The sequence below is a fragment of the Cupressus sempervirens genome, chromosome 8 (assembly GCF_028749045.1).
Source record: "Cupressus sempervirens isolate cs-2001-9-10 chromosome 8, ASM2874904v1, whole genome shotgun sequence".
Classification (NCBI taxonomy): Eukaryota; Viridiplantae; Streptophyta; class Pinopsida; order Cupressales; family Cupressaceae; genus Cupressus; species Cupressus sempervirens.
Genome location: NC_143125.1, coordinates 715,855,480 through 715,927,568, shown reverse-complemented (window position 1 = coordinate 715,927,568; position 72,089 = coordinate 715,855,480).

The window sequence follows — 72,089 nt, the reverse complement described above, 5'->3', positions numbered from 1 at the left end:
TTGGTGGATTTAGCTTTTCTAAGAATGGGAAGGCCAATAATCTTTTGAATCATCCTTTTGGTGATCAATACGGGCCGCTCCAACCATAACTGACCATTGTGAACATGGCTAAGAATATACCTAATCCATTTTATTTGAAAACTTCTTGGAAGGTGTGATATGTGAGTCAACCCTTTTGTTTCCAAATGTTTGTGCTTAGGTTTCAATGAGCCATCAACATGCATTTCTTCTAAAGCACTATCCATTTCTAAGGTTCCTATCTCTTGAATTGAACATTTAAAATGAGTGCAAATATCATTAATCAGAAGTACCTTCAGTGGAATTTGTGATTGTGCACCATTGGGGTCGAGTGCCTCTGCCACTATAGGAACTAACTTGAAATTTGGTGCTTTCCATTCTACACCCTTGACCAACATCTTTGATCTTCTTTTTGCTTCGTTGGTGCTGGTGCTTCTAGATGCCATTGCTACTGGGTAAGTGATGGAAATGTTTGAACAAATTCCCTAACTACAAATTCACTCAAAATCACTTGAAATTTCTTGAGTGCACCTGGAGATCTCTTTGCTATGAGGATACGATGAAAAATGAAGTTCGATTTCCCCCATTTTGATGAAAAGTGCACCATTAATGCTAGGTACCATATTGTCATAGTTCATGATAGACTATCATCCACTGACCTAACTCAACAAGAGTATCAACTCAATAGACAAACCAAATTCCTTTTACTCCCAACCTTTCTTGGTAAGGTCTTTAACCACTTTCCTCGGTGGAGTCTAATGCAATCGGTGAAAGATAACCTTTCTATGATCCTGGTGTATCTAGAATACTAAATGGATCACTTGCAATCCTCATATTTCTTGGAACTGCTTATGATTTCTTTGCTGAGTATAGCTCTAATGCATTCTTAGGAATTTAGTTTGAGGGAATGGAGTCACCCACTTCTTGAGTGACTTCACTTCCATGATTTGAGCTTGTATCTTCAGTGGATTTAGGAATCTATTGCTACTTCATTTGTTTCCTTATTTTGTCAACCCTTACTTTCTTTTCATCTTCAATTTTTCCTATATTCATGCAATTTTTAGCTATATGACTGAGTTCAGTGCATGTGTAACACCTTATAGTAGTGTCCTTCTTCCTTAGGTGATGCCTTGCACAATTTATACCAGTGTGTCTATATTCTCCACAATAATGACATCTACACCAGGTATTGTAGTCCCATCCAAATATTGCCTTTACAAGTTGTTTAGCTAGATTGAATGATTTGGATTTTCATTGAGATGCCTTGTGACCAAGCTCTTTTCATTTGTGACAATTACCTTCGAATTTTAGTTTCTCCTCGCATTCATTGGCTTTGTGAGCATGCTAATTATAGTTATAGCACTTTCCATTGAATTTTCCTTTTCCATTGCTCCAACATTTGTTTGATGTATGACCAATTTTCCCACAATGATTGCATGAGGTTTTTAGATTCCTTTTTGCACCTTGCTTGGAAGATTCACCTTTTTCTTCATTGTATCCAAGTTCTTCTTTACCTTTTTGCTTATGAAGATTTTGCTCATTTTGCTGGATCAGTTGATTCATGTCTTCTTGTGATTTTAACATTCTTTCATTGATTTGTTTTTCAGTATTTAGGTCTTTCTTTAAATTTTAAACAATTTTATTTTCACATCTCAGTTCTCTCAATATTCTTTCATTAATTTCGCTTTCATAATTTAGATCACTTCTTATTCTTTCATTCTATGCTTTGAGAATCCTAATTTCTTCATTTGCTCTAGTGATTTGATCAATGAGGTCTTCATGCTGATTGGATTGATTTTGTCTTTCTTTATTTCTTGCCTCCAAGTCTTCATTTGCCTTATTCCATTGTTCCAAAATTTCACATAGCCTGATTGATTGGATTTCTTGTTCTCTTTTGAGTTTTCTTACTTCTTCTTGTAGAGAGTCATTCTTTGCTAGGAGTTCCTTGATTGCCTCATTAGCCTCATCTGACCTACTTGATGGTAAAAGGTCTTCAATCTTTTCTTCAACATACTAATGGTCATCCATTTTTCTTACAAGTTCCTTTCTTCTTTTCAGGGATTGGGAAAGATTCTCCTTTGCTTCTTTGAATTGAGCTATGGCCATCTCTAGATCTAGCTTTTCATTTTTAATTGCCTTGTCAAGTCTGAATATCTCCATTTGTCTTTTAAATCTTTGCTCAAGTTGCCAAACTTTTATCTTGAGAACTACAAAGCTCTGATACCAATTGTTGGAAATATTCAAGACATGATAGGCTATTGAGAGGGGAGGGGTGAATCAGTAACCTTAAAACTTTTCTTTAATTTACCACACATACATCTATGCTACTGCATACATTAGTTTTGAAACATAAAACATTCATTACACAAAACAACACAATATTTTTATGACCTAGAAGCCTTCCAAATAGAAAGTAAAACTAGGGTGGGGATGATACCCACAAAACTTCAATACTATAGCATAAAGTTGGCCTATTAAGGTTTACATTGACCACTTCTGGAGATCTTCCCTGTTAGGAGCACAAAGGACTGCCTAGTCCACCTTGTTAGAGGATTTACAAACATATAATGAATTATGTACTCAATTAGGAGATTTATACAAAGACTATTAAGTCTACCTTGTTAGAGGATTTAGAAAACTGATTCACCTATTAAGATGAAGTAGTGGATCTACTTACAACTGATTGCTGATAAGATCCTTTATGCACTGATCAAGTCGGTAACCATTAGTGACTCTATAGATGTAGTGTCACTCGGTAGATACTGCACACTAAGTTTACGTTACTTTACTCGATAAACACTACTTCTTCCAACACTTGGTTTACATTGAATCTCTATGACACAAAATTACTACTCGATAGACACTATGAAGCATGGTAGACACTAAAAAACTCAGTAGACACTGCTGGTCTTCACATTGCTTATATTTACTTAGCAGCTTTAGGAATGCTCGATGTAAACTACATAACTGCTAAGCTTACAAGGTAACCAGCAGATTCTCGATAAGCATTTAGAATTGAGTAAGTGTTTTCACTAATGAAAAAAATAATCATAATGCCAATAGGAATATAATTATCATTGTTATCTAGTCCAAATGTTGTCAACCGTCCAACTAGTGCATCCAAAGTTATTTTGTTATTTGGATTGCATCTCATTTTTTGAATAGCAGATACTCTAATTGCATAGATAGGAAGAAGAGTGAACTAAGTATCTTGCCTACCACTATTACATCATCAATTGTTCCTCTAGAGGCTTTGATAGCACTTACACTAGCTTTGATTTTATCAACATAGTTTGCGATGTTTTCATCTTCTCTCATTTTCATCTAATCAAACTAACCTCTCAAGATTTCTTCCATGGATCTTTTAACATTATCATAACCTCCATAGATATCCTTTAGTTTGGTCCACATTTCATAAGTAGTAGCACATCCTTTGACTTCATCAAATTCAACATAGTTAAGAGCTGATGCTATGTCAATCATCATGTTAATATGATTTTTCTTTTCAAAAATTTCTTCTATAGGCATTGTACTAGTAGGAGCCTTATAAGAAGTGTTTAAGTATTTCAAACTTGAATCACTAATGGTTGCTAGATGCAACCTCATAAGTTCCTGCCATGCACCAAGAACCTTTGATACCAATTACTAGAAATATAAGAGGAGTAACTAAGAGGGGAGGGGTGAATTGGTTACCACTAAAATAAATCCTAGATCCCTTAGATGTCAATACAAATCAAAACATTGATTAAATTGTATTCTACTATAACATAGAAAACACACATGCACTCAATTTACACTAGCAAATATTGTAACTTGATAAATACTAAAGTAAATTGGCAAATGCTTATCGTGAAAATCTTAAGATATTATCTATGATTAATCTTACTTTAACTTAGTTTCATACACATGAAAGAGATAGGATGAACACAATTAACATCAAGATTTAATGTGGAACCCAATTTGGGAAAAACCACCAATTGCAACTAGTTATTGGTTTTAACTCTTCTAAAGTTATCCCTATTAGGATCCAACCCTGTTAAACATTACAAAACACACTGTTAGGTGTGACCTTGTTAGAGGTCATTAGATACATCAAATATAAATTGTTGGAAATATAGAAGGATTAACTAAGAGGGGGTGTGAATCAGTTATCAGTAAAATAAATCCCAAATCCCTTAGATGTCAACAAAAAAAATTAAACTGAGAAAATTGATTATTATTGTTACTCAATAAATACATAGAAAATACTCTAACTCAATAAATGCAAAGTGTGAATTACTTTTAGCATATCTTAAGATATTAATAGTAATTAATTTGCAAGAATAAGAGAAATAACATGAACACATGAGACACCAATTTAACATGGAAACCCAATCTAGGAAAAACAACCAATGTAACTAGTTACTATTTTTCACTCTTCTAAAGTGAGCCCTATTAGAAGCCAACCATATTAAAGGTTACAAAACACACTATTAGGTGTGACCTTGTTAGAGGATTTGATCACCCTATTAGGAGTGGCCTTGCAAGAGGTTTTAAAAAAATTCAATGGAATTTCCACCTTGTTATAGGATTTACAACTAGCTATTAAACCAACTCTGTTAAGAGATTTTAGATCACTACCACAATGGTTAGAGAGTAACAATGAAATGACCTGATTGTGATGCAATTGAATTGTTGAATCTAGATCTCTATTCTACTTAGAATTTGATCCTTCTTGATCAAATATTACTCTTCTTCTCCACAAGGATATCTGCTTATCCTTCAAGTTCCCTCTCACTCTTTTCTTTCTCAATTCAATCAACACACTTGGACACACACTTGAAAACCACAACTTGACCTTATATTTATATCATCTAGATTGTCAAGTCAGCTCAATAAAATTGTAATGACTACTAATCATTACCATAGTTGGCTAGAACCAATACTTAAAATAATTAAGCTTCTCATGCCAAAACAAAAAAATCCTTTATTAGGTGACCTTTCTCGTTAAACACTAGTTATAAGATGATTTCCTATGTTAACCAACATAAGCTCAGTTAACATTGCAAACTTGCAAAAATCCTTTCGTAACTGAGTGAACTTGGTTAGCACTAACTTTGTCCAATTTTCCTTTGCTAACCATGAGAACTCGGTTAACACTATTTTCGACCATAATTTCCTTCAATGCCCGAGTGAGCTCGAGAGACGTTGTCTTCACAGAGTAAACTTCAAGAACACTTGGTAGACAAGGAAAACTGTCTTGCTAACCAAGTGAGCTTGGTAAGTACTAGCTGAAAACTAATATAACATTTGTGTCACATCAAATAAAACACACAATTAGAAAATTATATCCAACAATCTCCCTCTTTTGCATTGATGGAAATACAACATGTTATAGCATAATGAAATTTGAGAACAAGACTTTCTCTGATAGAAATTTTCTCTCACTGTGAAGGAATTAAATAACTTCTATGATAGTATACTTCTCCCTTAGAAAGATATGATAGTAATCTTCTCCCTCTTTGACAACACATGCAAAAGACAACACATAACAAATTATTATCAATGTACCTTGAGTATTGATTCATATGCAATATTCTCTTGACTATGTTGCATCAACTCATTGATCTTTAACTTGGTTCCTGTTGATGCATCACTAAAAATTCCTTTAGTGAGCATTAAATAGGGGAATGACCCATAAACTACCTCTTAGATATCAGAATGCATCCTTAGGTAATGGCTTGGTGAATATGTCTGCAATCTATTGTTTTGTATGAACGTATTCCAATATGATTTCTTTGTCTTGCACCAATTCTCTGACAAAATAATATTTTATAGCAATATGCTTAGTTTTTGAATGCATCACTAGGTTCTTTGATATGTTAATTGCACTGGTGTTATCAAAAACATGACAACTGGTTCTTTGATCTCAACCTTCATGCCTTCCAACAATTATTTAAACCAAACAATGTTAGAATAATTTACTGGTATTGCTACATATTATGCTTCTGCAATGGATTGGGATGTGTAGTTTTGCTTCTTTCTTGTCTAAGATACCAACCTTTTACCAAGAAAGAATGCTCCACCACTTCTTCTTTTCTATCATCAAGATTTGCTACCCAATCAGCATCAGTGAATACCTTTAGGTCTAAGTTTCCTCCAAGTTTGTACCATAAACCATAGTGTTCAATGCCTTTTAAATATCTCAAGATTCTTTTGATTGTCATCATGTGATTTTCTGTAGGTTTGGCTAAGAATCTTACCACTATCTCAACTACTAGGGCAATATCACGCCTTGTATGAACTACATACTATAATTTATCAATCATTGATCTATATAAGGTTTGATCTACCTCTTTGGAGTAATCATCTTTTGTAAGCTTTAGTCTAGTACAAATGGGGGCTCCAACTATTTTTGAATCTTCCATTCCAAACTTCTTGAATATCTCCCTCATATATATTTAGATTGAGTAATGTAGATACCATTCTTGTTCTACTATATCTGTAATCCAACAAAGAATTTTATCTCACCAAACATGGACATTCAAACTCTTTTTTCATTTTTTCTAAAAATTCTTTGTATAGATCACCATTCCCTATAAATAGAGTATCATCCACAAATATCTCTACCAATACAATCTTGTTATCTAGTCCTTCCTTGATATACAAACTACTGTTATCATTAGTTCTCTAAAAACCAATTTTTATAAGGTAGTTATGTAACCTTTCATACCATGCTCTAGGAGCTTGTTTTAGACCATACAGTGCTTTGTGTAATTTTCAAACCATGTCCCTTTTTTCTAGATCAATAAAACCTTCTAGTTGTTCAAAGTAGACTTCTTCATCAAGAATACCATTGAGAAATGTAGATTTAACATCCATCTGATATACTTTCAATTGTTTGTGTGTTCCATATGCATGTAAGGTCTAAAAATCATTGAATCTTATAGCAAGAGAAAAATTCTCATCATAATCAATTCCTTCTTCTTGAGAATAGCCTTTGCACACTAATCTAGCTTTGTTTCTTGATACTTTTCCATCTTTATTTAGCTTATTTTTGAATACCCATTTTGTTCCAATCACATTTTTATCTTTAGGCCTAGGTACAAGGGTCCAAGTTTTGTTCTTCTCAATTTCTTCTATTTCTTCATTCATAGCCTCAATCCAACTTTCATTTTCTAATGCATCTTTAACAATTCTAGGTTCAAATTTGGCAAGTAAACATGTACCTTTTAGCTTACTTCTTGTCATAGTACCTTCTAATTTATCTCTAATAATTTGATCAGGTGCATGATGCCTTCTGATATGCTTGGCCAATATAGGTTCTTTGCCTTTTTAATGAATTGCAATGTCTTCATTCTAAATCTCAACTTCTGGCTCGAGCCATTCAGACTCGATAGGCATTAGCTGGGTAGCTTCAAAATGTGACTCGAGTCCCTATGACTTGGTTTAAACTTCTTGCAATTGGATAACTAAGGAAGACTTGGGAGGTGAAGTCTCCTTATTGTTAGATGTTCTTGGTAATGTATTAGGTTCAAAATAAACAAATCTTTTGTAATCTTCTAGTTCCCTTTTTCTTTCTTCTTTAGCCTTTTTTGCAAACTCATCAATTCTCACATGTGCACTTTCTATGATTTTTTGAGTAGAGAAATTCAAACATTTATATGCTTTTTTTTTTGAAAGAGTACCCAATAAATATACCTTCATCACCTTTCACATCAAACATGCCTTTTCTATACTCTTTCAAGATATAACATTTATAGACAAATACTTTTAAGTTACTTACATTAGGTTTGTAGCCATACCATAATTCGTAGGGAGTTTTATGTGAATCTTTCTTCAACTATACTTGGTTCAGAGTATGAACTACAGTGTTGATGGTCTCCTTCCAATATTTGATAGCAACATTCTTTTCAATCATTAGTGTCCTTCCACAATCCATGATGGATCTATTTCTTCTTTCAGCTATTCCATTTTGCTCAAGAGTACTAGGGGCTAATACCTGTCTTTTAATTCCTCTTTCAATGCAAAATTTATTGAATTCATTGGAGACGAATTCACCACCTTTCTCTGATCTTAAACATTTCAATATTTTTCTAGTTTCTTTTTCTACTCTTGCCAAAAACCATTTGAATTTCTCAAATGCTTCTAACTTTTCTCTAAGATATATAATAGTCATCATTCTAGAATAATCATTAACAAAAATAATAAAGAATTTTTCTTGACTTTAACGTTCTATTCCAATGGGTGCACATAGGTCAATATGTACAATTTCCAAGACATCTTTAGATTGATAGTTTTTTCTCTTAAAACTAGTCTTTCCCATTTTGCCAATCTGACAATTTTTGTATAATCCAACATCTGGTTTCTTCAAACTAGGGATACCTCTTTCTTTTCTGAATTTTTTTATCTTGACCATATTATCAAAGTTTACATGACAAATTCTCCTAGGTCATTACCAACTTTCTTCCATTTGAGCAATAAAACATGAGCAATCACCAAGATCAAGATAAAATAGGTTACCTCTTGTCTGTTTGCCTGATCCAATCGGATTGTCTTTATCATCCAATAGTCTTGCCTTTCCATGAATGAATTCTACCTTGAATCCAATGTTTATTAGTTGTTGTACACTTAGTAGATTATTTTTTAGTCCTTCAACCTAGTAAGCATTGTCACATACAAGTTCATTGGTTAATGAGATTCGGCTTTTCCCTTTTATACAACAAGGTTCATTATTTCCAAACCTTACACTACCTCCATCATAGTGTTCAAAGTGTTCAAATATTTTATTTTTTCTAGTCATATGATGTGAACATCCACTATCTATGATCGATGTGTCATTTTTACTGATATGAGAGATAAGTGCCATCTTATCTCCTTCATCATCAAATTCATCTTTTATAGCAACGTATACTATCTCATCTTGATTGTTATCAGAATCTTTAGCCATAAAACAAGTTTTCATACCTTCGTCCTTGTATGATTTGTGATTTTTGAAATCCTTTTTGGCTTTGTACTTGTGAATCTTCTTCTCATCCTTGCTCTCTTTTTTTTGGGCACTAGCAACAATATGACCAATTTCTTCACATGAAAAATAGATTAAGAGAACTTTGCCTTTGTATTTTCCTCTACCTCTAGAATATTTCTTTGCAAGTAAAACTTCAACAACTTCAAGATCACTATCAAAACTTTCCTCTATTTCATCTTCATTTTCTGATTGAATGTCCTTTATTTTCTTTCCTTTCTCTTTGAGTGGAGGTTTTGCTTCATATGCAAACTCAACAATTTTGGAAGTTGGAACATAATTGTCAAAGTTGTCTAGCTCAAAAGCTATCAATCTTCCTACCAAGGTATCCAAACTTAAATTGTGATTTGGATCACACCTCTTTTATTGAATATTAGATATTCTAGTTGCATAGATAGGAAGCAATGCTCTAAGAACTTTACTTACAACAATTTCTTCCTTGATTTCTCCTCTAGAGGCTCTGATTGCACTGACACTAGTTTTGATTCTTTCCGCATATTTGGCAACATTTTAATATTCTCTCATTCTCATCTAATCAAACTATTCTCTAACACTTTCTACTTTGGCTCTCCTTACATTGTCATCACCACCATAGATGTCCTTTATCTTGTTCCACTTATCAAAAGTAGTTTTGCAGTCTTTGATCTCATCAAATTCATCATAGCTAAGAGAAACCACAATATCAATCATCATGATGAACTATGGTTCTTTTTCTTAGCAAGATCTTCAACAAACAATGTACCAGTAGGAGTTTTGTATTTTTCATCAAGGTATTTCAAGCTTGAATCACTAATGGTGGCCAGATGAAGTTTTATGAGTCTGTGCCATGCTAAAAATTTGTCTTTGTTTAGCTTCGGAATCTCTCTCTTGTAAGACATTTTGATCTTTAGCTTAGGTCCTTGAAACTTTTCCTGCAAGCACCAAAAGATCTAATACTAATTGTTGGAAATATAGGAGTAACTGAGAGAGGGCATGAATCAATTACAACTAAAATAAATCCCTAATCTCTTAAATGTCAGCAATAAAATTTAGACTAAGAAAATTGATTGCTGCTATTACTTTGTAAACGCACAAAAAATGCTATAACTTGGTAATTGGAAAGTGTGAATTACTTTTGGCAAATCTTAAGATATTAATAGTAATTAATTTGCAAGCATACATGAAATAACATGTGTTAGGATAAACCATGGACAGAAATAAAAACTACATGCAAATATAACCAATAATAGAAAATAATAGAACACACAGAAATGAACACAAGGCACCAAGATTTAACGTGGTTCACCCAATCCCTAGGCTACATCCACCAAACAACAAGTTCGATCTTATTACAATCCAGTGATTACAACCTAATTACAATCCGTAATCCCTTACAGCTCAATACCGCCGCAAGAACCAATTTCGTATCACCACATATGAAAAATACCCAACCCTAAGCCCTTTTTATACAAGTATTAAACCGCTTTAGGGTTATAACATGTCGGCCATATGTCGGCCATAATATACTATTTATGAAGTATGTACAGTACTTTCCTGATCAGTCACCACAATCTAACAACATGAACACATGAGATACCGGATTTAACAAGGAAACCCAATATGGAAAAAATAACCAATGTAACTAGTTACTATTTTTCACTCTTCTGAAGTGAGCCCTATTAGAAGCCAACCATATTAAAGGTTACAAAACACACTATTAGGTGTGACCTTGTTAGAGGATTTGATCAACCTATTAGGAGTGGCCTTGCAAGAGGTCTTAAAAAAATTCAATGGAATTGCCACCTTGTTATAGGATTTACAACTAGCTATTAAACCAACTTTGTTAAGAGATTTTAGAGCACTACCACAATGGTTAGAGAGTAACAATGAAATGACCTAATTGTGATGCAATTGAATTGCTGAATCTAGATCTCTATTCTACTTAGAATTTGATCCTTCTTGATCAAATATTACTCTTCTTCTCCACAAGGATATCTTCTTATCCTTCAAGTTCCCTCTCACTCTTTTCTTTCTTAATTCAATCAACACACTTGCACACACACTTGAAAACCACAACTTGAGCTTATATTTACATCATCCAGATTGTCAAGTTGTCTCAATACAAATTAGAATGACCACTAATCATTACCATAGTTTCCTAGAACCAATACTTAAAATAATTAAGCTTCTCATGCCAAAACAACAAAATTATTTATTAGGCGACCTTACTTGGTAAACACTAGTTCTGAGACAATTTCTTGTGCTAGCCAACAGAAGCTCAGTTAACACTATGAACTTGCAAAAATCCTTTGGTAACCGAGTGAACTCAGTTAGCACTAAATCTGTCCAACTTTCCTTTGGTAACAATGAGAACTCGATTAACATGATTTTCTACATAATTTCCTTCAACGTCTAAGTGAGCTTAGTAGACATTGTCTTTGTAGAGTAAACTTCAAGAATGCTTGGTAGACAAGAAAAATTGCCTTGTTGACCAAGTGAGCTTGGTAAGTTTTAACTAACAACTGATATGACATATGTGTGACATCAAAGACAACACACAATTAGACAATTGTATGCAATAGAAATGCCACCTTGTTAGAGGATTTATAAATAGTTATTAAGTCAACTCTGTTAAGAGATTTAGATGACTGCTACAATGGTTAGAGAGTAATAATGATTTGACCTCATTTCTTATGCAACTAAATTGTTGATTAGAGATCTCAATTCTAGCTTGTATACTTGATCCTTTCTGATTGAATGTATCTTTGTAGCTCAACAAGGATATTTTTCTTATCCTTCTAATTCAGTTTCTCTAAGCATCATCAAATCTTGTAATATGTTCCACACATTTAATCCTCAACTTGAACTTATATTTATATCTTACACATTGTCAAGTCAGCTTGAATAAAACTTAGAATAATTATTATTCATCTTCTCAGTTGGCTAGAAGCAACAAACAAATTAATTAAACTCAATATGCCAAGACAAGAAAATCCTTCTTTAGCTGACCCTGCTCGGTGGACACTAGCTTAGAGTGATTTTACTATGTCAACCAATTGAACTTGGTTAACACTACATATTCACGAAGTTCCTTTGGTAATCAAGTGAGATTGGTTAACACTGGTTCCATCCAAAATTTCCTTCTTCAATTGAGTGAGCTTAGTTAACACTCAACTTCTGCAAACTTTCGTTTGATGAATGACTAAACTCGGTAGACACTATCTTTTGAACTAGACAAACTCTAGAATGCTTGGATGACACAAGAAACTATCTTTAATGCCTGAGTGAGTGCAAAAAAAACTAACTAGAAATGATATTACATTTTGTATAACATAAAAGAAAATACACAATTAATCAATTATTTCCAATAATTTCCTCTTCTTCTACAATCTTTCCTCCCCCTTCAATTCTATAGTTTTCTACTACTTCTTCCCTAGATATTTTCCCCTAGGATTCCAAATTCTTCCCAAACCATATTGCCTCCTTGCTAATTTCCCAATCTTCTTTATTTTTACTTGATTGCATAATATTATTCTCTACTGCTCTAATTAGAGTTTCTATCTCCAATGGTTTTAGGAGTTTTGTAGAAGTCTTTTCCTCTATCTCGATTTCCTCTTCCTTATCCAGATCAAACATATCCATCCCACTGATGTGTGTTTGCTAGAACTTATAACCTTTTACCTTTGATTTTTTCCTGATGGTCACATTACTCCACTAAGTTGAATCTATAGCCGATATGCAAGGAGTCTATTCTAGTTTTTTAATAATTAATTCTTCCTTATCTAGAAGGCTCTATTCTTGATTTATATGTTTATCTATCCCCACAATTTTTCTCTTTTCTATTGCTATCTCCCTATTTCTTTCCACTACACCCTGATCCATGTCTATCTCCTCTTTCGATTCTTTTCTCGCTATATCACATACTCTTTCTATGTTCTTTTCTAATTTTGACCTCATGAATGACTTACCTTTGTGTTCCATATGATTACAATCTATTAGAGTAAATTGATCTTCCAGATCATTTTGTAGGAGAAATGCCTCATGAGATAGCATGTTCAATTTATTAGTATTAAGCTCTATTTCTTCTAGGGTTGCCTTATCTTTCTTACACTCTTTACAATTATTTTATTTATCCATTATGTGTTGATAATCCATGTTTTTCTTCCTTTCTATATCCGTGTCTTATAATACCCTTATGTTTTCCCTTTGCTCTTCTTTCTTTGCCTCTTTTTCCCTCAAGAATTGACTATTTGTATTCTCTTTGTCAACTCATATTCTTTTTTGCTTGTTGTCTTCTACCTTCTTCTCCCTTTATGTTTTTCTTTTTAAAGTTTTATCCAATTATTTCATTGATTTCTCCTTCATATTTATTGAATGTTAATTTATATATTGATCTATTCATTATGATTTTTATCATTATAGGCTCACTTTTTTTTTCTATTTTCATTGAAACTAAGATCTGTATCTTACTTTATTTATAATGGTTTATTTAAAAACCTATAATATCTCCTAAATCTTGCCCTATTCTTTTTATAATGTTAATGCCATTTACTTCTAGGGGAATATTTGCACACTCCATCAATTTTATTATCTATAACTTCTGATTAATGTTTTCACTAAAATTAGGTTGCCATGTTATAAATTTTATTGGATGCCCTTTCTAGTAAGAGTTTGATATTTCTACCTATTGATTCCTAGTTGTATGGTCTTGACATTGCAAATAACAAGAGTAATTGTCAAGAGGGGTGATGATAATTACCTTTGCACCATAGATCTTTGTTAGGTTCTTTTCTAGTTTAGCTTTGTATCTTGCCAAGCCATTCCAGATTGCATATACTTCTAGATCAGAGCATTCTTGCCATTTTGCTTCACAATATTCATTGCTAATTAGGTTTATTGTATTGTTTTCAATATAGTTTGTTTCTCTAGGATGAGGATTAAAATATTTCATCTTCTTTTTTATGACAAGCTATTTCTTCTTATGCAGAGGAATACAAATAGATGGATTGAGGGCCATTGTTGTAGTCTTAGTCAATTTATCACTTGGGTTTTTGAGTAGAGGGAGAAATGGTTTCTCACTACCAAGTTTAATGCTATTAGCAACGAAAACCTTTGTTAGTCTAGAGATGATTTGTGTAAATAAGGATTTGTGATTACCCTGTATATTATCTTTTATTTCCTTGATTTCTTCTAATTTTCTGTAGTTGGTCTTTCTAAAGAAGACTTCTTGGTTTTTTAGCTACTCATCTTCTTCTTCTTTGCTATTGAATGGAGCCAAAATGAGTGTTGCGGGGCCTAATCTTTTGTTTCTTCAATTTGTGAATTGCTACTATTTTCCTCCACTTTGCACATCATTTTTTATTTTATTTTTGGAAATGGGGGCATTTTGACTATTATGATGTTGAACCAAAGCTTCAAAACTACTTTTTTGTGTTGGCAATTTTTGAGCTTCTAGTTTTGGATCTAAAGTGTTATACTAATTGTATAGTTTTACATTGATGACAATCTCTAGTCTTCCTAATTCAAGCTTTTGCATTTTTTTAGGGCACTATTGGAATTTACAGGTGGGAAGATTTACTTCAAGGTGGGGGGGTGTCAATCAAAAGTAACAAACTTTAACCTCTAAAACTTTTAACTAAAATCATTCACATGCATCTATAATATCAAATTAACATAAAAGAAAAGACATGCATGAAAATAGATAACATAAGATTTTGGTCAAATAGAAACCTCCAAAATGAGAAGGTAAAACTAGAGTGGGGATGACCCCCACAAATTATCACTGTAGAAATATGTAACTAATTAAGGTTAAAAAGTTTGACCACTTCCAATGGTATGCCCTATTAAAGGCTTTACACTCTATTAAAAATGACCTGTCTAAAGGATTTATAGACACTCACTTGGAATGTTTCCCTATTAAAGGATTTAGAACCTTGTTAAAGGTTTATGAAAATGTCTATGAAACCAACCTATCTCCATAGGATTTTCATTTTCCTAATACTATGCTTAGAAAGTATAGTAGAATGTCTTGATCTGATGAGATACAATCTTCAATTGCTGATTCCAAATCCTTGTTCTACTCAGTCTGTTCTAATTCTTCCTAATCTAATATGTCTCTACTTGAAGTGTTGATGCTCTATTCTAATCAACTAGATTCTTGTAGTATTGTTCCTTCTCTAAGTCTCTACACCCTTCTGAAATTCCATAGCATTCTCCCATAAACTCTCACACACATGAATTATGGGGTTTTGACCTCCTTATAAAAGCTTTGAAGACTTATGGTTAGGTATGAATTCATGATTGATATTTATCCATATCTTCCCACTCAAATCTTTACACTTTTCCTATTATTTGCATGCTTTCTCCATTTTTTCTAATTGGCTGCATGCTAATTGCATAGGGAATATAGAAGATTCAATCTTATCTTTTAGATCCTTCAAGATTCATCTTCAGTCGGCTCAAAAATGGTTTACATTTGAGTTTGTGAAGGTACAAACTCATGTTGATTCTATGTTACTTGACACTTACTTATTGCTAATGGTCAACAGATATAGGAATCCTATCTTGCTCAGCTCCTATAGTAACTCTGTCTCACTTGGCATGTATTCTTTGCTCGGCACCTATAGTGACTCGGCATCTATAGTGACTTAGCACTTGAAACCTGCTTGGCACGTGAACTTTACTCAACACTAGTTGAATCTTTGGCTCGACACATACTGTAGCTTGGCATCTATAATATACTTGGCATCGACTCTAAAATTAGTTAAGTGTGTTAACACTCAATTATCAAAACTGTTCTAAGACCAACAATCTCCCTGTTTGACATGAGTGTCAAAAACACTTAACTAAGCATTATGAATCTGATCTCTAATAAGTATAACACACATCTTGTTCAACATATGTACAAAACTTTAAAATTTTGTTCAAAATTTTGTAAAAGACTATAGACCTCAAAAACTTGTAACTCCCCATGAGCTACTGTGCCATTTGTGTATCCAAAATCCCTTATTTTGGATTTGTCTCATGCTCATGATTCTAATACTCTTTGTCTCTATTTTTTCATTCCTTTCCATGTCTTCTCTATTTCTATCTACTCTCTTTCTACTCCCCCTTTCACACATCTTCTTACAGTTTCCTTGCAATATTCTATCCTTTTGGCTATATCTCCTTATTTCTCCTCAAAATTTATTATCTCCATAATTTATTCACTCATTATATCTCCCCATTTTTGACACTTATGTCAAAGTGTCCTAAGAGAGAATGAAATACTTAGCCAAAAAAGGTTTTATTTACCTCCATTATGATCTTCCAAGAAGCATCCCAATTGCCCAATGCAATTTCCAGTGCTTTAAGCTGCATAGTTGTCCCTACTGCAAGGTGTATAGACCTTCTAATGTAGAAAGATTTGGATCTTTCTTCAAAACATTCTTTGCATAGGCCATTTCTTTGTGTAAAATGTCCATGTGTGGGGTGATTCTAGACTAGATTTGTATTAATTTGGCCTTGATGTTAGTCTCATTTTCTATAAGTACAACTAATTCCTTTTAGGTGTGAAGCATTTTGAAAAAATGCTTCTCACTTTGAGTTGGATCCTTTGGTAGCTGTGTGCTAGATATTTTTAGGTTCCTCTCCAAGCTCAATATCCTTTGACTAGTCTCTTGTGTGAAATATGAGAAATCACAAAATTTGGAGTATAATGAGAATATTTTCTCAAGTACTACTTTCACCTTCTCTATCTTCTTAGCCAGTTCTACTTGTGACAGTGCTATTTTGCTAGATATTTTCTTGAAATGACCTTCATTTCAAACTTCTTCTCAGACCATTCAAGTAATTTAACATTAGTATCTAGGTCTTCATTTTGTACCTAGTCCACTATGTTGGATAGTTACTCCATGATGAGCTTTGTCTCATCAAGTACTGGCAAGTTGAATTCATCAAAAAAGATGTCTTTGATTTCAATTAGTGCTTGCCTTTGCCTATACTCATTCATGAGCATCTCCTACTTTTTCTTCTTCTCTAGTGCCTCTTGCACTTCATTGGTTTATGCTATGTTCATTTTCTTGTAGTCATAATTTGATATTACTATCTCTTCATCAAGTGTAGGGTATCCATAATGAAGTACCCATTCTACCTTGGTAGAGCTCAAGCTTGGTGTTGATATTTGTAATGGTACTACATCAGTGCTTGGTTTCTTAGTAGGAGTCCCTATAGTAGGCAAATTGATCAGTGTTTGTATTGCCTTGTGTTCTCTCTTCTTCAGGGTCTTCTCCTCTTCCTTGTCTTCTTTAGTTCTACCTTGATCAACTATGGTAATCAAAGGAGGTGCACCTTGACTTTGTGCTATAGGAGTAGAGGTATCCATTTTTCTAGTTTTCTCCTTTGCTTGCTCCTTGGCAGTTGAATTTAGTAACACTATAGAATCAACCTTAGTAGATGCATCTTGTGCTTGTTACTCTTATGGTTGTCCACTATGTAGGAGGTTGTGAAGGTGGTTCTTGTGTATTCACCTTCTCCTTGGTTATCGTAGCTACTATCTTCTGTAGTTCCTCTACACTCACCAAAACTAGATTGGTACACAATTGTAATTGTAAATTTGTTTGGTGAAGGATCTTTGTAAGATCCTTTGTAGTCAATGGATTAATGTTCTAACTTGAATTATTAGGAACATCCTTCACAATTACAATTTATCTAGATGTAGGTATTGTATGTGGTGGACTAGGTGGTGGTAATTATGTGTCTTGGACACTCTATTCCTATTGTTTCTTCTCAGCTATTGCCTCATCACCTTTCTATGTTTCTTTCTACACTGCAACTTCTTCCTTTTCTTTCTCTCCTTCTTCCTCCTTTTAATTTTCCTCCTCTTCTTTGCCATTATTCCTTCCGTCAAAGGGATCTTCTTGTCCTTCCTTTACTATTTGGAGGCCATATATAATTTTCTACATGAGAGTGGATTTCTTCACAACATCTTCAATTTTATTTTGTAGAATGCTAAAGGCTCTTTATTTGGGTGATAACTTGCTCCCATGTTTCTTGCTAGCCTTGCTTATTTGACCTTTAGTGAGGTCAAGCATTACACGAGCCAAGGTTGACTCTCTTATTTATTTCTCCATTTTCAATAATGCCATTTATTTTCCACAGTTGTGTATAACTCCTTCAGCATGGTATTATCCATTTCAAGTGGAGGATTCTTGAACTTGGCCATCCTAGTGTAGATCGACTCTCCTACTATGTTATGATCCTCTCTACTTAACTTATTAAAATCAATAGTTTTCAGTCTATTTAAATCTATATTATCTCTAATATTGTCACAAAAATTTTCTAGGTTAGATTTAGTGGTGTGACTTACCACTTTGAATTGTTCATTATCAAATTCTGTCCTCTCTTCATCTAACTCTTGGGGTGCCACATATTTTCTTCTCTTTTCTCTACTAGCTCTCCTTGTTGTGTATCTTTCTACTTCTCCTGTTCCTTAGCTACCTTTGTTTTAGCCCTTGTGGTAGGCTTTGCTAGGCTTGGCTTGGTTATTTTCTTTTGCCTTCTGGTTGTGCAGCAAGCTATTTCTATGCTTCCCTCTTCTTGGGTTTAGCCTTAGGTGCTTCCTACTCAGCACCTTCTTCTTCTTTAGCATCCTCACCCATGCCTTGGGTTAATTCTAGTTGCCCTTGCCCTTGCTAATGCTCATCATCATCTACATTTATATCTTCTTCTTCCTTTGCCTCAGCTGCCCCTTCTCCAAATTAAGCTTTGCACTTCTTCACTAGCTTGTCTTTTTTCTTTAATGTAGAGGCTATCTTTAACTACATATTCACTTTGGATCACACCACATTATATGTGCCAAATGTGGTGCACTCTTATCTACATCTTCTACTAACAATGTTGTTATGGCTACAGATGCCTCATCAATGTTGATTTCATAACTAAGAGGTCTTAGCCATCTAACCCTTGGTATGGTTTCTTGAATGTAAGTATAATCAATATCCACAAGAAAAAAAACATCATTTACATTATGCTCAACTAATGAAATAGGTATCCTCAGTCTTTGTTTCATGAATTTCTTGAAATCTTCAAAATAGCTAGTCATAAGTGTTTCCAAATTTGCCCCCATTTGTTCAATATATTCATTCACCTAGGCTACAATGGTCTTGTTTTTTTTCTAGCTAAATTTTCCAAATGATGGAAATTCATTCTGTACATAGAAAAATATAAAATCCAAAATTGCACCAAATTTACATTGTTCTCCCTTAGTTCTCCTTATAGCTCCTAATTTCTCATTGATTTGCTGCAATTATAATTCTGCTAGGTCATAGGTATGATCTTTTTAAACTAGTTTGTAGCCAACATCTAATACAATGCATGGAACAATGTTGAGTCTACTAGATTGATAAAACTTGTGGGCAATAAATCTAACAGCAAAGTCAACAAGAGGGTTTGTAATAGTGTCTATGGTCATGCCTCTCTTGTTCCATTTGGCTCCTATATTTTTATCAATTGCTTCCTTGGAGTCACTTTTGAGGGTCTTGAGCTGATCTAGGGTTGGATACCATATTACCCTGTGAACAATCCTTTTAGATATATTGACTGGGCCATCTTCTAACCACAAAGTACCATCATGAATCGTACTCAACACTATTCTAATCCATTTAGTCTTGAAGACAATAGGGAACTCTAGGGCACAAGTTAAACCTTTCTTCTCAATGATTTGATATTCTTCCTTCAAGACACCATTTTCACACAACCTATCATAAGCTTCTCTCATCTCAATCTCTCCAATGGCTCCTATCTTATAGTTATAGCATCTCCTAACATCTTGAACCATTACTACCTTAGGAGGAATTATAGATAGGGTTGTGACTGGGTTTTTTTTATATGCAACTTCAGGGATAGGTCAAAAGTTAGGTTGTTTCACTTTATTAGACACTAATTGGACTTCAAACGACTCTTTCTCCTGGGGTTTCCTAGAACTGGATGCCATTTCTTCTATTTAGAGTTTAAACATGAAGAAATTTGAAAATACATAGCTCGGGACTAGTATAAATACATTGAAATTGATGAAACTAAGTTGAATCTCTATTGAAATTTACTCAAGTGCTAGATTCTCTGTGTGGAAATAGTTCTGTACTCTTCTTCATCTTTCCTCTTTGTTCACAATGAGGAAAAATGATTCAATATGTTATCATATACCCTTATTTCATAGCATTTAATGCTTAGTTCATTTACAACTATCAACTCAATTTCTTAAGCAATTCTACTTTACTTAGCTTCCATTGGTTTATAAACACCCAACATACACTAGAGTTTCCCTTACTCGACTTCAACTAAAATTTCTCTTCACTTAGCATCCATTACCAACTTGACTACAACTAACCACACTGCTTCCACTAACTTTGGTAGATAGCTCGGCATGTACTAGACCTTTACTCGGCATCAGATGGAAACTCGACAATACTTGTGGAAACTTGAAATTTTAACTTTGCATCTTTATTTATGTTGATCTCTCCTTTTTAGTATTTTCTTGACTTGGGATTGATGTATGATAAAGATTTGTATATTAGTCCCTCATACCTTTTTTTGCTTAGTTGGATGAAGTTTTATCACTTGACCTTTTGGGTGAAGTGATCCCTTCATTAGATGTGCTACTTCCATCTTTCTTCTTCCATGTTTTGTTAATTTCTCCTCTAATGTGTTCAACATCTACCTTCTCTTTTCCTTTGTTTAACTTTGAGTTGGGTGCTTTTGACTTCGTTGGGAAATTTTTACTGATATGACTAGTTTTCAAACAACTGAAGCATGTAGTTTGGTAGAGCCATCTATTTTAGTTTCCACTAAAATGTATTCTTATGCAATTTTGTGGGATGTGTCCATATTCTTGACACTAGTGATAGCTTAGCCTAGTGTTTTAGTCCCAATTATAGTGATGTTCATGATTATTTGACCTTGTTGGTTGATACATAGGCTTTCATCTGCATTCAAAAGCTCTATGTCCATACTTCTTGAAATTGTAGTAGTGACCTTCAAATTTTTATGTTCTGATGGTTCTAGTCCTAAAATCATGTGCTTGATGTCCTTGCTTGTTGCACTTGTGATAGTGACCCATATTCTTAGGTTTTTAATGCTGATTTTTGTTCTTGCTCCTACATACATTAGAAGTATGTTCTTTTTTACCACAAAAGTTACAAGTAGGTTTAGTGTTCTTACCTTTGTCAGTTGTTTCTTTTTTAGTCTTGGATAACTCTCCTTTTTTAGTGTTGGTGTATCCTAGTCCTAAAGTATCATTGTTGGCTCTTGGTGATTTCAGTAGCTGTTCAAAGTACTTGAAGGCCTCATTGGGTTGGTTGAAGCTCTCTACAATCTCCTTCTCTCTTTTTAAGTCATTTTTTAGTTTTTCATTTGGTGTCTTCGGTGTAGAGATCTCAATCTCTTCAATATTTAGTTCATGATGTGCATTCATCATCTGACTTAGGTTGTCCAGCTACATGTTGGAAATTCTTGCAAGCTCAATTGACTTTGCCTCCAACTTGTTGGCAAGGTTTCTCTTGTCTTCTTCTAGCATAGCCTTATCTTCAATGGCTCTTTTCTTCTATTTAGTCACTTCACAAAGCATCATGGCTTGTGATTCTTGTTCAAGCTTGAGAGTTTTGATCTCTTTTGCTTGAGCTTTATTCTTCTCCATTAGGTCTGCTATTGCTACATCAAACTCTTTGGAATCTCCATTTACAAACACTTTTGAGGTGTCATTATCCTTGTATTATGTATCATTCTCAGCTATGGAAAACTCTCTTCTGCTCTTTAAGGATTTTCTTATTTCTTCTTTAGCTTCTTCCAAATTGTGTAGAATGAGTTGTATATCAATCGCCTAATTCTCTTTGATCTTCCCAAGTTTTTAGACTTCCATTTCCAGATCTTTTCTCTAAGGTGTAAGTGTTCTCCTTATGAGAACAAGGCTCTAATAGCAATTGTTGGAATTTACAAGTGGGAAGATTTACTTTTGAGAGGGGGGGGGGGGCGGGCGTGGTGGGGGGCGGTTGAAACAAAAGTGATAAACTTTAACCTCTAAAACTATTAACTTAAATAATTCACATGCATCTACCATATCAAATTAACATAAAAGAAAAGACATGTAGGAAAATAGATAACACAAGATTTTGGTCACTTAGAAACCCTCCAAAATGAGAAGGTAAAATTGGGGTGGGGATGACACCTATAAATTATCACTGCAACAATATGTAACTGATTAAGGATACAAAGTTTGACCACTTCCAATGGTCTGCCCTGTGAAAGGCCCGCCCTATTAAAGACTTTACACTCTGTTAAAAGTGTCATGTCTAAAGGATTTACAAACACTCACTTGGAATGTTACCCTATTAAAGGATTTAGCACCTTGTTAAAGGTTTACAACAATGGCTATGAAACCAACCTATCTCCATAGGATTTTCATTCTCCTAATACAATGGTTAGAAAGTATAGTAGAATGTCTTGATTTGATGACTTACAATCTTCAATGTCTTATTCTAGATCCTTGTTCTACTCAATCTATCATGATTTTTCCTAATCTGATATGTCTCTACTTGAAGTTTTAATGCTCTGTTCTAATAAACTAGATTCTATAGTTTTGTTCCTTCTCTAAGTCCTTACACCCCTTTGAACTTCACTAGCATTCTCCCATAAAATCTCACACACACAAATTATGGGGTTTTGACCTCCTTATAAAAGCTTCGAGGACTTAGTGTTAGGCATGAATTCATGATCCATATTCATCCATATTTTCCCATTCAAATCTTTACATTTTTCTTATTGGTTGCATGATTTCTCCATTTTTCTAATCGACTGCATGTTGATTGCATATGGAATGTAGAAGATTCGATATTATCTTTTAGATCCTTCGAGCTTCATCTTGAATTAGCTCAAAAATAGTTTACATCTGAGTTTGTGAAGGTACAAACTCATATGTTGATTCTTTGTTACGCAGCACTCACTAATTGCTAATGCTTGGCACATATAGGAATCTTGTCTTGCTTGGCTCCTATAGTAACTCTATCTTGCTTGACATCTATTCTTTTCTCGGCACCTATAGTGACTCAGTACTTGAAACCTAATCGACACCTATTGAATCTTTGCCTTGACACATATTGTAGCTCGACATCTACATTATAATTGACATCAAATTTGAAATTGGTGAAGTGTGTTAACACTCAATTGTCAAAACCATTTTGAGACAATCTCTAGTCTTCCTGCTTCAAGCTTTTGCATTTGTTTAAGGCACATCCCATGATCTAGAATATTCAATCGCAAGGGACAGTTAGGGTTCAAATCTTCTTTTCATAGATATACTTCTTTTTTTCTTGGTTTTCCATTTTTAATTATAAAGAAATAATAGTTAGTAATAAAGAATAGTGCAAATTAATTATCACAATACTTATATAATCAATGATCTAGATGGATCCTTAAAAGTTGGTTGTAATTTTTATTAATAAATTAAATTAAGTCATATATTAATAGTCACTTTAGTTTGATAAAAATAATCAAGAAAATTTTGTGTTCAATTATTTTCTTCTAAATTTATATCTATTTTTTAATCTTATTATTTTAATTAAAAATTATTTAATAACTTTATCTTAGTTTTGATCTTTTTATACATATACGAATATGTCTCTAAATAATTTAGGTGATGTTGCATGTCATTTTACTATTCAACACAAAGAGCTCTCAATTTGAGTTGCAAAGTTGAAAGTTGCACATTAAGGATTATAAGGTGGTCTAGCTATATAGAACATTGAAAGAGATTATACATGTGAATTGAGTATAAGAGTGTTTTTCAGTTTTGTCAACATATCCACTCCAAACCATCCTCTAATAATATTGATTCATATTTTATATATCTATCAATGCAATATCAACACTACAATTATATACATGTGAGCTCCCTAAAGGTAGGATATTGAACAAGATTATTTAAATATTTTAAACAAAATATAGCCACTTTAATTCACCTTGTAGGAAATTGAAACCATTTTCTTGTTTAATTATTTAAAAATATCAATTTAATTCATGCAAATACATAAATGAAATGAAATTTTTTTATATATCAAATACCCCAAACTTTCAATTATACTTCAATATAAATAGGCCTTGTACGATCTTTGGCTTCTATATCACTATTTATTTGTGCTCAAAAAACACTCCCTCTCCACTCCCTCCCTCCCTCCTCCCCTCCATTTTAGACCTTATGCTACAAACAAGGGTCTATATACCAAACCATTCTTTCAAGTATAATGTTTGAATAAAATATAGTTAATATATTATTATCCTTACAATTTATAACCTCCAAAGTTGTGTCTTCCACATTACTAACAAATGCATTACATGAAACTATGAGGAGGAAACTATCCCTCACTTTTTAATTCACCAATCTTATACTTTTACTATGTGGTTGAGCTTGTTCATCTAAATAGCAATTTCTAGGGTATTTGATATTTACATCCAATAGTTTATTTTAAAATGGAATTTCCCATCCTATAACCCCTCATTAAAATCCTATGGAAATTTATCCCCCTATATTTGTTGGAACATATGAAAATAATGTAATAATCACATCTTCAGATAGAGAATTTCCTCCCTTGAGGTGGTTATCCACAAAACTATGCCTCTTCTTAGGGACTCTAACCTGAAAGCAGTGACCCCCTCCCTCCTTCATAGTTGAATAAGTGTTGGACAAAGGTTTGGAATGCATCCCATTTAATTGAGATTATGGATAATACTAAAGCTCTTCTAAGGAAGGGCATGAAATGGAAATTATCACCCTCCAAAATTGGTGGAATGTGAATTTTGATAGATCTCAAAGAAATGGTACTATGACAATAGGGGTGTCCTATGTGATGATCAGGAAAGTTATATAAGGGAATATGTAAGAAATTATGGAAAGATCTCAAGAAATGAGGTAGAGGCTATGAGTCTAATTTGGGGTTTAGAAACTGTTATTACTTTTGGCATTTCAAAATTGGTGATCATCATCTTTTCATTAAGGCTATTAAAGGGGTAAGAAGGATGAGTTGGCATGCCATGACAATAATTAAAGATGCCTTGATCTTACTTAATATATTTTTGGCCACTAGTAACCTAACATGTATATCATGAAGGTAATCCTTAGGACTAGTAAGAGACTGAGAGAAAATAACCTCTTTAACCCTCTTGGTTAAGAGAGACCCATTAGCTCAGATTATCCCAAGATAACTAACAAGAATGGCCACCATAGACCTAAAAGAAACATGACTAGGATAATTTATGGAGAATTGGAGGATGAGGATACAACCAATGGAGACAAGGTTTAGGATATCCTTGGTGGTGGTTAGGACAACCCCATGCCTTCCCATGTGTTTGACACTTTTATAACTAAATCCAACACCCATGAGTCTAAGGCTTGTGGTAAAATTGATGATTAGGGGACTACCACCTTGGTCGAAGCATGAATTCTAATGATAATTCTATGGGGGAGTATTGTAAAAACATGATTAGATCATTATCATGCTAATATGTTACATTCATGACTGTGTTTGTCATTTATGTCAATATAGCAAGTTTTAATGGTAACTAATAGAAGAACATTGGTAAAGATCAAGTTTATATGGATAGATCATTGAGTATTTTCACTAGGGGGTTAAAGGGATATACTACTAAGTGTTTAGTATATGAAGCTAACCTTGGGAGTAAAGTATATTAAGTTTGGAAGAAGTTATGCAAGCTTTGGTGAAGACTATTTTGAGATAGAGTTTACAGAAGCATGTTTTGTAAACCTATTATATCTCTTAGCAAAGTTGTTATTCTGATAAGCAAGGTTAAAGTCATGTAGAAGACATGTTGGTGATATCATAGCTAAGCCCAGTCATCATCAAATTACATGTACAAAAAGCTTCTCAAGTTACAAGGTGAAAGATTGATGTTATTGTTAATGTTATTGTTAAGTATAACATGTTCTTAATGAGGTCCTATAATAATTAATTGAGAAGGTCTAATAGCTAACTCAAGGAATTTTTTTATGGATTTAGTATAAAGGAAAGAATTTTTCCTTTATTATGTATGGAATGATTTTATGAAGCATGAAGAGAAAAATATAAGAGAAATAAGTTGATATGCAAGGATAAGCAAAGAAGAGTGAAGTTAGAGAAAACTTCATTGCCGAGGTTTGATATTTAGATATAAGGTTCATGAGATCCCAAAAGCTATTTTGATAGTGGGTCCTTTTTCCTTCTAAAACTCCTAACAAGGTTGGAATCTCCTAATAGTGATTCAAAGTCTCCTAATAGGGACTCTTATGTATTGAATTTGTTTACAAACTCCTGACAGAGTCCATCCTCTAACAAGGAATATATATCAGTATATCTCTGTGCATATCATTCCCATTGGGCTTTTCCCTCTAATCAGGGGTTAAGAAAATATGGTGTAATTGTGCATGTGCATATTGTTATCATTGTTGTTTACCTTGACTGAATGGTTAAAATTAATTAAGGATGACAAATATTTTAATTAAAAAAAGGATTCACCCCCTTTCCCCCCCCCCAGTTATTTTGGTGGAATATTATTTCTAAAAATTGGTATCAAAGCATCAGGTCCTTGAAGATAAAGTTTAAAAACTTTGGGAGATCCATGATGAACATATTTAGAAAGGATAGCCTAAAGTTTTTGAAACAAATCATGACAGATGGAAGAAAAAGATGAAGACACATCTACTGTGTATGGGTTCAAGATATTGGATCTTGACAAAATAAAAAAGGACAATTATTGCTAAAAGTGCATTAGAAACTTGTACTGAGGATAAGAGAGAACTTTTCATGTGCAACATGAGAGCTAAAGAAGCACTATTATTTACATTTCCTAAAATTAAGTACAACTAGGTAAAAACACTTGATACTTCTCATAAGATTTGGAAAGCTTTGGAAAATAGTTTTGAAGGTGATTGACTTTCTAAAAAATTAAGGCTACAAAGCTGGATTTGTGCATTTCAAGATGTTAAAATGATGCAAGATGAATCTATAAGAACATATGTAGGTAGAATATCAAAAATTACTATAGGTATTAGATCTCAACAAGGAACTAAGGAAGATGATGAGGTGATTTGGAAAACATTTCATGAAGGAATCATTACTTGGGAGACTTGAAGTAGTTGAGAGTGAGCTTAGATAGTCCAAAGAATTGTCTAGAAAAGTGATATCTTTAAGTGCGCTAAACATTTGACCTAATCTATCAAGAAGCACAAGTGCTAAAGGAGATTTTTCTAGCAGTAGCAGATCTAATGAGGATAGAAAGGTAAAAGAAGGAGTATCCATTTTGGTAAGAAGAGAAAAAGATGGTAAGAAAATCTTTAAATGTTGAACTTGTAATGAGTTTGGTCATTATACATCTAAGTATCCTAAAAGAGAGAAAAAGTATAAATGAAATTTCAAACCTAGAAGAGATAAAGATTGTTTGTATGCCAATGAAGAAGATGATTTTGATGAACAAGTAGTAAGTGCTAGTGATGATGAAATAGGATTTGTACCTATTAAAGAAGAAAGTCTAAAAAAAAGGGATTCGGTATCTAGATTGAAAAGAAATCTGATTAGATAAATGATAGTGGTTGTTCACATCATATGACTAGTGATATGAACAAGTTTGAAGACTTCAAAAGTTATGATGGAGACATTATCAAAATTGGAAACAATGCAACTTTCCATGTTAAAGGTATTAAATCTATAACTCTTGATGGCAAGACTAAGACTGAGGATGTATATTTTTTGATGGCTTGAAACACAATCTTTTGAGTGTTGGGTAGCTAGTGAATAAATGTTATCATTTATGGTTCATAGAGAAGATAGGCATGATAAGAGACAAAGATGGGAAGGTAATTGGAACAAGAACCAGATCTAGATGTAATGTATTTCAGTTGAATCCCATTGAAATGACATGCTTGGTTTGAAAGGTAGATGACAATTGGTTATGGCATAAGAGATTTTATCATATAAACTTTGACAACATTGTGAAAACTAGTAATATGCTTGCAGTTAGAGATTTTCCTAAGATTGTAAAGACTACTAACACAATCTACAAGGAGTGTGTATTGGCAAAGTATAACATAACTTCTTTTCCCAGCAACAAGTTCAGTACTACAACAAAGTTGGAGATTATACATGTAGATCTTAGTGGTCCTACAAAGACTAGAGGATTCTATGGTGAAAGGTACTTCATTATTATTGTTGATGACTTTTCTAGAATGGTGAGGGTTGTATTTCTTTAAAAAAAATATAAGGCATTTGACAAGTTCTAGATATTCAAGAATAGAGTTGAGAATTAATTAGGTATGAAGATTAAATTTTAGGATTAGTTAGAGGATAGTTTACTTCAAATGAGTTTAATATCTTTTGTGAAGCTAATGGAATCAAAAGAAAAATTTTAGCTCCTAGAATCCTTGAAGAAGATGGGATTACATAAAGAAGAAACATGTCAGTAATAGAAGAAACAAGAGCTATGTTAGTTGAGAATCATGTATCCAAGATGTTTTGGAGAGAACTCTATGAATAAAATATTCTACACTATAAAGAGAGTGCAAGTTAGGAAAGACACAAACAAGATCCTTTATGAACTATGGTTTGGTCACTCACCTATAGTTAAGTATTTCAAAATGTTTGGTAGCAAATATTATATCAAAAGTGATGATGATGGTAAATTTGATGGTAGAAGTGATTAAGGTGTGTTTCTTGGTTATTCATTGAAAATCAAAGCTTATAGATGTTATAATCTGACAAATAAGACTATTTTTTAAAGTGAAAATGTAAGAGTTGATGAAAAAATTAGGATACAAGAAAGAATAGCTAACTACATTTCTAATGATGAGAATGTTGTTGTTACTAAATCAATGAATGATGAAGTATTATTTGAGACTAACAATTATTTTTAGAATGAAAGAGGACTAAGGTAGGAACAAAGTTCAAAACCTAGAACAGAGCTAAGAGTTGAGATAACGACTCCTACTTCTTGTAGGAATATGACAAAGAATCATCCACTAGAGAAGATCATTGGAAATAAAGATGAAGGCATGATGACAAGAAGTATAATCCATGAAGAACTATGTTTGGTATCTTAAGTAGGACCAAGGAATGTAGATTCAAGGCATGCAAAGATTACTACTAGAAGCAAGCTATGAAAGAAGAATTGGATCAAATAGTGAATAATGAGACATGGGAATTGGTACCTAGATGAGCAAACAAGAATGTGATATGAACAAAATGGGTATTCAGGAACAAGATGAATAAACAAGGTGAAGTTGCAAGGAAGAAAGAAATATTGGTATGTAAAGTACATACAACAAGAAGGAATAGACTATGACAAAACCTATGCTCCTATGGAAAGAATTGAAGTAGTATGATTATTCTTAGCCTCTGTAACACATTAGAAATTCAAAGTGTATCACATGGATGTCAAGTTTGCATTTTTGAATGAAGAACTTGAAGAAGAGGTATACATAGAAAATCTTGAAGGTTTTCTTTTAATAGATGACAAGGACATGATATGAAGATTAAAGAAAGAATTGTATGGCTTAAAGAAAGAACCTAGAACTTGGTATGCAAGGTTGGACAAGCATTTGGTAAAACTTGGATTTAGCAAAGGTATGGTAGAAAATAATCTATACTAGAAAGAAATAGATGATGGATTGATGATTTTGGTAATATTTTTTGATGATATCATATTTGGAGGAGATTATAATGAAAGTGATAGGTTTGCAGAAAAAAATCAAGAAGGAGTTTGAAATGAGTATGATAGGGGAAATGAAATACTTCTTAGGATTATAGATTGAATAGGATTAAGGAATCTTTATTTCTTAGACTAAGTATTTTGAAAGATCTATTGAAAATATTTGTTTGGAAACATGTAAACTAGTTGGAGCAACTATGATAATTGGACATAAGTTATCTACAAAGGATGAGATACTTGCTATTGAGTGGAAGAAGTATAGATCTATGATTGGAAGATTGCAATATCTAAATCAAACAAGGCCAACTATAAAAAGTGTAGTTAGAATTATTGCAAGATTTCAAGCTGATCCCAGATAATCATATTATGCAGTATTTAAAAGGATATTTAGATATTTAAAGGAAACACCAGAGTTTGGATTATGGTATGGTAGATCTAATTATTTCACTTGATAATGCTTATACTAATGCTGGTTGGGAAGGTAATATGGATAAAAAAAGAGCATTAGTAGTGGAGCATTCTTTCTTGGAAGAATATTAGTTTCTTGGTTAAGCAAGAAGCATGATTGTATCTCATAGAGTATAGAAGAGGCATAATATGTTGCATCAAAAAATAATTGTAATCAAGTTGTTTGGATGAAGTAGATGCCAAAGGATATAAAGATAGAACTCAATGAACTTGTTGTCATACATTATGATAACACATGAACATTAAATATGTTTAAGAATCTAGTGTCGCATTCTAAGACTAAGCACATTTCTATCAAATATCACATGTTGAGAGAGAAATTTGTAGAAAAGGAAATTAGATTGGAGTATGTAAGTGCCAAAGAGAAGATTTTAGATATTTTCACCAAGCCTCTTCCCAAAGAGACTTTTGAGTATTTGTAAGGTATGCTAGGGGTTATGCCCCTTTCTACATCAGAGTAGATGATGCAAGAGTACATCATTCTAGTGATACAAAGCACTATGGTTTATCTAGACTGAATGTTGATGCCTTTTGTATGGGGGAGTATCAATGATAGATAGAGTCATCTAGGACTCTTGATGGATTTTTTTTAAAACAATGTCTTTAGAAAATTGAGCGAGTCGAGATAGTTGTTGCAGAGATAGATGGTTGCTAAAACCTTTGACATTGATGTCAATGGGGAAGAGATTACAACATGAAAAATATTTTGATATAGAGTAAATTGAGTTATATCAATGGGGGAGAATGATTGATGAATATGATTTGAAAAGAAGGGATACTGATTGATGAAGAGGATTTGAAAAGAAATCATAACAATCTTTAACAATTGGTTTTCTTGGAACTAGATGTTTTTCATCTATGTTTCCATCAATGCCAAAGGGGAAGATTATTGGAAGCATGAATGTTGATGATACTTCTATGGGGGAGTATTGGGGGAGTATTGTAGAAATATGATTAGATCATTATCATGATGATATGTTGCATTCATGACTGTATTTGTCATTGACGTTAGCATAGCAATTTTCTATGGTATTTGATAGAAGAACAATGGTAAAGGTCAAGTTGGTATGGATAGACTACTAAGTATTTTAATTAGAAAGGTTAAAGGGAGATACTAATAAATGTCTAGTATATGAACCTAACCTCAAGAGAAAAAGATATTAAGTTTGGAAGGAGTTATGTAAGTTTTGGTGAAGACTATTCCAAGAGAGAGTTTATAGAAGTATGTTCAGGTAAACTTGTTATATCTCTTAGTAGATTTGTTATTCTAAGAAGAAAGGTTAAAGGTGTATTGAAGAAATTTTTTGATGACATGGATAAGTTCACTCATCATAATATTACATGTATATAAAGTCATTCAAGTTACAAGGTGACAAATTGATGTTATTGCTAAGTATAACATGTTCTTAATGATGTTCTATAATAATTAATTGAGAAGGTGTAATAGCCATCCCAGAGAATTTTTTTATGGATTTGGTTTAGAGGAAGGACATTTTTGTTTGTTATGTATGGAATGATTGCATGAAGTACAAAGAGAGGAATAGAAGAGAAACAAGTTGGTACACGAGGATAAGTAGAGGAGAGCAAATTTGGAGAGAACTTTGTTGCCGAGGTTTTATTCTAAGATCCAAGGTTTGATATTTGGATCTGAGGTTTGTGACCTAGTCTACAAGGTCTGACAATGATTGGTTTGGTTGATAGGATAGGGGAAAGAGGATAAAGCACAATATGAATAATTATTTTTCAAAGAATAGTTGAGAGATTAGTTGGATAGTGAAGTTCAATAGTATTGCCACAGAAGCTATTTGGATAGTGGCTCCTTCTACCATCTACAACTCCTAACAGGGTTGGAATCTCATAATAGGGATTCAAAGTCTCCTAATAGGGACTCTTATGTACTGAATGTATCTATAGTCTCCTAATAGGGTCTATCCTCTAAAAAGGAATATATATATATATATATATATATATATATCTTTTTGGGTATCATTCCCACTAGGGATCTCCCTCTGATCAAGGGTTTCCCTAGTTAAAAAATTTGATGTAATTGTGTATGTGCATCTTGTTATGGCTGTTGTTTACTTTGATTCAATGGTTACTATTAATTAAGGATGATAAATGTTTTAATTGGATAACTAATTCATCCCCCCCCTAGTTATTTTGGTGGAGTATTATTTCTAACACACCTCCCTTTTAGTAACCTAAGAATTGATACTTAGAATTTGGACATTGCTAAGAATGGGGGGAATCAACCCAAGGAACCCATGGGAGGAGATTATCAAAATAGTGACACTTCCTTACATCATAATTTTTTCTGATGGCCATCCACTGATGCAGGACACATTATCTAGGATGGTGGAAACTATCACTTCTTTAATCAATAAAAATTAGGACTTGGAGGACAAGTTTGATAGGGTGGAAAATTTCTATGTTCATGTCATGCATTTTACAACCACTACCCTCCATCTTCTATAGGTGGGTAAGGAGGATATCAACTATGCTAAAGATGTATGGAGACTACTCATTTACTAAATGAATTCCTAGTAAATGACTGGCTATGGATTCCTACCATTCTTGTGGCCTTGCATTATTAAAGTTCCATCTTCTCCAAACACTATCTTTTGGCCAATCACCATTTCATCTATCATGATCCATGAGTAAAGCATTACCCATCCCATTGAGGCAAAGTAGAGGCCTCGAAAGCAAGGATTGGGATATGGAGGAACTGACAAGAACTATGAGGCCTTGTTTAAGAAAAATTCTCTGGACAATGTTGATGCTGACTCTTCTTTGAAGAAGAAGGTCAAGATGCATGTAAAGATCCAAAACTTCTATAACCATTATCAGATAACTAGCCATTGGATAGAGAACTATTGGAAGTTGCACCCAGAACTTTGACACTCTCCTAAGTTCATTGTAGAATCTAGTTAGGCAAAAGTAGACAAGGAAGGAATAAAGGTGGTACATGACACCAACATGCAAGGGACTAAGGCACAAGTAGTGCTAATAGTTTCCACCACTCTTGAGGAAATCCTAGTGGAAGTGCAATAGAGTAGTGAGAAAACCAAGGAAGGAGGTTCCTTTGAACAAATCTATAGGAGTTGGGAACAATTTTTAGCAAACTAGCATTATCAGCTTTGTATATGTTACCTTCTTTTTCTTTTGAGTGGGGTAATTGTTGATAGGAATCTAGTGTGTTTATGAGTATATGACTCTAAATAAATTTTTATAATCTTAGGGATGAGATGTTTGTATGGCTATTTAAAGCCATATCTCTTATAATCCAGAAAGGAGAATACTTTGAACTTCTTATTATAGACTTTGTTTGGTGCAAGGCTCTTTAGAAGAAGCACCTATTATAACTAATGTGATTCAGAGTTGTAGATAACGACTAGATAATGCCTTAATGTTCTTTTCTTTATGACTTGGTTAAAAATGTTTAGTTGATGACCGATGTTCCTACAAGTCTTTATCATGACCTTGATGGATATGCAAATATTTGGAGCTTTTTGGTGATGCCTTTAGTCATCCATTCCGTAGTACAAAGCTAAAGGAATGTTTCAAGTTGAGACTTTGTTACCATTGCTCATGTAGTTTGCAAGAATGAAGGAGCATAAAAAATGACAAGGCTAGAATGTAGACATGAACTACCATTGTAAGAAGCACTGAGTGACAGGTTTATCATACTCAATTTTTCTTCTTTCTTTATGCTTTTTCAAGTTCTATTTCAACTGTATCCCTTTCTTTAAAAGTCCTAGTGTGACTCAAGTATGAGTCCCCCTGTGAAAAAAATATGACATGAATATTTCGTGATATTGTGAAAATGTAAGACCCTAAGAAGGAAGAATAGATAGTATTAAGTCACAGGTGTATTTGACCAAGACCAAAGGTTAATTCAAGGATCATTGTGGAGCTTCGAAAATGGAAAAAAAATTGAGATTAGTAACAAGGGAGATAAAAGTTCTATTGTATACACTTTTGGAGGATGAAAATCCTTTTCAGTGGGGAGATCTGATCTGGAGGATATTTCCACCAAAAATTGAAGTATCTTTAGATCAACCATAATTAGCACCATGTAAAAGTTCTTGGAATTATGAATCTAATGCAACTCGAATGAGCAACAAAAGAGTTTGTATGCTAGAGTTATGGCCAATAAAAGTTGGGTCAAACCTTGGACTAGAGGCCATAGAAAAAGGTAAAATTTGGAACTCTCAAAAAATTGTTGAGGTCAACACCAATTTGAAGGTCTCGTCGAGAGGTTTCTGGAAACATTCATTTCATCAAAAATAGAGCTTGGACACAAAAGTTATGCCCGATCAAAGTCATGGTCAAATAGGCATATCAGGGGTTGACCAGTAATAGGCATGAAATTTTGACCATTTCCAAATTGGTTGAAATTGGAATCAAGTTGAAGGTCTCATCACCATGATTCCAATGTCGTTTGTTTTGCCAAAAATAGAGTTTATATGCAAGAGTTATGATCGGTCAAAGATGCCTAGGAAAAGGGTGGACTAGTGACTAGCATGTCCATATGATGATGTCAACATATATAGTTAGCAACGCAAGTGATGTGTTATGTGACATGCTTGACATGTTTGATTTTTTTTTGAATGTCATGTGGCATGCTAAGATGCTGCCACATGACACCTATGTGGCGGAAGGGGGGAGCAAATTTATTTGAGTAAAATTTGGCTTGGATTCAAACCTGCAACCTCCAAGCGATAAGACTTTGGCTTATGGCCATTGAACCACCTATGATCTTCAAAAGATTTAATATCAAGTTTTTCTTTAAGTTTTATTGATGGGAAATTGGTGGTTAAAAGGTCGTTGGCAGCATTGGAACCCTCGACTTACTGCCCGCTAAAATACATAACTGCAGGTGCATTATTTACATGCTTTAACATATATATGGCATGGGTTATATTTAACCTTTAACAAACCTGCCCCCCCATTTTTAAAAATAGTAAATTTCTTAGGTGGTTATTATTTTTAACCACAAATTTGATAAGACCAAATTCCCTAAAATGACTAAGGGGTATTTTTGAAGGGTATTAATTAAAAGGCCCTATTTTTATATTTTTTGGTAACGGCCTATTTTAGGCAAATTTTTATGTATAAAAGAGAGGGGGATTTTTCTTTCCAGCCATTTTGGTGAGGACATTCCAGAGGATTTTAGAAGGGACATTTCCTAGAGCCATTCCAAAGAAATTCCAGTGAGGGCATTCTGAATGCATTTGCATTACTCAGATGTCAAGAGGAAGGTGTTTTCTCTAGACAAGCAGAATTCTTGTAGGAGAAATCAAGAGAATCTGAGGCTATGATGTTCTATTTTTGTAGTAACACCTATTGGTGTGATTTTTTCATAGTATAGGATTTGTTCTAATATTTGGGTGAAAAATCAACTATGTCTTTGTTCTGTGGTGCCCTCATTTTCATTTAAAAAAAAGGGTACTTACTTCAAACATGTTGGCAGGGTTTCTTTATCCTAAATATTTTATTTACGTCAGAAGTACCTTTTTGAAAACCCTTTGTATGCTTTTAGTTGCGGTTATCCATCTGAGAAGATGCCAAGTTAAAATGTTTTTGAAATCACCGTTGATCTATCAGGAAGCAAGGGTCAGCGCATCCCCGCATAATAAACAAACCAGGTTTTCAAGTAATGTGGGGAAGTGTAGTAGTGACATGCTTGATTGTTTTATGAGATCTGGTAGGCTGTAAAAGCTCCTGTATGTCCGATTTGTCAGTACTTTTGCACGTTTTATTTTTCTGCGGTATCATTGGTCGACTCATTGGCAGAACTATGGAGCTTACTTATCAAGCAGTGTCACCATTGATCATGTCATGATCAATGGTTGACGCTTCCCCACATAATAAAGATGCAGGTTTTTAAGTAATGTGAGGAAGCACAAGAGCGACACGTGGTTGTGATGACGTCAAACCCTTGCTTTCTCAAAAGATGATACGGTATCAACTGAAGTGAAGTGTTATCCATTAGTATAAGCTATTATGACAGTTCCCTATTGGTCTGTACAACTAGCTGGCCGTCAATACGAGATGGATTATTCTGATCACCGATCTTGTCTTGATCGACGGTTGATGCTTCCTTGCATAATAAAGATGCAAGTTTTTAAGTACTGTGGGGAAGCGTGATGATGACACGTAGCATGTTTCAAAAATGACTGTGAAGCCTTGTTATTTTAAATTAGGACCATGTGATCTGATAAAATCTACGGATGGGATTCAAATTTGAGTGCAAATTGCAGGCAATGGTTACTGAGAGTAAATGTGATCCAGAGCTCATGCGTGTGGTTTTAATTCATAAAAAGAGCCCACAATTTCACCACTAATGAATCACCAAAGTACAGAAAGAAAAGGGAGTTCAAGTTTTCAAAGCTAAGGCATGAAATTTCTCGATTAATACTCCAATAAAATTGCAGAAGACATCATATAGCACCGAAGTGCGATTACTGGCAGGTAAGTGCTCCATGACTTTTTGAGTAAAATTTCAAGCATCTGTTGTTGTTAATTTTCCAAAAGTTTTGATTAGAATGCCACCCCGAAAAGAGTTTACTGGGCAAAAAGATTATCTAAAATGTTCAGTACATGATGATTTTCTTGAACAATTCCCTTCATCAGTACATGAAATAACAAAGGGAAGGGACCTCATTCCAAAAAATCCTAGATTGGTTGTGGCAGAAGGATTTTATGACAAAACTAATTGGATAAGGGATGCCCAAGTTTCCATGGGAGGTTTGGAGTTGTTTAAGAAATGGTTTTCAGAGCGAAAACTGGACACTCATATGAGCAATGTATGGGAATTTGACATCGGAAAATTAGTAGTCCCCAGTGTTTTCTTTGATAGTGATTTATTGATGGACCTGGCAAAGAGGTATGACCCTATCACAAGTTGGGTAAAAAATCATTTAGGGGTCAACCTTTTTAGGGTTTGCCCTGAATTGTTCAGTGAGGTTTTCAACCTAAACCCTAACCACGTTGTGCATGAAATCATTGATCTGGGTGATTTGTAAGCTAGATATGATGCACAATGAGTGTACTTGAGAACAAGGCCACTACAGGAGCATGCTGCTAGGGTTGGAAGTTTGCTTGTGATCACATCCAGTACTCTAGAGCCATTGTTAAGAAGACATTTCAATCTGAGAGCTCAGGCACTATATTTTTCCCTTTGCAAGATCTTGGGGATAGATGGGGTTGATCAAATTCCTGGTTTTGTGGTCCTTATAATTGCTCAAACCCTTCAATTTGGAATGAGCACCATTTTGGATTTTGCCACTTTCCGAGCAAAATAAATTCACAACAGGTTGGTTGGAATAGCAAAGGGGAAAGTAAACAAACCATTCTGTTGGTATTCATTGATGATGCATGTATTTTTATACAAAGGATATTCTTTCTTCTCCAAAGGTATGGAGTTAGAAACCACAAAGGATGGAGAAAGGAATCCAGTTCAATTATGGAGTGTGGATATGACTTCAGAGGCCACTAATGCTAGTTATGTAAGATTTGACAGGTATTTTGCATTAAAACTTAGACTGCTTTTGAGAGGAGATAGCCCTAGAATCCCACAAGCATTATTAGAATTGGTCAGACCCAAGGACCATGCTAAGGGACTACTTGTCAGTCACAACTGGTGGGATATAATTCACTACAATGTTTCAACAGTAATAAGAGTTTATGGTTTCTTAGGAAAACCTTATGTGTTACCTTTTCATGTACCTCTGAAGATAGGGATAGCCGAGCTCTTATGGAAAATAGGCACTATAGATGAGAGGGAATTGGTAAAGAAGGGCACTTTCTTTCCAATAGTTACTATGGTGCATGATTTTGTTTTTGTTAAAAAGGGGTGGAAACATTTAAATTTATTTTTGAATAAATACAACATGGCAGAGTCTCACGCCAGATTTATTGACCTTGAAGGATTCTATTACCTGTTAAGAGAAAGGGTGAGAGCTTCCCATATGCTACATCGGGTTTACTATCCAAAAGATGTGATCAAAAATGTTTTCACATTGCAGGAGCAGGAATTAATGAAAGAAAAATGGATAGTTTTCAGTAAAAACCTAGAATTCATTAATGCTTTTGACTCCCAATATGACCCATTGAAAGATAAGAAATACTGGGGATATAAAATACAGGCATTAATGAATAATTTTGCTACAATAATTCAGACTATGAATGAAAAGAAAGATATACTTATTAAGGCATACCCAGACAAGGCAGCAGAAATACAAAGAAGAATGAGTAGTAGAAATATAGTAACTCCTAGTCAATATACATTGCAGAAAAGGAAAGGCTATGTCATTGTTCAGAGTGTGCAATAGGTACCCACTCATGCGAAGTCAAGGTCAAGAACTCCATCTGCAGCCAGCCCTCCAAAAGGAAGAAAATTGGAGCAGGGGTCTTCTTCTTCTCAAAAAGAACAATACTCCCCAAGCTAGTCTCCAATCCAAATAGATGATGAGACATCTCTAAAGGAACAACTTAGAAAAATGGGAGGAGAAGGAGATATGATTGTCACTTCTACAGACTTGAATGTTGGAGAGCCACAAAAACCTGCTACACCTTCCTTGGACCTGACCATTGCTGATTACCAAAGTAAGGAAATTGACCCAATTGTTGCCCAAGGTTCTGAAAGATTTATTAATGATGAAAATTTTGTAAGATCTAGGGCTTTTGCTCAGTTTTTATGGAGATTGAATATAAAGAATTTTGAGAAAACCTGTGAGAAGATCAAGGCTGAGCAACCAAATAAATCTGATCCATTTATCAAGGAATAGGTAAAATCAAAGTTCTTGAGTGATTTTGCCCGGTTCACTCTTGAAGCTAGAAGAAAAATAGTTAGACAATTAGGAGTCCTCCTTCTGCCAGAATGGGATATAGTGAATGCTATTGTTTTTGATTCAGTAAGGAAGCAAAAGGATGTTCAACTGACAACTGCTGAAGAGGTCTTGCAGGCTCATAGAGGGATAAAATTTAGTGATGACCACCAAGTCCTTGTTTTGTGGTCCATAAATAAGAGGGAAAATACCAAGATACATGAGTTTCCCACTGCAGATAATACTGGCACATTGACAATATACAGGCTTGATGAGGTAAGTAGCAAACAAATAATAGGAATGGCTACAGAAATGCTTAAATTGGGTGGTGTTGTATCTAGACAAGAAGAAGATAAGTTTGCCCAACTCAATGCTAGGTTTGAAGAATTTTTCAAGGCATATGAGGAAAGGGGTATACGGATACAATCACTGGAAAAAAAAATGTCTCAAATGGAGAGGATACTGGGGAAGAGAAAAATGGGAGAGTCCAGTGCACCTACAATTGCATACCCTTCATAGCCATTCGTTGGATCTGGATCAACCCCTATTATTGAAATACCTAACACCCCTGAAAGGCCACAATTCTACACTATAGAGGAATTTGAAGAAGAAAAAAAAAAATTGCATGAGTTGCAGATAGAATTGAGAAATCAATATGAAGAAAAGTTAAAACAGGGTATAATATATTTGAGGGATAAAATACAATGGTCAAAATTCTTTGATCAGTTGGAAAGAATTGCAACCCTCATGGATGAGTTGAACATGGATAAGGATAAGCTGACTCTTCTTGCACAGAAATGGAGGGAGAGAAATAATGATATTACAATCATATGTATATCTGCAGTCCAAATGCCTTATCATCAAGTTGAGAAGATTTTTGATTTATTAAATAAGCTAGAGAATATTGATGATGAAAGGGATTCTTTACAGAGAAGATTAACACTCTACTTTTCCCAATAGATCGCTGAAAATTTCACACTATTTCCTTGTGCTTTAGAATCTGTTGATATGCTAAAAGAAAAAGAAAAGTGTAAAAGGGAGATGGATGAATTAATAAATGAAAGAATAGTAAACATCATGAGTGAGACTAGCCACTAGTTCTGGGCTAAGACAAATGAGGAATTAGTAAAAGTATAGTTATTTTATACTGCTATGGGAAAAGAATTTGATGAAGAAAATGCAAATTCTACAATAATGATACAAAGAGAAGCTCTGAGCTTTGATTGGCCAGATGATGATGCTTTTAATAAATGGAAAAATTAGTTTCTAGAACAAATATCAGAATATGATGAGGAAGAAAGTGAAAAAGTAACAATCACCCCCAAAGTTAATACTGAGGACACGGAAAAGCCCTAGGTTGAAGTAAATTTACAGGTAACTGAAGACAATACATCACTTTCAAACCTCATGGCTACTTACTCTGAGGATGAAGAATAATTGGAGAATTAGATCCTATCTTCTTGGTAAAACAAATGAGAAGTATAACAGAAAGGGACCCACCTAGGATGTTTTGATGTGTTAGCTTTTCTGTTGTTTGTTTTTGTCTTTTACTATAGACATTCGTCAGTGTCTTTTAAGGGACACGTGTCACTCTCTTTAGCCCTAAGCTTGTTGCGTCTCACATTATTTAAATGAGATCCCAAGGGTAAAGAGTGGTCCGAATTCTTTTTCTTCTAAGTATTGTGCTTAGTCTAGTTTTTGGTCCAAATTTTGAAGGCAAGTTTGTAATGTATTTTTCTGTCAAATTTTTTGAAAATACATGAAGATAGAATGAACTGTGTTTCTTTTGGAAGGCTATTCTGAGTTTATTGTAAGAGATGTACCATTTTCAAAGGAAATGAATACAAACTATGAACTATCCCCATATCAGTTCTTTCTAAATTTTGTCTCCTGCTCAATACTTAGCTACCTTGATGTTGTATGAGTAAATGCCTGTACAATTGAATGCAATCTAGTTAGGTTGTATATCCATCTATCATTGTTGTTAATTCAATGGATTAAGTAAAAGCTTTGATGAATGTGATAAGATTCCTCAAGTATTGAAAAGGATTTTGAATGATAAATTTTGATAAGAATTGTTGATACAATTTGCTGTAAGGCAACAAATTAGATCTTAGATTTTGCTATAGACTCTGAACCCTCAATGGATTAGGCACTGATCAAGTTATTTCAACTAAAGGAGAAGTATCTTACAAATGGTTTTTCAAATGCATTATCAAATAAAATTTTACTTTTATTTCCTGTAGATCTTCGAAGTTGGCTAGCACTTGTCTGGATGGAATTTGTTTTAGCTTCAGTTAGCCATTGTTGTTGAAAACGTCTGCAGATCTATAGAAGACTTCTTGGCCATATCTATTTATGGGATGTGTTTAGCAAGTTAGTAAGAATTATGTATATATTTGAGGATCTTGAAATCAGAATCAGAATGAAACTAAGAATAATCCTCATACAGTCGTTTCAGTTTTGAACCATCCCTGGGTATACCCACCCTAGTTGTGCAGAGCCAAAAGAGTAGAAAACCATTCGTGGTTTTGTTGAAGTTGGGTCCAAATATCTTACATACGCAATTGGTGATAAGAATAGGCTAGTCTTTAGATTGTTTATGTATTGTCCTTTTGGTATTAAGCATTTTGTCGCTTAGTAGTTTTAATACAATTTTTAAAAAACACCAACAAAATGGTGACAATTTTTAAGAAACACCTAAATTGAAGGCAAGAACCAATTATTGCTCAAGTTCAAGCCTACAAACCTGTTCAAGTTGATCCTGTAGAGCCCACTACAAAATCTCTAGATAAAGGGAAAGGCAAGGCTATAGGAATCCAAATAAATGAGCCTCAAGCTATACCAAGAAAACCTATACAACCCTCCATGTCGAAGTTAGATCTAGACCTTGAGAAAGCTCGAAAAGAGAGGGAAGATCTTGCAAAAGAGCTTGAGAAGGTTGAGAATGAAGCTCAAGCTGCAAAAACTAGAAGGAAAATCCAATCCATAAAGTCTAATTCTGCATTGGCTTCATGGCCCAATTTGTCTATCCCACCTACAAATCCTGCACTAGTTAGTGCTCCCACAATTTCAACTCAAGGAATATCCCAATCTGCCCATACCTTATCCTCAAATATTGGCACCCAAGTCCCATTTGTCCGACCACAACATTCTCATGCTGCTCCCCTGAGTCAAGCTAATATAGCTAGCACCTCAAATGCTCCTAGTCTCCAGAAGAAACCTATATACCTGGAAAAGTACAAACAGATATCATTTGCTAGTATTCCTAGTGCCCCCCATCCTATATCATTTGATTTAAGGGATAAAGTGGTTAAGTTTTCTAGAAATAATGTTGTTACTGGTGAAGAGCATTTGAGGATTTTCATTGACATGTTGAATGATTATGAAGTTGAACATGAAGACATGGTAATGAAATTGTTTGTGCATTCACTAATAGAGGATGCAAGGGATTAGTTCAGGAGGTTTCCTGATGACAGTATTACCTCATGGAGTGATCTGGAAAAGTTGTTCAAGGAGCAGTATGGGGACAATACCAATGTAGGATTCATTTTGAACGAGTTCAACAATATTAAGAAGAATCTAAATAAGTCCACATTTGATTTTAATGTGAGATTCCAAAAAGGTATGTACAAACTTTTTTGATTTATGAGGTTAAATGAAGACGTCTGTCTCACAACCTATTTCAATGTTTTTGATAGCAAAATGGCCTATCAATTGAGGGATAAAGATCCTAAAACTTTGAGAGATGCCTATAGAGTTGCAGTAAATATAGAAAATAATAGAAAGGCATCTGGAAAACTAGGTAGGAGGGATGATCCTAAGCTTTTTAATTCTAAAAACAATAATAAAAGGGAGGGCGAAAAAACTCCTATAGGAAAAAAGCCCGAAGAACCTACTATAGGCCAAGTTTTAGAAATGCTCAAGAAGATGAATCCCACTAGTTTCAATAAGACAAATGTTGCTAAAAGACCCCCTGTGAATAATAACAACTTCAATAGACAGTCGAGGATGCAGAACTACCCTTATACCACTCAATGGAAAGATGGTAAACCAGTTCCCAACCAGACCCAAAATGTGAAGGATAAGGGTACTCTAGACCCCCTGCAAAGGAACATTGTAAATATGAATGATGATGTACCACGGTGCATTATATGCCAATCACCTCATTCTACTGATTATTGTGCTGTTGCTCAGTCATTTTCCCAAGCCCAAGGAGTGCAAGCTGAAGAAGAAACTAAAGAGAAAAGCCATGATGATATAAGCTGCAATATGGTGAGCATGTGTGATGATTTGATAGATTTTGATTCAGAAGAGCTTGATAATGATGTTACTAGCCAAAGAATTGCTTACTAGCTACATCATCAGCAAGTACTCTCAGATGATGAAGGGTATGATATAGATAAGGTATACAGTACAATTTTTGATGTAGGTCTCACAAGTCTAAGAATGCCCTCCAAGGAGGAAAATGACAGAATTACAGCTGAAATGATTTCACAAGTTCATAGTAATTATAATTTGAGAAATAGAGCAATAAATAATGATGCAAGAAAGCCATCTAGTGTCTTCATCAAGGACATCACTCATAAGATAAATGATCAAGACAAGAAAGTCCATGTAGATGTGCCTAAAATCAAGGAGAATAAGGGTAAGAAATGGGAACCAAAGAAGAAGGTTCAATTTCAGATAAGTGAAGCAAAAAAATCAGTTATGCAACCAAAGAAGTCAGAACCAGATGTTGTCAAGCAAAATGTGGTGCCTACTACTCAAAAGACTCCGACTCCAGGTATTATTGTAAAACCTACTGTGGTTGAACCTATTTATATGATATCCATGTTATCTCAAATTACTGTAAAAGTACCCCTGTTTGAACTTTTTAGAATTGAAGAACATAAGAATAAGGCTTTGTCATGGTTGGGTGGAATAGAAAACAATATTATTGTTGACCAAACTATGCCTCAACAGACCCCATTAGTAGTAGAGGACAGTAGTATCATATCCCAAATTCCTCAAATGTTTCTAGATGATTCCTTAGTGGCATTCATAGAAGATATTGATCCTTTTTTCCTCAGTCTAATCATAAAAGGGAAGACCCTAAAAAATTGCATGATAGACTTAGGAGCTTCCAACACTATAATGCCTTTCAAGGTAATGGAAGCCTTAGGATTGAAGGTAGATACCAAGCAAGACAGATGCAGAGGGATGGATGCTAGAGAAGTCCCAGTCATAGGTACTATAAATGCCCTACCATTCAAATTGGTTGCATATCCTGAAGTAGAATTAACCATGTCTGTCCTTGTGGTAGATATACCTTCACACTACGGAATGTTACTCTCCAGAAAATGGAGTGCTGCCATGGGGGGAAGCCCATAATGTGATCTTACTTATGCCACTTTTCATATAGGGGACAAAGCTGTCAAGGTAAATAGGGAACCAAGGGTTAACCACATCTTAGGTGAAGAAATTGACAAAGATACCACTTGTTTCCTAGATACTGGAATTAATGCTTTCAGGGCTGAATTAATTATTTAGGAAGTTGAAAATTTACCTGCTATCATCGAAAATGAGGTTGAATTTTGCATGAATTCACCAAAATTATGGACAATGTTCTTTAATGGGGCTAGTTCTAGAGAGGGTACAAGGGCAGGTGTAGCTTTTGTGTCCCCTGAAAATAATACTTTTAGGTATTCATTCACCTTGAAGTTTGCCTGCACTAATAATATTGCAGAATATGAAGCATTGCTTCTAGGACTCAAAGTTGCCATACATCATAAAATTAAGAAATTATGTGTCATAGGGGATTCTAAACTAATTATCTCTCAGATCAAAGAAACCTATTCATCCAAAAATAGGAGATTGAAACAATATAGAAACGCAGTCTAGGATCAGATAGAACTCTTTGATGCATTTGGGATCTCATGGAGAGATAGGACCCAAAATAAGATGGCTGATCTGTTGGAAAATGTAGCCATCAAGCCAAAAGAAATATCATTTGCAGGAATCTCCTAGATTGAGGTGCAAAACAGGCCTTCCATACCTGAAAACATTGAAAATTGGCAGGTTTTTGAAGATGACAAAGATATTACAAATTTTTTGTCAAATGAAGACAAGTATCACGGTCAGGAGATGGGTTGTAGTGGACTGATTGAAACCATAAATGGGAAGGAAACCATTTTTGGCCAAGAAATAATGCAATTGAAAACAAATAAGATGCCAAAGGGGTTAGTAGTCTTGGAAAATATTTTTGATAATCAAGACAGAGTAAAAGCCGGAGTAAATGACCCTAAACCCCAGGAGTTAGAAGAAATAAACTTGGGTACTGATGAAGTTCCTAAAAGGGTTTATATTGGCCAACATCTGCTTGTTGAAATCAGGAAAACATTGATTGACCTACTTAGAAAATATAGACATGTTTTTGCTTGGTCATATGATGACCTTAAGGCTTACAGGGAGGATCTTTTCCAACATGTCATACCATTGAAGGAAAATGTAAGACCTTTTAGGCAAAAACAGAGACCAATCAATCCTACCCTTACCCCAAAAATGCAGGAAGAACTGACAAAACTGAGATATGGTGGAATAATCAAACCAATCAGGCATTCCACCTAGGTTTCAAACCTGGTTCCTATTAGGAAGAAGAATGGAGATATTAGGCTTTGTGTTGATTTTAGAAATTTAAACATTGCATCTCTGAAAGAAAATTATGGCTTACCTAATATGGAAGCCATGCTACAACAAGTGACTAGCTCTAAATTGATGTCAATGATGGATGGTTTTTTTGGATATAATCAAGTCCTAGTAAAAGAAAGTGAACAGTTCAAGATAGCCTTCACAACTCTTTGGGGAACATATATGTATGTGAGGATGCCTTTTGGCTTGATTAATGTAGGAGCTACTTTCCAAAGAGCAATGGATGTAGCATTTCATGAGTATATTGACAAATTTATGGTTGTGTATCAGGATGATCTCACAACATATTCTAATAAGACCGAAGATCACTGCAAACATTTGAAAAAAATCTTTATAAAAGCCTTGGAATATGGAGTATCTTTAAACCCAAAGAAGTGCACATTCGGGGTCACAGAAGGAAAATTATTAGGACACATAGTGTCTAAGGATGGGGTAAAAATAGATCCTGAAAGGGTAGTAGCTATTGACAAAGTCCCTAAACCAAAAAATGTGAAAGGAATTCAGTCCTTTTTTGGCCAGGTCAATTTTTTGAGGAGATTTGTTACCAATTTTGCTTAAATCAGTAGGCCCATCTCAACGATGCTCAAGAAAGGAGCCATTATAGATTGGAATGGTGAACCCTCACAAGCATTCCAAGATATAAAAACTGCAATAAAGAATGCTCCAGTGCTGAGGACCCCAGATTATGCAAAGCCTATGCATATTTTCTCTTTTGCATCATTCCATACTGTAGCTGCAGTCTTATTACAGAAAAATCAAGAAGGATATGAGCAGCCTATTGCCTTTTTCAGCAAGTCACTACAGCCTGTTGAATTGTAGTATGAAATAAATGAAAAGCAAGCATATGCTTTGGTAAAAGCTGTAAAAGCTTTCAGAAGTTACTTGGTAGGTGCTACTATCATTGCTTTTGTACCTAGTGCTGTAGTCAAGGATATATTCTCTCAGCAAGAAGTTTCAGGCAGGAGGTGTAGGTGGATCAGTAGAATCCAAGAATTTAACATTGATATACAAATAAAAAAATTAGTAAGAGGTCAAGGTTTGGCCAAACTCATGGCTGAAACTAATCTAGAGGCAAATCAGATAAATTTGGTGAATGAAGATCCCAGAACCCACTTATGTGACATGGACCAGTGTGATTGGTATGCCAATGTCATACATTATTTGCAACATATGGAAGCTCCTCCCCATCTGCCTGATAATGAAAAGAGGAATACTAAATTGCAAGCCATCAGGTATGTAATTGTCCAAAATAACCTATGGTGGAGAAATTTTGAGGGAATTCTATTGAAATGTGTTGATAAAGAAAAGGCAAAAGAGATCTTGAAAGAAATGCATGCTGGAGTATGTGGAGGACACTACATGGCCAAAACTACTGCACATAAGATAATGAGGGTTGGATTTTGGTGGCCTTCTCTGTTCAAGGATGCTCAAGTTATGGTTAGAAAATGTGATTCTTGTCAGAGGTTTCCTGGAAAGCTGAAATTCTCAAGAAATACTCCATTGAAGCCAGTTGAGACTCAAGCACCTTTTCAACAATGGGGTCTGGACTTCATAGGAGAGATTTTCATGGGTAGAGGCTATCCCCACAAGAAATGTGACAAGTAAAGTGGTAAATAATTTCCTGTTGAATAATATTATTTCTAGATTTGGATGTCCACAGAGAATTGTCACAGATAATGCTATGTGTTTTAGATCTGAGGAGTTCATCAAATTTTGTGATAAATATGGAATGACAAGATCATCATCTGCTCCATATCATCCACAAGGGAATGGACAAGCTGAGTCCACAAATAAGAGCCTGTTGAAGGTCATTAAGAGAACTTTAGATGATAATAAAAAGGCATGGGATTCCAAGTTACAGTTGGCAATATGGGCTGACAGAGTAACTGTAAAGAAAGCAATTGGTGTAGCTCCATTTGATTTAGTGTACGAAATTCAAGCCAGAATGCCTCAGAACAACTTGATGGGACTATACAATTACATCCAGTTATATGATGAAGATACTACATATGAAATGCAAGAAAGAATGGATGAATTGGTAGGATTGACCGAAACCAGAAGGGAAGCATCTTTGAGGGACCAAAAGCTGAAAATGCAAGTCAAGACACTCTATGATAAAAGAACTGTAAGCAAAAAATTTGAAAATGGAGATCTAGTCTTGATGTGGAATGCCAGAATTGAAGATAAAGGAAAACAAGGCAAATTTGATCCTATTTGGTTAGGCCCATATCTCATTGAGAATACTTGGGGTGAAGATTCTTATATAATCAAAGATATATCTGACAATATTCTTGAATTTCCATTTCATAGACAGTTCTTGAAGAGGTATTTTTCTTGAAAAATACTTATTTTCTTCCATGAACAGTAGTTTTAGGGTTTCCTATCATTTTGCTTTTTCTGTAAATCCTTGTAAATATCCTGGTGCAGCCTGGTTCCTTGTTTTTGTGTGTTCCCTTGTGCTCTCTAAAGAAGTTGTCATTTTACCAAGTATGTGGTCTGCTCTCCTAGAAAATTCTGAATTCTTGCATAGACTCAAGTAGTCTATCATCCCCAGACAGAGCCACTGTTGGTGTGATTTTTTCATAGTATAGGATTTGTTTTGATATTTGGGTGAAAAATCAACTATCTCTTTGTTCTGTGGTGCCCTCATTTTCATTTTCAAAAAAAGGTACTTACTTCAAACATGTTGGTAGGGTTTTTTTATCCTAAATATTTTATTTACGTCAGAAGTTCCTTTTTGAAAACCCTTTGTATGCTTTTAGTTGCAGTTTTCCATCTGAGAAGACGCCAAGTTAAAATGTTTTTGAAATCACCGTTGATCTATCAGGAAGCAAGGGTCAGCGCATCCCCGCATAATAAACAAACCAGGTTTTTAAGTAATGCGGGGAAGCGTAGTAGTGACATGTAGCCCTTGATTGTTTTATGAGATCTGGTAGGCTGTAAAAGCTCCTGTATGTCCGATTTGTCAGTACTTTTGCACGTTTTATTTTTTTGCGATATCATTGGTGGATTCATTGGCAGAACTATGGAGCTTATTTATCAAGAAGTATCACCATTGATCATGTCATGATAAATGATTGATGCTTCCTCGCATAATAAAGATGCAAGTTTTTAAGTAATGCGGAGAAGCGCAGGAGCGACACATGGCCGTGATGACGTCAAATCCTTGCTTTCTCAAAAGATGATACGATATTCGCTGAAGTGAAGTGTTATTCATTAGTATAAGCTATTATGGTAGTTTCCTATTGGTCTATACAGCTAGCTGGCCATCAATACAAGATGGATTATTCTGATCGCTGATCTTGTCTTGATCGACAGTTGACGCTTCCTCGCATAATAAAGATGCAGGTTTTGAAGTAATGCAGGGAAGTGTGACGATGACATGTAGCATGTTTCAGAAAGGACTGTGAAGCCTTGTTATTTTAAATCAGGACCGTGCGATCTGATAAAATCTACGGATGGGATTCAAATTTGAGTGCAAATTGCAGGGAACGGTTACTGAGAGTAAATGTGATCTAGACCTGGTGCTTGCAGTTTTAATTCATAAAAAGAGCCCACGATTTCACCACTAATGAATCACCAAAGTTTAGAAAGAAAGGGAAGTTCAATTTTTCAAAGCTAAGGCATGGAATTTCTCGGTTAATACTCCAATAAAATTGCAGAAGACATCATATAGCACCGAAGTGCGATTTCTAGCTAGTAAGTGCTCCATGACTTTCTGAGTAAAATTTCAAGCATCTGTTGTTGTTAATTTTCCAAAAGTTTTGATTAAAATGCCACCCCAAAAAGAGTTTACTAGACAAAAAGATTATCTAAAACGTCCAGTACATGATGATTTTCTAGAACAATTCCCTTCATCAGTACATGAAATAACAAAGGGAAGGGACCTCATTCCAAAAAATGCTAGATTGGTTGTGGCAGAAGGATTTTATGACAAAGCTAATTGGATAAGGGATGCCCAGGTTTCCATGGGAGGTTTTGAGTTGTTTAAGAAATGATTTTCAGAGAAAAAATTGGACATTCCTATGAGCAATGTATGGGAATTTGACATTGGAAAATTGGTAGTCCCTAGTGTTTCCTTTGATAGTGATTTATTGATGGACATGGCAAAGAGGTATGATCCTATCACAAGATGGGTAAAAATAATTTAGGAGTCAACCATTTTAGGCATTTTCCCTGAATTGTTCAATGAGGTTTTCAACCTAAACCCTAACCACGTTGTGCATGAAATCATTGATCTGGGTGATTTGCAAGCTAGATATGATGCACAATGAGTGTACTTGAGAACAAGGCCACTACAAGAGCATGCTGCTAGGGTTGAAAGTTTTCCTATGATCACAGCCAATACTCTAGAGCCATTGTTAAGAAGACATTTCAATCTGAGAGGTCAGGCACTATATTTTTCCCTCTGCAAGATCTTGGGGATAGATGGGGGTGATCAAATTCCTGGTTCTGTGGTCCTTATAATTGCTCAAACCCTTCAATTTGGAATGAGCACCATTCTAGATTTTGCCACTTTCCTAGCAAAATAAATTCACAACGGGTTGGTTGGAATAGCAAAGGGGAAAGCAAACAAACCATTCTGTTGGTATTCATTGATGATGCATGTATGTTTATAAAAAGGATATTCTTTCTTCTCCAAAGGTATGGAGTTAAAAACCACAAAGGATGGAGAAAGGAATCCAGTACAATTGTGGAGTGTGGATATGACTTCAGAGGCCACTGATGCTAGTTATGTAAGATTTGACAGGTATTTTGCATCAAAACTTAGACTACTTTTGAGAGGAGATAGCCCTAGAATCCCACAAGCATTATTAGAATTGGTCAGACCCAAGGACCATGCTAAGGGGCTACTTTTCAGTTACAACTAGGGGGATATAATTCCCTATAATTTTTCAACAGTAATAAGAGTTTATGGTTTCTTAGGAAAACCTCATGTGTTACCTTTTCATGTACCTCTGAAGATAGGGATAGCCGAGCTCTTATGGCAAATAGGCACTATAGATGAGAGGGAATTGGTAAAGAAGGGCACTTTCTTTCCAATAGTTATTGTGGTGCATGATTTTGTTTTTGTTAAAAAGGGGTGGAAGCATTTAAATTTATTTTTCAATAAATACAACATGGCAGAGTCTCACGCTAGATTCATTGACCCTGAAGGATTCTATGACTTGTTAAGAGAAAGGGTGAGAGCTTCCTATATGGTACATCAAGTTTACTATCTGCAAGATGTGATAAAAAATGTTTCCATATTGCAGGAGTAGGAATTAATGAAAGAAAAATGGATAGTTTTCAGTAAAAACCTAGAATTCATTAATGCTTTTGACTCCCAATATGACCCATTGAAAGATAAGAAATACTGGGGAGATAAAATATAGGCATCAATGAATAATTTTGCTACAATAATTCAGAGTATGAATGAAAAGAAAGATATACTTATTAAGGCATACCTAGACAAGGCAGCAGAAATACAAAGAAGAATGAGTAGTAGAAATATAGTAACTCCTCGCCAATATACATTGCAGAAAAGGATAGGTTATGTCATGGTTCAAAGTGTGCAACAGGTACCCACTCACGCGAAGTCAAGGTCAAGAAGTCCATTTGCAGCCAACTCTCCAAAAAGATGAAAATTGGAGCAGGGGTCTTCTTCTTCTCAAAAAGAACAATAATCCCCAAGCTAGTCTCCAATCCAAATAGATGATGAGATACCTCTAAAGGAAAAGCTTAGACAAATGGGAGGAGAAGGAGATATGATTGTCACTTCTATAGACCTGAATGTTGGAGAGCCACAAGAACCTCCTACACCTTCCTTGGACCTGACCATTGCTGATTACCAAGGTAAGGAAATTGACTCAATTGTTGCCCAAGCTTCTGAAAGATTTATTAATGATGAAAATTTTGTAAGATCCAGGGCTTTTGCTCAGTTTTTATGGAGATTGAATATAAAGAATTTTGAGAAAACCTGTGAGAAGATCAAAGCTGAGCAACCAAATAAATCTGACCTGGTTATCAAGGAAGAGGTAAAATCAAAGTTCTTGAGTGATTTTGCCCAGTTCACTCCTGAACCTGTAAGACAAATAGTTAGACAATCAGGAGTCCTCCTTCTGCCAGAATGGGATATAGCTAATGCTATTGTTTTTGATTCAGTAAGGAAGCAGAAGGATGTTCAACTGACAACTATTGAAGAGGTCTTGCAGGCTCATAGAGGGATAAAATTTAGTGATGACCACCAAGCCCTTATTTTGTGGTCCATAAATAAGAGGGAAAATACCAGGATACATAAGTTTCGCACTGCAGAACATACTGGCAGATTGACAGTATACAGGCCTGATGAGGTAAGTAGCTAACAAGTAATAGGAATGGCTACAAAAATGCTTAAATTGGGTGGTGTTGTATCTAGACAAGAAGAAGATAAGTTTTCCCAACTCAATGCTAGGTTTGAAGAAGTTTTGAAGGCATATGAGGAAAGGGGTATACGGATACAATCACTAGAAAACAAAATGTCTCAAATGGAAAGGATACTAGGGAAGAGAAAAATGGGAGAGTCCAGTGCACCTACAATTGCATACCCTTCATAGCCATTGGTTGGATCTGGGTCAACCCCTATTATTGAAATACCTAACACCCCTGAAAGGCCATAATTCTATACTACAGAGGAATTTGAAGAAGAAAAAACAAAATTACATGAGTTGCAGATAGAATTGAGAAATCAATATGAAGAAAAGTTAAAACAGGGTATAATATATTTGAGGGATAAAATACAATGGTCAAAATTCTTTGATCAGTTGGCAAGAATTGCAGCCCTCATGGATGAGTTGAACAGGGATAAGGATAAGCTAACTCTTCTTGCACAGAAATGGAGGGAGAGAAATAATGATATTACAATCATATGTATATCTACAGTCCAAATGCCTTATCATCAAGTTGAGAAGATTTTTGATTTATTAAATAAGCTAGAGAATATTGATGATGAAAGGGATTCTTTACAAAGAAGATTAACACTCTGCTTTTCCCAATACATCGCTGAAAATTTCACACTATTTCCTTGTGCTTTAGAATCTGTTGATATGCTAAAAGAAAAAGAAAAGTGGAAAAGGGAGATGGATGAATTATTAAATGAAAGAATAATAAACATCATGAGTGAGACTGGGCACTGGTTCTGGGCTAAGACAAATGAGGAACTAGTAAAAGTACAGTTATTTTATACTGCTACGGGGAAAGAATTTGATGTTTTAGAAGAAAATTTAAATTCTTTAATAATGATACAAAGAGAAGCTCTGAGCTTTGATTTTCCAGATGATGATGGTTTTAATAAATGGAAAAATCAATTTCTAGAACAAATATCAGAAGATGATGAGGAAGAAAGTAAAAAAGTAACAATCACCCCCGAAGTTAATACTAAGGACACGGAAAATCCCCAGGTTGAAGTAAATTTACAGGTAACTGAAGACAATACATCACTTTGAAACCTCATGGCTACTTACTCTAAGGATGAAGAATAATTAGAGAATCAAATCCTCTCTTCTTGTTAAAACAAATGAGAAGTATAACGGAAAGGGACCCACCCGAGATGTTTTGATGTGTTAGCTTTTCTGTTATTTGTTTTTGTCTTTTACTACAGACATTCGTCAGTGTCTTTTAAGGGACACATGTCACTCTCTTTAGCCCTAAGCTTTTTTCATCTCGCATTATTTAAATGAGATCACAAGGCTAAAGAGTGGTCCGAATTCTTTTTCTTCTAAGTATTGTGCTTAGTCTAGTTTTTGGTCCAAATTTTGAAGGCAAGTTTGTAATGTATTTTTTTGTGAAATTTTCTAAAAATACATGAAGATAGAATGAACTGTGTTTCTTTTGGAAGGCTATTCTGAGTTTATTGTAAGAGATGTACCATTTTCAAAGGAAATGAATACAAACTATGAACTGTCCCCATATCAGTTCTTTTTGAATTTTGTCTCCTGCTCAATACTTAGCTACCTTGATGTTGTATGAGTAAATGCCTGTACAATTGAATGCAATCTAGTTAGGTTGTATATCCATCTATCATTTCTATTAATTCAATGGATTAAGTAAAAGCTTTGATCAATGTGATAAGATTCCTCAAGTATTGAAAAGGATTTTGAATGATAAATTCTGATAAGAATTGCTGATACAATTTGTTGTAAGGCAACAAATTAGATCTTAGATTTTGCTATAGACTCTGAACCCCCAATGGATTAGGCACTGATCAAGTTATTTCAGCTAAAGGAGAAGTATCTTACAAATGGTTTTTCAAATGCATCATCAAATCAAATTTTACTTTTTTTTCCTGTAGATCTTCAAAGTTGGCCAACACTTGTCTGCATGGAATTTGTTTTAGCTTCAGTTAGCCATTGTTGTTGAAAACGTCTGCAGATCTATAGAAGACTTCTTGGCCATATCTTTTTATGGGATGTGTTTAGCAAGTTAGTAAGAATTATGTATATATTTGAGGATCTTGAAATGAGAATTAGAATGAAACTAAGAATAATCCTCATACAGTCGTTTCAATTTTGAACCATCCCTTGGCATACCCACCCTGGTTGTGCAGAGCCAAAAGAGTAGAAAACCATTCATGGCTTTGTTGAAGTTGGGTCCAAATATCTTACATATTCAATTGGTGATAAGAATAGGCTAGTCTTTAGATTGTTATGTATTGTCCTTTTGGTATTACGCATTTTGTCGCTTAGTAGTTTTAATACAATTTTAAAAAACACCAACAACACCTTTTCAGGAAAAGTCTTCTCTACTCTTTAGTAACTAGTCTTGCACCTTGAGAGCTTTTATGCAAGGTGTTTCAAGTCGAGATTTGTTTCATGACTTTGTGGATGGACTACAACATGTTGTAATTAACTTTTGGAGCATCAATTATATATCAATCACTTAGTTGAGATAGAGCTAGAGACATAGTCCACTTAGATCGGATAAACTCCAAAATCAAATTGGTTCTCTTCTGTCCCCATTTCCTATCTCTACTATTATAATTGTCTCTTTCTATTGATCATGTTATTTTTAATAGTTGACACCTTTTCAATTATACATTAGACATTAAGTATTTGTGCACCTTTATGCATGTTCACTAGTATATAATTGCCTAGATCATAAAATTAGATCAACAACAAGTAATGCCCCCATTTCTTTAAGGCCTAAACTATTTCATAGAACTCTTGATCATAAAGATAATACTTCTTCTTTTCATCATTCAATTTTTCATTAAAATAGATTTAGCCTCTTGGCTCAACACAACTCCAATAGCACTACCACTAGCATCGTAATCCACCTGGAATACTTTGCCAAAATCAGGAAGTGCTAATACAAGTTCCTCTGTCACCTTCTTCTTCAAAATTTCAAAACTCCTTGCAGCTCTTGTAGTCCACTTGAACTCTTTTCTATCCACCCTCGCTATTTTAGTTAAGGGTGCACATATACTACTAAAATTTCTAATGAACTTCCTATAAAAACTAGCCAGACAATAGAATGACCTCATCTCAGTGGTAGACCTTGGAGTAGGCCATTCCAAGATGATCTTCACCTTCTCTGGGTCCATTTTGAGACCCTCAGCTAATACAACAAACCGCAAGTAGACTAACTCACTTTTGAAAAAGCTACACTTCTTCAAATTAATCAACAATTTCTCTTCCCTCAACCTTTCAAGGACATCACAAATGTGCAATAAATGTTCATCCAAAGGCTTACTAAAAATGAAGATATCATCTAGATAGGGATAAGTGCACCAAGTTGTGGTGCCAAAAAGGTGACACAATTTTTTTTCTAACTTTAAATACCACACATGCACTATGGCTTGGGTATTTCGAGCTATAGCACATACACACTTTTAAAAAACCCTAATTATTATAAATGGGCTACAAACCCATAGCCCATTCATTTTATCTTCATTTTCCAACTTCCCCTCCTCATAGTGCATATGTGATTTCAGCAAATTAAAGGTTTTCACCACCCACCTTGTCAATATGCCTCCTCGCCATTGAAGTTTGAGATCATGAGGATGTCATATGTTGTCTAACCTTCTTTTTGCATTTTTTTATATGTTTCTTATATTGTTTTGTAGGTTTTTTTCAATTTTTCTTTAAAATTTATTTATTTATTTAGATTTCAATCGATTTCTTATTTGGAAATGTGAATAATGAACCAACAAATCCCCAAGAATATCAAAACCAAAACCCTCAATAAGGTCCAAACCAAAACCTTCCACAAGAAGAACAAAAAATTTTGCAACCTATACCAATTAGAAAACCTCCTCCTGGCACACAAGACAACATAATAAATGAAATAGAAAGAGGAAAAAATGAATTAGAAGAACTCATTGGTTGGTTGAAAGTGTGTGGACAAACCAATGCAATGAGAGCTCAATTCGCATCCTCCCTTGAGTCTATTAAGACCCATATAGCTTCTATTAGTGGTCAGTTAGATATTTGGTAGGTTAAGAGGGATGAACAAAAAATATATAATGAAAATAAATTATCATGTCAAGATGTTAAAAGAAAAGATATACCAAAATGGAGGATTTGTGCATTGTTTAGAAAGCCTAGTGAACAAGATATTGTTAGAGAGACAACTAAATAGTTCCCCATCCATTGGTACATACACAATGGTATTAGAAATAATTTTTGGGATAGATCGTGGATGGTTTTTGATGCCCCTCCTTACAATAGTCACGAGGTCCCAATGTATTTCTTAAGGAAATTGTATTGTGAGTTTGTCCTTGGGTAGATCCCAATTTATTTTAATATATTAGACTCTCAGGGTAGAGGTGGGGGGCACATCATGACCCTAATTTAGTTAGGGCACCTATGATTAAGCCACAGGGTGAGCATATGACTATTCCTTCAGTTGTGAAGGAACATGTAGAAGCCAACACTCTAGGGACTATTAGTGATTTGACACAGACCCTCATTCATTGCATGAGTCCATTAGTTGAGGAGGAGCCTTCTATACATCACGATCACATGTGCACATCATGTAGATCCTTATCCACATTTGGTAGTCATGTTGGAGATGGTGCAGATGATAGGCTAGTCACTAATCAGTTCCTAAATGAGACATTTGGCATTGACACACAAGTAAATTACAATTATAATAAACTAATTTGATCCCATTTCATATGTATAGTGAATGACTAATTAATTATCATGTATTGGCATTGTTCAAAATTCAAGGTCAGAGTGTTGGTGGCCCTAGTAGTGATCCCCTCACCCCATTTTTTGTCTTTTTGATGAGTCTAGAGGTATGTATCGATTTAATCATTTAAATTAATACATATATTTATTGAGTAATCATATGAAGGGTTGACAAGAAAATTTATGCATGTGCATCAGTTCTCTATATGACCTGTTAGAATCTTTTAGAATAACTGAGAGGGGGGGTGAATCAGTTATTCAAGGTCCCAAATGCCCTAATAAAACTTTTTTTTTTTATACCAAATATAGTGAACTCATAAACCTTTTAACCATCCAAGCTTAAATCAATCATATTAGCAAGTTACAGTAAATCAACATGCAAAGATAAAACATGCAAGATCAACACATGACACAATGATTTATGTGGAAACCCAATTTGGGAAAAACCACCAGTAACATGCTACTTGATTCTCACTCTTTTGAAGTGATGCCCTATTAAAGGCCTGCCCTGTTAAAGGCTTACAACACACTATTAAATGTGACCTTGTTAGAGGATTTCACCAAACTGTTAGGAATGGGCCTGGTTAAAGGACTTTAGAACATTCACTGGGAATGTCACCCTGTTAAAGGATTTGTCTCATGGCTATCAAACCAACCTAAGTCCATAGGATTTAAACTAATTGTTACAATTGTTAGAAAGTAAAAACAATGAACTTTTGATCTGATATAACTTACAACATACTTTGCAGATTTTAGATCACACTTTCAGTTTAGTCCTTATGCTTGGCTTTTATCTCTTCAGCTTTGACTGCTTGTCATCTATTCAAGCTTCGTCTCCTTGAGTCTTCTAACTCACTGTACTAATGCATCCATATCAGGGGTCTTCTTACTGAAATAGAGTAACTATGCTCTCTTTCCTCTTTTCCACCTTCTTCAGCACTTTACACTTTCATGCTTGACCACCCCTCTCTCATTCATTTTTTTTCATTAACTAATGACTCCTTATATAGAGATCTGATATGCCTTTCCCGCTCAATTCTCCCTCTTCACTTTTAGGGTTTCAATATGGATTAGGTAAAATACAATGTATCTACCCCATATCTTGTTCTCTTCTAGAAACTTTGCCAGCTGTATCCTCAAAAATGTTTTACATGGTTTTCTGTGCCACCAGCACATCATTCTTATCTTCTATTTAATTTACAAACTTCTTAGTAATAATCTTGCTGGCTTAGTTCTGGCGAATCTTCGATCTTCAAAATAATGCAGCAACTCGGCATTATTTGTTTTACTGATGCTCGACATCTCAGTGTTACTCGGCATCTACACAAAACTGTGTTACTCGGCACTTACAAAAAACTATGTTACTCGACACCTATAGAAAACTGTGTTACTCGGCACCTACTCTTTACTCGGCACCTAAAGATCACTCGGCTTATATGATATACTCGGCACCTTCTCTTAGTTGAGCTTTGTAAAAGACTTAGCTAACACCTAACCTCTTTAATATGTTTTAGTGTGCCCTTTTTTCTGTATCTTATAGTATGTTATCAAATACACTTTTTCATCAATGGCTTAGCTGATCCTAGTACTTCATTACAACATCATAACTTCAACCTTTCTCTAGGTGTTCTAGTTACATCTTATTGATTGCCACCACCTTATCAACCAACTAATTGATAGTATTTGGATCACTAAAGCAATTGTCATTCCTGCAAATAGCAAGTTTGACATCAATGACAAAACAATGATTGAGAACATTCTCTATCATCCCAACAACTCTTATTATCAATTTAATCATTTCTAAGAATCTCCCTCTTTGGCATTGATGGCAAACCAAACTGATCAATGGATCAACTTAGTTACCACCAAAACTGATTGTATATATTATCTGCTTCTTTTCTGTGCTGCTGCATCTTTACTACTGATCGCATATATCTCCCTCTTTCATTTATATATCCCTCTTTCTTTGCATAGATCAGTTTCGTCATATTTCTCCCTCTTTGACATAAATGCCAAAGATGAAGCATCTTTATCATGCAAAATATAAGCTTTGGCTTTTCCTTTGTCTTTCTCCCTCTGTCACCATGCTTGTGACTGATTTGGAGTTTCTATTCCTGCTGTCATCCTTTGCATCAACCTGTTACTGTTCCAATGTTTGATTTCTGTTGATGCAAGGCAGCTTCCTTGTTTCCTTAAACTGCTTGAGTTAGGGGTATTACCCCCAACTTGCCTCTAAGATATTCATAAGCATCCTTGGGCAATGGTTTGGTGAAAATATCTGCAATTTGTTCCTTTGTGTGAATGTACTCCAGCTTCACTTGTTTGTCTTCTACCAATTCTCTAACATAATGATACTTGATTGCAATGTGCTTGGTTTTTGCATGCATTACTGAATTTTTGGATATGTTTATAGCACTTGTATTGTCACAATACAATATCATAGGTTTGGTTACCTCTTCTTTCATTCTATTCAATAGATGTGTGAGCCATACAATGTTTGTGCAATTGACTGCAGCTGCCACATATTCTGACTCTGCAGTGGACTGGGATGTGCATGTTTGTTTCTTACTAGTCTAGGTAACTAGCCTTTTGCCTAAAAATAATGCACCTCCACTTGTGCTTTTTCTGTCATCAATGTTTCCTCCCCAATCTGCATCAGTGTATGTATTGAGTTCAAATTTCTCACTCTTTTTGTAGTATAGACCAAAGTTATCAGTTCCTTTGAGATATCTCATTATTCTTTTTACTACTATAAGATGGTTTTCTTTAGGATTAGTAGATAACCTAGCCACTATTCCAACTGTTAATGCTATGTCTGGTCTACTGTGTACTACATACTGTAATTTTCCAATCATGGATCTGTACATTGTTTGATTGACTTCAGCTGACTCATCATTTTTGGATAGCTTATTTCCTGTGGCCATTAGTGTGCCGACTGGTTTGGATTCCTCCAGTCCAAACATTTTAAGAATCTCTTTGATGTACTTTGATTGTGTAATAAATATTCCATTTTTTAGTTGATGTACTTGTAAGCCGACAAAAAAATTGATTTCTCCAAACATAGACATCTCAAATTCATGTCTCATTTTGTCAGCAAAGCCTTTGCAAAGTACTTCCTTTCCACCAAATACTATGTCATCCACAAAAATTTCAGATACAATAATGTCTTTACCTTCTTCTGCTTTGATGTACATGTTGCTATTATCATCAGTTCTTTCAAATCCAATTTGCACTATATACTTGTGAAGTCTCTCATACCATGCTCTTGGTGCTTGTTTCAAACCATAAAGTGCTTTGTGTAGTTTACACACCATATCCCTATTGTTTTTATCAACAAATCCTTCCGGTTGTTCAATGTAGACTTCTTCTTCTAGTATACCATTCAACAAAGTAGATTTTACATCCATCTGATAGACTTAAAAATTTTTGTAGGCAGCATATGCAAGCAAGGTTCTTACTCCTTCCATCCTAGCAACAGGAGAAAATGTTTCTCCATAGTCTATTCCTTCTTCTTGAGCATAACCCTTGCATACTAGTCTAGCTTTGTTTCTGGTAATCTCACCATTCTCATCTAGCTTGTTCCTGAATACCCACTTGGTGCCAATCACATTTTTGTCAGTTGGTCTGGGAACCAAAATCCAAGTTTTGTTTTTCTTTATTTGATCAATTTCTTCTTTCATAGCTTTATACCAGTCATCATCTTGTAATGCACCATACACTGTCTTGGGTTCAGATGTGCTGATTAGACATGATTCATGTCTTAGTCTATTCCTTGTCATTGGTCTTGCATCTTTGTCACCAATTATTTGTTCAGCAGGGTGATGTCTTTTTACATATTTGGATAATCTTGGCTCTGTCCTTGTTTCCATGTTTGATCTTTCAGATTCTGGATCACTTTGCACTTCGTTGTCTAGTTGTTCTTCATCATGTATTCTATCTTTAGAATCAGATTGTTCATTTCCTTCATTCTGCAACTCAGCTTCTGAAGGCAGCTTGGCATTCACTGGTTGAGACTCGGTTGAAACTGATACTTGTTGTTGAGTTTCAATTGGATTGACATCATCCTCCTCAGCAGTCATTCCTTCATAAGAGTACACAAAGATTCTGTATTCTTCCATTTTCTTTGGTTCTTCAGCTTGAACTTCTGTGTGCTCATCAAAATTTACATTTGTACTTTCCACAATTTTGTTAGTGTTAACATTCAAACACTTATATGCCTTACTTCTTGTGGATTAACCAAGAAATATACCTTCATCACTTTTTGCATAAAATTTTCCATTTCTAACATCTTTAAGAATAAAACATTTACAATCAAACACTTCAAAATTTTTTACATTGGGTGAGTGACCATACCATAATTCAAAAGATGTTGCATTTGTACCTTTCTTGATTTGTACTCGGTTTAGAGTATGAACAGCTACACTTACAGCTTCTCTCCAGTATTTTAGAGCAACAGTCTTTTCCATCATTAATGTTCTAGCACAATAAATTACAGATCTATTTCTTCTTTTAGCAATTCCATTCTGTGGGGGAGTTCTAGGAGCTGACGTTTGTCTTTTGATTCCTTTGTCATTACAGAATATCTCGAATTCATTTGATGTGAATTCACCACCTCTATCTGATCTTAGACATTTCAAGCTTTTTTCTGTTTCTTTTTCAAATCTAGCCACATACCATTTAAACATTTGGAAAGCATCAGATTTTTGTTTTAAGAACATGACAGTCATCATCCTGGAATAATCATCAACAAATAACATGATTTATTTATCTCCTCTATAGCTTTGTACTTTCATTGGACCACATAAGTCAGTGTGAATTAACTCAAGTATCTCCTTAGATGTATAGTTTTTGCTTTTGAAACTTGACTTTGTCATCTTTCCTAGTTGACATTGTTTGCGCATAATATTATCAGGCTTCTTCAATTTTGGTAAACCTCTGACTTTCTTCATTTTACTAATGTTGACCAGATTATCAAAATTGACATGACATAATCTTCTATGCCATAACCATTCATCATCAAATTTTGCAATAAAACAAGAATCATCATCCATATTAAGGTAAAACAGATTACTCATTGTTTGATCTCCTTTTCCTATTAGTTTACCATCAGTATCATAGATTTTTGTAGTTGTGTTTCCATATTCCACTTTGCATCCTATATTGCCTAACTGTGAGACACTCAGTAAATTGTAGTTTAATCCTTCAACATAGTATGCATTGTCACATTAGATTTGTTTTGTGAGCTTGATGGAACCTTTTCCTTTGATTTGACAAGGGGAATCATTACCAAATCTAACACTATTTCCATCATACTGAGTAAACTTAACAAACTTACTTTTGTCTCATGTCATGTGATGTGAGCATCCACTATCTATGATCCATCTGTCATTTTTGTTTATACAAGTCATCAGTGTTGTGGCTTCTTCTTCATCGAATTGGTCCTTCATGGCTACATAAACAACTTCATCATCATTGTCATCAAAATTTTCTTCAACCATATAACACTTCTTACCTTTTTCTTTGTAATCTTTCTTGTCATCATCTCTTCTGTTCTTGTATTTGTTGCTTTCCTTGTAATCCTTTTTCTGTGGACATCTTGCAGCAATATGACCTACTTCATTGCAATTGAAACAAATGATAGGCATCTTACCTTTGAATTTTCCTTTACCTCTGTGAAATCTTCTAGCTAGTAAAGCTTCTAATTGATCCACATCTTCCTCATCTGTGATGCTGTCACTGGATACATATTTCATCTTTCTTCCCTTCTTAGATTTCACCTATTCAGCATCTTTTAGTGATAACTTGGCCTTGAAAATAGATTCAACATTATCAGGTCTGTAGTTGTCAAAGTTAGATAACTCAAATGCAGTGAGTCTTCCTATGATACCTTCAAAACTTAGATTGTTTCCTGGCACACATCTTAGTTCCTGTATTGCTGATACTCTAATAGCATAGATAGGGAGCAAGGTTCTCAAATACTTACTATTAACAGTATCTTCATCCAATTGACCACCCAAACATCGTATCGCACTTACCGCTTCTTTTATTCTTGCACCGTACTGAACAACATTCTCATTTTCTTCCATTCTCATATCATCAAATTTTCCTCTGAGACTTTCTCTTTTTTCTCTTTGTACATTCTGATCTCCTCCATAGATGTCTGATAGGGCTTTCCACATTTTGAATGTGGTGTCACATCCTTTGATATCATCAAATTCAGCATAGCTAAGTGCAGAGGCAATCTCCAGCATTGTCTAGTTATGTTCTTGCTTGTTTTTCATATCTTCTGCAGTAGGAGCACTTGTTGGATCAACATGTTCAGTAATAATTGATTTTTGGGCATAATCTCCTATGGGTCCAAGATGTAGTTTCATCAAACTTTTCCATGCAACAAAGTTGTCTTTGTTGAGCTTGGGAACTTCTCTGTTAGTCATTTTGATCTTTTTTGCTTCTAGTCCTTTTAAACTGGATTAGCAGTCTTCTCTGATACCAATTGTTAGAATCTTTTAGAATAACTGAGAGGGGGGGGGGGGTTGAATCAGTTATTCAAGGTCCCAAATGCCCTAATAAAACTTTTTTTTTTTTACCAAATGTAGTGAACTCATAAACCTTTTAACCATCCAAGATTAAATCAATCATATTAGCAAGTTACAGTAAATCAACATGCAAAGATAAAACATGCAAGATCAACACATGACACAATGATTTATGTGGAAACCCAAATTGAGAAAAACCACTAGTAACATGCTACTTGATTCTCACTCTTCTGAAGTGATGCCCTGTTAAAGGCTTACAACACACTGTTAAATGTGACCTTGTTAGAGGATTTCACCAAACTGTTAGGAATGGGCCTGGTTAAAGGACTTTAGAACATTCACTGGGAATGTCACCCTGTTAAAGGATTTATCTCATGGCTATCAAACCAACCTAAGTCCATAGGATTTAAACTAATTGTTACAATTGCTAGAAAGTAACAACAATGAACTTTTGATATGATATAACTTATAACATACTTTGCAGATTTCAGATCACACTTTCAGTTTAGTCCTTATGCTTGGTTTTTATCTCTTCAACTCTGACTGCTTGTCATCTATTCAAGCTTCATCTCCTTGAGTCTTCTAACTCACTGTACTAATGCATCCATATCAGGGGTCTTCTTACTGAAATAGAGTAACTATGCTCTCTTTCCTCTTTTCCACCTTCTTCAGCACTTTACACTTTCATGCTTGACCACCCCTCTCTCATTCATTTTTTTTCATTAACTAATGACTCCTTATATAGAGATCTGATATGCCTTTGCCGCTCAATTCTCCCTCTTCACTTTTAGGGTTTCAATATGGATTACATAAAATACAATGTATCTACCCCATATCTTGTTCTCTTCTAGAAACTTCACCAACTGTATCCTCAAAAATGTTTTACATGGTGTTATGTGGCACCAGCTCATCATTCTTATCTTCTATTTAATTTACAAACTTCTAAGTAATAACCTTGTGGCTTAGTTCTGGTGAATCTTTGATCTTCGAAATAATGCAGCAACTCGGCATTATTTGTTTTACTGATGCTTGACATCTCAGTGTTACTCGGCATCTACACAAAACCGTGTTACTCGGCACTTACAGAAAACTATGTTACTCGGCACCGACAGAAAACTGTGTTACTCGGCACCTACTCTTTACTCGACACCTGAAGATCACTCGGCTTATATGATATACTCGGCACTTGAAGATCACTTGGCTTATATGATATAGTCGGCACCTTCTCTTAGTTGAGCTTTGTAAAAGACTTAGCTAACACCTAACCTCTTTAATATGTTTTAGTGTGCCCTTTTTTCTGTATCTTATAGTATGTTATCAAATACACTTTTTCATCAATGGCTTAGCTGATCCTAGTACTTCATTACAACATCATAACTTCAACCTTTCTCTAGGTGTTCTATTTACATCTTATTGATTGCCACCACCTTGTCAACCAACTAATTGATAGTATTTGGATCACTAAAGAAATTTTCATTCCTATAAATAGCAAGTTTGACATCAATGACAAAACAATGATTGAGAACATTCTTTATCATTCCAACAACTCTTATTATCAATTCAATCATTTCTAACATGACCATCGACATTCACTATAGACTTTGAGCCTAGACATGATATGAGCTTTGTAGAGGTACATTTGTTTCATGTTAATTTAATTCATTTGATTATATTTGTTTCATGTTTCATGTTACATGCAATGCGTATTTTATGACATGCATCTATTGACATCTGAGACTCCTCCTCACCTTCGAAAGTTTGTCGATTGTGGAGTGGGTGTAGCTATGGCTAGTTCACAACCATTGACTGAGGTATGAAAAAAATTTCTTGGTTTTATTTGTTGTTTATAATAGTTAGTATCAAAATTTCTAATGTTATTTATAAGTGATTATATTGAGTGAATTTTTGTAGGGTCTTGTTACACCTGATCATCCGTGAGCCTTTGAGGTGGACTTGCAGAGTGACTATATAATGGTGGTAAGAAAATAATTAATTTTGTGTGTACATATATTTGATTTCAATGTATAATAATTAATTATTCATATCTACATTGTTTGTATTAGCTTGAGTTAGAGAAGAGCCTCAATAATAGAATGCATGAGCATGTGAGACCCCATCATCACCATCATCTCCATCCACATGATGACCGAAGACCTATAGAGATTTGTTTTCTTCCCTCGTGGGAAGGAGAAGATATAGTTTATAGACATACATGTATAGGCATCAGTGAGCATATATGTTTTATTTTATGTCTCTAGACATATTCAATGTACATTTGATGTATACATGACATTTTATATTTGATGTATGATATTTATTTGATGAATGAAATCATTAGATATATGACATTATTGGTTAATATATGATATGTTTTTTCATGTATGACATTATTGGTTATCATAATATATTATATGTTCCTTCATGTATGACACCCCCAGTACTCATACCCACGTACCAAGTACTGGGTACATGTATCCCAAGTACCAAGTACTTGGTGGAGAGCATCATAGCTAAGGACCTTGATTGAGATTTCAGAATTTTTTTTTTGGTTTTTTGTTTCTGTATCACTCATTGTTTATCAAGCTTAAATCAATACCTAATCAATTCAAAACTTTGATAGAATATTGATTAACAATAAACTTTATCATTTTTTAAGCATAAGTTTATCATTTCCAAAATGTCATCATCATATGATTTATGATCTTGTTCATGTTTAAAGTTTTCATTCTTTATTATTTGTTTATCAAGCTTAATTCAATACCTAATCAGTTTGAAACTTTGATACAATATTGATCAACAATAAAAATTATCAGTGTTAAAGCTATAAATTTATCATTCGCAATATGTCATTGTCATATGATTTATGATCTTCTTGTTCATGTTTAAACTTGGCTTTTATGTTATCCATCTAAAGATTTATCATAAATTATTATTACAAACATATAACAAATCTAAAACTAAAAAAAATATTACATTTGCAAACTTTATCACTGTTCTTGATTTGGAAAATCATTGTCATGACTCATAAATTTAGGTTTTCTATAAATATAAAAGTATAATTAAAAATAAAGTTTAACATACCCATGTACCCCCGTCCCCTATTATAAAAAATAGTTGTACCCATACCTATACCCTAAGTACCCCAAGTACCCTTGTCCCCATGCAACCTTGTGTATTATATGTGGATCTTGGTGTTTTCTATATAGCTATATGGTCTATAGGATCTCTTGCTACTTATAACATCCTCTAACCTTGTCCAACCTCCTCACCAGGTTAACTGATCCAAACTTCCAGCATCACTCCCTTACTCTTCTAGGAACAATATTCCTCCAAAGGTTTTATAGGTCTACTAGGGTACCATAGCACTCCCCAGTCCAACCAAGGTTTCCATGATTTCCTAAGGTGTTATTTGAACACATGTACTCTGGTTGAATGGATAACAACAATGGATTTCTATCTGATTTTAAGATTTCTTCACAAAAGGGCTATAAGAAGAACCCCTAATTAGGCCTCCACCTAGATTTCTAGGGCCAATAGCTCCTTTTTCTTAGAGTTTCAACACCTCTAGCCTTAAGAAAAATTGATGCATATGACCCATGCTCAAGGATTTTTAGGGTCTCAGGGTGTGTACATGTTGTACAAACAAAAATAGCAAAATTGAGGGTTTGGTAGGGTTTTCTTGGCTACCTGTTGTCCCCACTTGTAAGAAACCTTCCACACTTCATCAAGACTCCTCCTACACAAGTTAGAATCTTCTCATACCCATCTTCAATCCCTTAGAAAATAAATTCTTCATTCTTCAAGATTTTCTCTCCAGAGCTCTTTCTTTGTTGAGAGTCCCTAACCAGGCATTGCCTAGCTCGTCTAGGGCTTGGTCGAAGAATTCTTTGCACTCTCTTTTAGGGCCCTTGCTTGCATAATATAATACATTAGGTTCTACAGAATTGAAATCTAGAAGACCATGGAATTTCCATAGTGGAGACAAGACTTATAGCCCTTTCATGATAAACAACTCCAAAACTAACAGTAGATAGGTATCTTTGAATAAATTTACAAAACCTTTCAAAACTTGGTCACAAACTATAACTAATGCATGGTGAATATAGAGGCTACAAGTATCTAATTTTTTTTAGCTATTATAAAGAACTTTCATATATCTATTTCTTGACCTCATTTAATCCATGTCTCCTAGCTTAAGGCTCTACTTTCATGGTATTAATATCCTTAAAAGTGTATTATGCCAATGCTTTAAGATAATGGGATGCATGTCCCATGTTCATCTATGATAAACTACTTTCCTAAACCTTTTTGTTCTTTAACTTCTTGAATTTGATCTTTCTCTACTATAGAAATCATCTTTCACATCACAAACAAGAAAACCATGAACTTCATTGTTTTGACATCTTTTGGAGCACCTATTGTCATCTTCTTTAATACTACTATTGTCACAATGCTATAATTGTCACATTCTCCAAAGGGAAAGTGATGCAGGAGCATCCAGAGGTATAAGGGCAATCCTGTGTCACCCAAAAAAAAATGTACTTAGACTTAGTTTCTGTTTCATGTCTTTACATTTTTGGATACCCATTTGGCTCAAATAAAGGTTCCAACTCTCATAGTTCAACTATCAGTGCATTTGAAAATCTTGAAAAAATAGGAGCATGCAATTTGGCCATCATTTTGTTGACCTAGAAGGTGTGACTTGGCCAGATGAATATAATTGAGATTTAGAGCATTCTAGAAAAAGAATCAGGTCAAAAGGCCCCACGGTTTGAAAGCTATTGCATTTTTTTGAGTTTTGGAGACCTCCTAAGAATGCTTCAAAGTCAGGTTTGGGGCACTAAATGACCTCGAAAAAGGTCAAAAAATGGGGGATGAGAAAAGCTCATCCATAGGGCTATAGAGCGCTTCGAGAGCTTTCCAAAAATGTAAACGGTTCGTCAATCGGAGCTACGGTTCAAAAGTTATGCCTCCCGAAAGTTTGGCTACCGTTTCTGGATTCTTCTAGATTTGCACCAACTTCTAACGCGGCTTCTGGAACCTTCTATTTTGTCAGTGGATGCCTACTAGCACTTTCTAGAATGTACACCTAGTCCTTAACCCTTCGGGGTCTATTTAAGGAGATTTTTGGCATTGTAAAAGGCAGTTCGAATTGGAACTTGAGAGGAGGTGCTAAAAGGAGAAATATTCTCCAGATTTATGCTATTGTAAGCCCGTAGGGCATGTTTTGAAGTTTATTTTCTCTACACTGTTTGTACTAGCTTATTTTCTCAGTTAATATAATCCCCCTTTTCTATTGTGTCCATTCTGTTGTTGGTTTGTGTCCCCATCAAGTGGTATCAGAGCAGGTTTTCCTGAGTGTGTAGACAGAGCGCCGACTGTGAGGCAGTTTGCACCAGAACTGTGTGGTTGTGGGTTCGAGTTAGAAGATGCCTCCACGAAGAGAGCGTGGTGGAAGGGCCAGAGCTATTGATCCTGAGGAGGTTAGAGCCCTCTAGAGAAAGGTACAAGCATTGCAAGAGGAGCTTTGTAGAGGAGCAAATATTGCCGTAGATGACAATAGTGAGGATGACAATGAAGAGGAAGTAATGGAAGTTGACGGGGAAGTTCTGAATCCTGTAGAGGAAAGGCTTTTTAGGGCCATTACTAGGTTTGGGAAAAGACCTACAATTGAAGTGGGTATATTTTTGGGAAATTTGAAACTAGATGAGTTGATCGATTGGATCAATGAACTGGAAGAATACTTTGAGTATGAGGATATAAGGGACCTAGATAGGGTTAAGTTTGCAAAGGCCAAACTGAAAGGCCATGCCAAAATCTGGTGGCAAGAGGTTCAACTGGAAAGACTTAGAAGAGGAAAGGAGAAGATCACAAGATGGGATCACATGGTGGACAAATTGAAGAAGCAGTTCATTCCTGTGGACTACGAGCTTGATCTGTTTAAGAAGATGCATGGGTTAAAGAAAGCAGGAAGATCAGTCCAAGAATATACAGAGGAGTTTTACCGACTCCTGATTAGAGCGAGGCATGTAGAAGCAAATAAGGAGAAGGTTGCTCATTATATCAGTGGGTTACGACCTAGCATCCAGGAGGAATTAAGTCTGGTAAGAATGACCAGCGTTGAAGAAGCATACCAGTTTGCCCTACGAGTTGAAGAGAAGCTGAGTAAAAGGTTTGAAGGAAGACAAAGAGGGCGCGGTCAAGGAGGAAGGGGAAGTGGTAGATCATCTGGAGGCCGCAATGAAACTCAAAAGAAAAATGAAGATGAGGGTACTAGCAGGAACCAGAGGAATGAGGGTTTCAACCGCTCCCATGATCAAGACTTTGGAAATCAAAGAGGAAGAGGTAGAGGATGTGGACAAGGAAGAGGGGGCTTCTGTGGTACCTATTTCCATTGCAATGAAGAAGGTCATCGTGCCTTTGAATGCCCTCAATGACAAGGAAGGACAGATAGGAGAGCTGAGGGCCAAGCTAGGGTTGCTCATGTGGATGAGGATGCACAATCATCACATTCAGAGGATGCAGAAAGAGGAGAGACCTTGGTAAATGAAAGAGTCCTACTAAGTGGTGAAAATGAACCAGGACAACGGAGGAGTTTGTTCTGTACCAAATGCAAGTGTGAGGATAAATGTTGTGATGTGATCATTGATGGTGGTAGCACTGATAACTTGGTATCAGAAGAGATGGTCTCTAAGCTGAAGCTCAAGAGGGAGAAACATCCCCGGCCCTATCAAATTTCTTGGGTAAAAGATGATCATAAGGTCCTGGTAAGTGAACAATGTTTAGTAAAATTCAAAATTGGGAGTTACCATGATGAAGATCTATGTGATGTTATTTCGATGGATGTTTGCCATCTATTGTTGGGTAGACCATGGAAGTTTGATAGACATGCAATACATGATGGACATGCAAACACATACTCTTTGACAAAGGATGGAGTTCGCCACAAATTGAAGCCCATGAAAAAGGAAGGTGAAAAGGTATGTAGCAGTGCTAGGATTTGTCTTGTTGAAGGAACGAAGTTTTTAGATGGCATGAAACATCAGCGTATGTGCTATGCTTTGATTCCTAAGAAAGATAAAGAAGGTAGTAGTGAAATACCATTTGAAGTTTCAGATTTACTAGGAGAATTTGGAGATATTATCTCTGATAATGTTCCAGATGGATTGCCACCAGTAAGGAAAATCAGTCATCAAATAGATCTGATTCCAGGAGCTAGTTTGCCTAACAAGGCTGCTCATAGGATGACTCCTACTGAAACAGAGGAGCTAAATAGACAGGTTCAGGAGCTGTTGAGGAAGGGCTTGATTTGAGAGAGCCTGAGTCCATGTGCAGTACCTGCAGTACTTGCACCAAAAAAGGATGGAGAGTGGAGGATGTGTACAGATTCTTGAGCTATAAATAGGATAACCATCAAGTACTGATTTCCTTTACCAAGGATGGATGATCTTATGGACTACTTGAGTGGAGCTCAGTACTTCACAAAGATAGATCTGAAGAGTGGCTATCATCAGATACGGATTCAAGAAGGAGATGAGTGGAAAACAGCCTTCAAGACCAAGGAGGGTCTTTATGAGTGGTTAGTCATGCCCTTTGGATTGACGAACGCCCCAAGCACCTTCATGCGGCTCATGAATGAGGTACTTAAGAAGTTCTTGGGAATATTTGTTATTGTCTATTTGGATGATATTTTAATTTTCAGCAAGACTTTGGAAGAACATTTACTGCATATTCGTAGTGTCCTTGAAAGGCTAAGGGAAGAGAAATTGTTAATTAATCTAAAGAAGTGTGTCTTTGCAAAAAGGGAGTTAGTCTATTTGAGATTTGTTATATCACCTGAAGGTCTCAGAATGGATCCAGAGAAGGTAAAAGGCATCTTGGAATGACCTACTCCAAGGTCTGCTACTGAGGTAAGATCATTTCATGGTCTGGTTAGTTTTGATAGGAAGTTTATTAAGAATTTTAGTGGCATATGTGCACCTCTAACTGATACAATAAGAGGGGATAGAAAAGAGTTCAAATGGACTGCAGCAGCTGCGAGAAGTTTTGAATTGCTGAAGAAGAAGGTGACTGAACAGCCTGTGTTGGCACTTCCAGATTTTAGAAAAGTATTCCAGATGGATTGTGATGCTAGTGGTAGCGCTATTGGGTCTGTATTAAGCCAAGAAGGTAAGCCTATTGCATATTTTAGTGAAAAATTGAATGATGCAAAGAAGAAGTATTCTGTTTATGATCAAGAGTTCTATGCAATAGTTCAGGCCTTAAAGAAATGGAGGCATTATTTGTTGCCAAAGGAATTTGTTTTGTATACTGATCATCAGGCATTATAGTACCTAAATAGCCAAGGTAAATTGAATCAGAGGCATATGAAGTGGGTAGAATTCTTGCAGAGTTATACATTTGTGTTGAAGCATAGAAGTGGAAAATCTAACAGGGTTGCAGATGCATTAAGTAGGAGACAATTGTTGCTTACAACAATGCAAGTTGAAGTTTTTGGGTTTGATGAACTCAAGAATTTGTACCCTGAGGATCTTGATTTTTTTGAAGCATGGAAAGCTTGTAAAGAACCTGATGCTGTAGATAGAACCAAGTGGTTAGACTATTTGATTCAGGATGGCATGTTGTTCAAAGGTAGTCAATTGTGCATTCCAAGGAGTTCCATGAGGGAAAATCTGATCAAGGAGAAACACAGTGG